Raw genomic sequence first — 72,089 nt, 5'->3', positions numbered from 1 at the left:
TATAAATGACAGTAACAACAACAATAATAATGACTACAAGAGCAAGTGTTCTGCTCATCTTTCTTTCCAAAAGCATCCTAGGTTCTTCTCCTTGACTATATATCATGGTTAAATCTTCATGCAAGTTCAGATTTGACATCTAAAATGCACAAGTCCCCATAATTCAGACTTTTCATTCACTCAAACAGCCCTTTTGATTCTCTTAGCCTGAATTTTAGGAAACCAGACTGGGTTCTAGGAAACCCAGTCTCCTAGAAGAGGCAGTTTAGGGCAGTGGTGAAGATCATGGAATCTAGAACCACACAAACTGAGTGATGACTCAGTTCCGCTGGCTGTGTGACCTGAAGCTATGTGCTTGGAGTCTCTGAGCCTCACTTTGTTTATCTGGCAAGTGGGGATGATGCTAATGTCTAGTTCACATTTATTGTTGGGCCTAAATGAGCCACTGTAAGCAATGCACTGTTATGGTGCCTTGATTCATGGGAAGCACTGCATGAAGACATGTTTTTTGTTTTTGTTTTACAAATGTTTGGCTGTGCAGCGTGGCATGTGGGATCTTAGTTCCCTGACCAGGGATTGAACCTGCACCCCCTGCATTGGAAACAGGGAGTCTCAACCACTGGACCTTCCAGGGAAGTTACTGAAGACAGCTTTTGTTGTTATCTTGTTACATAAAAATGCTGTTCATGGCCATACTTCTGGTCCTTCTGCCAATATGATGTGTGAGCCCAAATTCTGCTTTCTGGCATCCAGACAGCAAGGTAGATAGGCCTTGTGTTCATTTTCTCTTGCTTCTATAACCAACGACCATAAACTCAGCAGCTTAAAACCCCACACATTTATTATCTTGAAGCACTAAAATCATGGTGCTAGCAGGGCTGTGTTCCGTGTGGAGCTCTAGGGTAGAACCCTTTCCATGCCTTTTCCAGCTTCTATGACCAGCATTCCTTGGCCTTTGTTCTATCATCTTTATGACCTCTGCTTTCATCGTCACATCATTAACTCTGACCTCCCACCTCCCTCTAATTGGGACTTCTGTGATTCTACTGGTTCTACCTGGATAAACCATGAATCATCTCAAGATAACTGAATATCATGATTCTTAGTTGAATCAACTTGCAAAGTCCCATTTCCCAAGTAAAGTAGCATATTCACAGGTTCTGAGGATGAGGACTTGACCATCTTTAGAGGAAATCATCTTGTCCCTCACAGAGACACACCTTTCTAAGGCCTTGATTTCACCCTTTTCTCTGAAGTGTGCTTCTCTCTCTTGCAGTCTTTCCTTCTGGTAAATAGCAACAGCTTTTACTAAATGTATTTTTAATGACCAAAAAATGGCCAGGAGTCTGATAAATTTCTCAAGGTCATGGCACACTTGCCTGACCTTTAAAAAATACCTATTAAACAAATACAGATTTACAAAAAAGAAAAAAAAAGAGGCAGGGAGGGAGGAAGGAAGGAAGGGAGAAAGGAAACAAACAAATGTCTGCAATTAACAATAAAAGGGCTTTCAGTTTTACCCAACTTCAATTTTCTTCCTTCATGCTCATCAATAAATGTCATGAAATAAACAATTCAGCCAAATTATCAGATTTTGCAAGGAACTCTGTAGAGCTGAAACAAGGGACACACCATTTCAACCAGACGTTTGAAAAGAGATAGCTGCCATTCTTAACTTGTTCTGACAAGTTACTTTATTTAGATAAAACAATTTTCCTAAAGTTGACTTCACTGAGTCATTTAGGATTTGAAGGCAAGGCATAGTATTGACCTTGACCTGATCCGTGTCCTCCACTATATGTGGAGGTCACTGTGCTCAGGGAACTTGGAATGACGTATGTCTTCTCCTTGGCTGGAGATGGTATCCAGGTCTATTTTTGGTAGAGAATGCAGATGACCAGGAATAAAGAGAGCCTGAAGGTCTGGATGGGTGATGCAAGGAGTGAAGCATGCTGGGGAATTTTCTCAGGTGCACACTTTTTATTTGCAATATTTTTTAACTTGATACTGCACAGATTTGTTTTTAGTTTCCCTTTAAAAAATTTTTAATGGAAATATAATTGATTTACAATGTTGTATTCATTTCAGGTGTATTGTTTGCATTTTAAATACTTCTCTAAACAAATATGGACTCTCCCAACTCTCTAGAAATAACTAGCCCTCTTGCTCTATTACTAACTCACTTTGGGTGAAGACGTGGCTTCCAAAAAGAGTTTAACTGTCCTCTGAACCCTACCACACAGAATGACACAGCATAAATGTCCAAGCAAACATAATTTCCACTCACCTTCAATGTTAGTAAAAAACAGCAAGAAGTGGGGGCTTCAGGAACTTCCCTTCGCTGGCTGTCCAGTGGTTGAGACTCTGCACTTCCACTGCAGGGGCAGGTTTGATCACTGGGCCAAGAACTAAGATCCTGCATGCCACTCGGCCAGAAAAAAAGGAGTAGGGGCTTCAGCAAACTAGCGGGAAGTGCCCCTTGCAAAGGGGACTTTGTCTCTGACCACCCACCAGATGTGAATGAATCCAGTGTTTTAACAGCTTCTATCTTTACAAAAGAAAATGCAAAATAAGTATTTTTACATAATGTGACTTTCCAATTATTTTTCCCTCAGAGGGCTGTCAGCATTTCTTCATTATAACTTAAAAAAATAAACCCACACAACCGTAACTGACTTCTGTGAGCAATTTCTTTGAATATCTAAATTCTGTAGGACATTAAAGTATTCTCTCCATACTTCAGGCAGGGATGTTCTCCTGAACCTTCCCTTTTGTATCATCCCTTATTCTGGGCCATTCTCCCTATTCTTTTTTGTTTTTAATCTTTTGACCTAGTCCAGGCCTGAGAAGCGAGATCTCAGTTCCCCAAACACGCATCAAAACTGCACCGCCTGCAGTGGAAGCACAGTCTAACCCACTGGACCACCAGCAAAGTCTCTGGTCCATTCTCTTTATGAGGCTTTTGGCAAAGGTATTGAGTTTTCCCAGTTCATCAGAGAAACCAACACAAGAATCTAAGGCTCCCACCCTGAAGTCAAGAATAGTGAATTTGACATCATCAGATAGGTTGGATGTGGGGGTTACTATGTTTATCTTTTCCAGAGCTTGTAAGTTTTCCTTATCGCCAAGGGCAGAAATTAAGCAAAACTCTCACATGCTTCCTGTCTTACTTTATGCGATTTTCAGAGCCAGCAGGGCACTGGCTCACTGTGGGGGCTCCAGGCAGTGGTGGGCATGTGGCCCGAGTGCCTGGCAGAACACACTTCTGGCTCCTAGGAGGTTGCAATTTTTCGCCTTCCAATTTTCACGTGTTGTCAAATATTTTGATTTTTCAAATCTTCCTGAGTAGTTTGGACTCTCTGATGTAGTCACAGGAAAGACCATTTTGTTAGTTTTGAGTCCCTGGGAAGCAGATACTGGGAGAGTTAGGAGCACATGGCTTGGGGGGCAATGGCTGTGGGAGACTAAAGGAGGAAGCAGAATTGGGCAGTGAGGATTTGGGAAATGGATCTGATCATTCTTTCAGCCAACATAGTGTCCAGGGCAGAGGTTCCCCACTGGAAGAGTCCTGACCTGGACAGAATTAGCCAGAGCCAGCATCCCCGCTGTGATCTACTCAGTAATTGGGCCTTGCATCCCTATGTCCTCAGCCTGCCTTTTCTCCATGGAAAAAATTTTAGCCAAAGAATAAGTTTAATCAGAAAAGTGAGAAAATGCAAAAACAAACAAACAATACCCCCCAAAACAGACAGGACAATACAATAATAGTTTAGTCATTAAGCAAAGTCAAGGACCTTTAGTTCCTCCTCAAGGGCTAAGGATAATATCTTGAGCTCTCTTGTAGATACTGAAACCCTCACCAGGTGGAAGAAGTTAAGTACATGAGGACCAGACTGTGGCCATGACATGAGCTGCCACAGTTCTGAGAACTGGCCTCAAGGAAATGGGAACAAACTGACCCTGGAACTGAAGATTAACTGCACTTAAAGCAATGGAGATGATGAGGATCAGACCACCGATGATCAATTTCAAGATGACGTCAGAGCCGACTGCTGTTTCTGCATGTAGCTCCCTCCCTCAGTCTCTGAAAGCTCTTGCCCCCTGATTGTCAGTGGGGGCAGTCAGCCTTTGGACAGGAGTCCACCTTCCCCAACCAGTTGCCAGCATCTGAAATCAAGCAAACTTTCCTTTCCACCAACCTGGCCTCTTTAATGGCTTTTGAGCGGAGAGCAGCTGGACTCCACTTTCAGTTACAACAGAGCGATGTGGATATGTCAAGCCAGCTCCACACCCAATCTCTTGAACCAGAATTGACCTCCCATTGGACATGCAAAACGAGTCTGTCTATCTGATCTTGAAAGTGAAAGTGAAGTCGCTCAGTCATGTCTGACTCTTTGCGACTCCATGGAATGTAGCCTACCAGGTTCCTCCGTACATGGGATTTTCCAGGCAAGAATACTGGAGTGGGTTGCCATTTCCTTCTCCACTATCTTATCTTCCTGGTGGTTAAAAGTCTGGATGACTGTAAAGAAGTGATGTTATAACTGCCATCTCTACAGTTCATCTAAAACATACATGGCTGACTACTAAAGATGAACTTCATTTCAGTTTCATTTGGGACCTAAGATTGGATGAGCAGATTTCTTCTCCTCAGGAATCCCTTGGACTTCTCTGGTGGTCGAGTGGTTAAGACTATGCATTTCCACTGCATGGGGCATGGGTTCAAGCCCTGGTTGGGGAAGATCCCACATGCCATGTGGTGCAGCCAAATAAAAGGAATCCCCAAATTGGTCAGCTGTATGGAGTTGAGGTCCAAAATCAGATATAGACAGGAGGTCTGAGATGATGTGTGAGACCTCAAAGCCATGGCAAGGGGAGAAACCAGAGGAAAAGGCCAACAGAGATGGAAGCTAGACATAAATCATAAAGGTAAGAGCCAAGACTTAGATACTTCATTATAAGCTAAACTCTAATCTAAGCATGAGGCATTAAGACATTTAATTGGTCTCAGTCCATGATGTTGCAAAGAGTTGGACATGACTGAAATGACTTAGCACACACCACAATAATAAGAGATGCTGTTATTTTCCCTATTTTTCAAATGAGGAAATTGAGACTCTTTGAAAATGGAGCAGAAACAGAGAGAGATGGGGCAAGTTGCACTCAGTAGCAAGGACAGGATTTGAGAGACTAGCTACTGATAAATCCAAGGTTTGGTGAGATAAATTCTTGGGCAGAATAAGACACACAGGAGCACTCACAGCTGGTACCATGGGATTCCCCATTAGGAAGAGTAGTCATGTTCCTTTCCTCCACCCCCTGGCATGCAGGCTTGTGGCAGCACTGACTGACTGGTGCACAGACCTCCACACTCCCCACCCAGGCATCAGATGCAGTTCACATGTATCAGCCATGGCTGAGCTGTCATTCTCATCATATTTGTGAAATTTCCTCACTTGAGTCTTTAGTGGGCACACCGTTTATTACTCTAGGATATTTGAATCGCCCACTGGCTGCCCAGAAATTGAAGCAATGTCACCCCAGGCACATATTGCACAAGTTACCGTTTGCACTGACCGTGATATTGGAGTATCTTCTAATGCAGAGAAATCCTGCTGCGGATGGGAATGTGGGTGAAATTTAAGACCAGCAGCCTCAAATGCTGACACCATGATGAACTGGAGGTGATAAAATGGTCATTTTGCAGGTGGCTGGATGTAATAAAAGATGTACAACGGTTGACCAGGGAGCCTTTTCTAGGAGGGTGGATGGATTTCTTAGGATGAATAAGGCTCCATCAAAACCCACCTTCCCTTGCTTCATTGCAGGATTGTTTGGCCTGGAGTTGGCAGCTGCATTAATTAAGAATACAATAACTCTTCATTGAGCAGCTGCTGTGTGTCAAGGAGTGCCTGAGGCTTGGGTATAAAACATGAAAAAAAAAAAAGGCAGATGAAAATCCCCTCTCTCTTGGGACTTGAATTCTAGTGGGGAAGACAGAAAATAAACAGATATATTAATGAAACATACAGTACCTCTGAGGCTGTTGGTACAGCAGGGAAGAGGAAGAAAGAGTGTGATTGGTGGGTGGGGATACAATTTTACGAAATTGGTCAGGAATATCAAGCTGAAGGGACTTCCCTGGTAGTCCAGTGGCTAAGACTCCATGCTCCCAGTGCAGGGGGCCCAGGGTTCAATCCCTGGTTAGTGAATTCGATCCCACAGACTGCAACTAAGAGCTCACGGTAGTAGTAGGTAGTAGCTTAGTCTCTAGGTTGTGTCCGACTCTTGCAACCTCATGGACTGTAGCCCGCCAGGCTCTTCTGTCCATGGGATTCTCCAGGCAAGAAAACTGGAGTGGGTTGCGATTCCCTTTTCCAGGGGATCTTCCCAACCCTGGGATCAAACCCGGGTCTTCTGCATTGCAGGCGGTTTCTTTATCCACTGAGCTCGAGGGAAGCCCAAGAGCTCACATGCCGCAACTAAAGATCCGGCATGCTGCAAAAGACCCTGCCTGCTGCAACAAAGATGGAAGATCCTGCCTGCCGCAACTAAGACCCAACACAGCCAAATAAATAAATTTTTTTTAAAATATAAAGTGTACAACAGTCTCCATTCTCTCCAGTTTACATATGGGATGATTCGGCGCATGTGAGAACAGAAGTAGCCAATCTAAAAGGAGGAAGAAAGCCAGAAATCTGTTACCTTTCTTTTCATCAATAAAAGATCACAAGAACATTTACTATGTGACTCAGGAAAGTATTCTTTCACTTTCTGATGTACTCTGAATACACTCTTCTCTTAGAAGCAACTACTAGATAAACAAACAACAAACCCCAAACCCATCTGGGCACCTTAGAGAATGTCAGGAGTGCCTGATAGAGTTGGGGGAGGGAGTGTGGCTGCCCTGATGCTGGGCAGGAAGGAGATCCCCCCTCTGTCGTAAGAATCCAGTCAGTGTGGCCTATTTTCCATTTTTCTTCAAGTTACAGGTCCCCAGATCGCCTCGCTATGATCCAGAATATGTTACTCGAGTCAATGACCTGAATGCAGTTTCTTCTTCATCTGTCTCTTAGGCAACATACTGATTGAAATTCAACCTGGAGTTATGCAATCGTGTCTGAAGGCCGTGGGCCCATCGCACTGGTGTGAATGTTGTTTGACAGATGCGTGATGCTTTCATCCCAGATGCCTCCTAATGGTGCTATTCGAGATGCTGCAAGAAAACATTAGTGGAAGTATTTGTAATTCTCAGCAAATGTCGTTAAAATGCCCCCCAGAAACACATATGGACTCACGAAAAGGCTTTTCAACCATACAGAGGAAGTGACGGAAATTCTATCTTCAGTTATAGATTAACTTGGGGAATTTGGAAACATCCCATAATAGCTCTGTGCTGGAGATACCTATGAATTTCAGTCTGTCAATACCCACAAATAATTCTGATATGTTTCAAATACACAGACAGGGAGCTCGGGACATCTGGTTTACCAGCCTCTCTCTAGCTAGCTGAGTGGGTCCATGAGCTCCTATTGGCTGCCAGGAACCACGATGTCTGTCTGAGTCAAATACATTTAGCTCGATCGATGGAGTTATTGTTCTGAGGCCAAAATGTCCTCCATTTCATATCTTACTTTTGTTCCTCATAGCATGTGAGTGTGGTATTAATTTTTGAGTGGCAGATTCCTCCCAGCTCCATGAAAACGATGAAAGAAATAAGAGAGAGACTGCTGAGCACTCCCTTGACACACCTTTTCATCTCCCCAGTTACATCATAGCAGAGAGACAACTATTACAGTCTTGTGTAAAGTTTTATAACGAATCCAGTAAATGATTGGAGTGTCTGAGCCTCAGCAATTCTCATTTGAGAGGTGTTTCTCCTCCAAAACGTTTTTCCCCAATTATTGGTGTCATGAAGCCACTAGGGTAAAAAGCCTTAGAGATTCATTAGGATGTGTCCTTTGTTACAGCACAGGAATGGTGGGCTGTAGTCCTCTCCCCTCTATGGATTTAATCTGAACCCAAATGCAGGCATTTGCTGCAGGGATCAGTAATGTGAAAATGTTAAAATTGTCAAGGCAAGCTCAGAAATCTCGTTTGAGAATTGTGTTTGATTTCCTTCTCCTGTAGTACTGGAGGGAATGCCTGAGTCTCGTTACTACCTTTCTGATTGAAAAGACTGTGTACTTCTTGGCTAATAACCACTTAAGCCTGCATCCTGAATTATCTCAACATGGCAAGCTCACTACCAATGGAAATCTACCCATAAAGAAGAAGAAAAATTCAAATTAGGTGATATCATCAAAGTCCATCACTTAATCCATAAAGATGAAAGTTTTTGCTCACCAACATGCACCTCTTACCATCTCAATGAAGCTTTCTTGAATTCATGGAGAAACTGATGCTAAAAAATTTTACTTCTAGAAGAAAAATAAGGAATGAAAAAAGAATATATGTGGATTTGTTACTTTTAGTTTCTGATCCTTTTTAAAAACTTATCTAACCCCTTCCAAGCCCCACCTAGCTTGGGATCAAAGTTTTGCATTTGCATGGTCCAGAATAGGCTTTCTGAACAGGGAACACCTGCAAAAGGATAATGCAACTTATTGCCCAGGGAAATTAAAAAAAAAAAGTGGCTATAAGCTTCCTTAATAGCTCAGTTGGTTAAAAATCTGCCTGTAGTGTGGGAGACCTGGGTTCAATCCCTGGGTTGGGAAGATACCCTAGGGAAGGGAAAGGCTATCCACTCCAGCCAGTATTCTGGCCTAGAGAATTTCATGGACTGTATAGCCCATGGGGTTGCAAAGAGCCAGACACGACTAAGCGACTTTCACGCACTTCACATAAGTCTTTACCAGGTACAACGACAGCAATGAGACATCATCATCATTATCACCATCTAATTGTAAAAGCAATCATGAACAAGCACTATGTCTTCTTTATTCACTGTTGGCTTACTAGGCTCAGACTGCCATCAAAAATACCATAGACTGGGTGGCTTAAACAACTGAAATGTATTTCTCACAGTTCTGTAGGCTAACTGTTCAAGATCAAGGTTGTAGCCAATTCAGTTTTTGGTGGGACTTCTCTTCTTGACTCAAAGACAGCTGACTTCTTGTGGTGTGCTCACATTGCAGGGAGAGAGAGACAGAGGTAGAAGGCAGGACAGAGAGAGACAGCATGTTCTGGCATCTCTTCTTCAATTCAGTTCAGTTGCTCAGTTATGTCCAACTCTTTGCGATCCTACAGACTGCAGCATGCCAGGCTTCCCTGTCCATCACCAATTTCCTGACCTTGCTCAAAGTCATGTCCATTGAGTCAGTGATGCCATCCAACCATCTCACCCTCTGTTGTCCCCTTCTCCTTTTGACTTCTATCTTTCCCAGCATCAGGGTCTTTTCCAGTGAGTCAGTTCTTCACATCAGGTGGCCAAAGTATTGGAGTTTCAGCTTCAGCATCAGTCATCCAATGAATATTCAGGATTGATTTCCTTTGGGATTGAGTGGTTTGATCTCCTTGCAACCCAAACGACTCTCAAGAGTCCCTTGTGGCTCAGCTGGTAAAAAATCTGCCTGCAATGCGGGAGACCTGGATTTGATCCCTGGGTTGGGAAGATCCCCTGGAGAAGGGAAAGGCTACCCACTCCAGTATTCTGGCCTGGAGAATTCCATGGACTATATAGTCCTTACGGTCACAAAGAATCGGACACAACTGAGTGACTTTCACTTTCACTTTTTTCTCCAACACCACAGTTCAAAAGCATCAATTCTTTGGCGCTCAGCTTTCTTTATAGTCCAACTCTCACATCCATACATGACTACTGGAAAAATCATAGCTTTGACTAGATGGACCTTTGTTAGAAAAGTAATGTCTCTGTTTTTTAATATGCTGTCTAGGTTGGTCATAGTTTTTCTTCCAAGGAGCAAGTGTCTTTTAATTTCATGTCTGCAGTCACCATCTGCAGTGATTTTGGAGCCCAAGAAAAAAATGCCACTGTTTCCATTGTTTCCTCATCTATTTGCCATGAAGTGATGGGACCAGACGCCATGATCTTAGTTTTTTGAATGTTGAGTTTTATGCCAGCTTTTTCACTCTCCTCTTTCACTTTCATCAAGAGGCTCTTTAGTTCCTCTTCACTTTCTGCCATAAGGGTGGTATCATCTGTGTATCTGAGGTTATTGATATTTCTCCTGGCAATCCTGATTCCAGCTTGCACTTCATCTAACCAAGCATTTCTCATGATGTACTCTGCATATAAGTTAAATAAGCAGGGTGACAATATACAGCCTTGATGTACTCCTTCCCCAATTTGGAACCAGTCCGTTGTTTCATGTCCGGTTCTAACTGTTGCTTCTTTCCCTGCATACAGATTTCTCAGGAGGCAGGTAAGGTGATCTGGTATTCCCATCTCTTGAAGAATTTTCCACAGTTTGTTGTGATCCACACTGTCAAAGGCTTTGGCATAGTCAATAAAGCAGAAGTAGATGTTTTTCTGCAACTCTCTTGCTTCTTCTATGATCTAATGGATGTTGGCAATTTGATCTCTGGTTCCTCTGCCTTTTCTAAATCCAGCTTGAACATCTGGAATTTCACAGTTCACGTACTGTTGAAGCCTGGCTTGGAGAATTTTGAGCATTACTTTGCTGGAGTGTGAGATGAGTGCAATTGCATGGTAGTTTGAACATTCTTTAGCATTGTCTTTTTTGGGGGAAATTGGAAAACTGGCATATCTCCTTATAAGGGCACTAAATCTATAACCTCATTTAACCTAATTACTTCTCAAAGCTCCAATCTCTAAATATTTGGCAATAAGGGTTTTAATGTATGAATTTTAACGGGGCAAAATATTCAGTCCCTGGCAACTGTTTTCCCAAATATAGGACAGTGCTGGTATGTTAGCAGAGGATTAGCCAATATTTTATGAAAGAAAGAAAGGTCTCAAATTTGCTTTTATTTTTTTCTCAACGCTTGGTACATACAAATCTGTATTGGATTTTTTTTTTTTTTTGCCAATTTAACTCCATCACTAAGCCCTTCTAATCCTGGGGACCTCTTTCCAGAAATCTCCAATGAGAAGAAATTAAATGAGATTGGGAAAGCAAAAATGAAGCAAAGCCATTACCATCCTGAGTCCATAGCAGACAGATGTGATGGCTTCACAGAACTCTGGACAAGCTCACAGCAGCTTATCAGACTTTCTATGAGCTCCATTGCTTGAGGCTGGTCACAGTCACTGAGACTTTTCCTCTGATTCTTCAGGTGCAGTCTCCAGACCTTTCCTCTCTCAGGTCCATCTGCAGTCTAATTCTACTATTAAACCTATTAACCCTCCAATGTGTGATACACACAGATACACTATCCAAACCGATACAATATACGAAAGGATTTGGGGAGGGAGGGGTGGAGCTCTTGTTGGGTAATCTTTGTATCTTATTGGCCTCTTCTCCCAAAATATTTTATCTCATAGAAGTCTTCCTGGCACCTGCTTTTTGAAGATAAAAAGATGACTAAGATTTGTATAGGTTAATGAGAGGAAGATTATACTAGCAGAGAGCACAGGATGAACAAGGTCAGACTCTGGGAATAACCATGGCATAAACAGGTATGAACAAAGGACAAGTGTATTCATTGTAAATGTGTCCAGGTGAGAAGTATACAAAACTCAGCCAATAAGAACAGGGGCCAACCTTTTGCCTTCTGAGACGGCCCACACTCTGTCTATGGAATATGTTTTTCTCTAAATAAACCTATTTCTTACCTTAAACAAACAAACAAAAAGAACAGGGGTCAATAAGAACTTTCTCCTATTACAATTATTATTAATAAGGAAAATATTTCCCAGAAAATCCGAGGAGACATTTTCTAATGTCTGATTGGCCATAAGAGGTCACAAGCTCCATCTCTGGCCCAATCACTGACTGGAGATTAGGATTACTTGGATTGGATTAGACCAATCAGATCTCCCAGGATAAGGGTGGGGCTAATGTTGCTCACCACTGGGGGCTCCCAATCTGGTCAGCCACAAAGGGTGGGGGGAATCTCTACTCCAAGGGGTCAGGCATGATTATGGCTGATATCCAGGTGGAACTGAAAATACATTACATCTTAAGGTGATCCTATTTCCATAACCCCTTGGATTCTTCTGTCTATATGTCTCTGAATCTTTCCTGATACTTTGAAAACTTCCTTTCTGACATAAAGAAAGCCAAACTCAGGCTCAAAGCCTAAGGTACGTAGCAGCATCTAGGTCATGATGTTCTCTATTTTATTTCCATACTTACCTACTATTTTTGACACATGATAGTTGTTTTTCATTCATAGTCTTTATGCAGTTTCCTGTTTTTATCATCTCCTTCTAAAATACATTCAAGTAAAATAAGACTTTTAAAGTAAATATTACACAGAAAACACTACAAATATTATTGTAATGATGGGAAAATTTGTGAGAACATGTTAACAAAAATCTGAAATTGGAAAATGCTGATTAAAGAATAGAAGAGGGACTTCCCTGGTGGTCCAGTGGTTAAGAATCAACCTTGCAAAGTAAGGGACATGAGTTCAACCCTTGGTCAGGGAACTAAGATCCCACATGCCTCAGAGCTACTAAGCCCTCATGCCACAACTATTGAGCCCATGTGCTCTGGAACCCATGTGCCACAACAAAGATCTTGTAGGCCACAACTAAGACCCAGGGTGTATGCATGCTTAGTTGCCCAGTTGTGTCCAACTCTTTGTGACCCCATGAACTACATACAGCCTGCCAGACTCCTGCATCCGTGGAATTTCCTAGGCAAGAATACTGGAGTGTGTTGCTATTTCCTTCTCCAGGGGATCTTCCTGACTTAGGTTAAGACCCAACACAGCCCAATAAATAAATACAAATAGTAGAAGAGAAGATCTGAGAGAGAAATGAGGGTCCAATGCAAAAAGACCCCTAAGTAAAAAAATGAACTCTGCTGCTAGATTAAGTTCTAAGGCTATATATATATATGTATGTTTCTCCCTTCTGACAGCATCTCACCACATCACAATAAGGGCTTCCCAGGTGGTCCAGTGGTAAAGAACCCGCCTGCCAGTGCAGGAGACTCGGGAGACGTGGGCTCAATCCCTGGGTGGGGAAGATCCCCTGGAGGAGGGCATGGCAACCCACTCCAGTGTTCTTGCTGGGATAATCCCATGGACAGAGGAGCCTGGTGGGCTACAGTCCGTGGGGCCGCAAGGAGTCAGACACGACTGAACAGCTGAGCATGAACACAAGCACACGACAATAAACCCCCAAACACACAAGTTGTTTTAGATTTAAGTATCAAAATATTGGGTTGTTTCAAAATTCCTTTGAGCCAACAAGGGTATTTTGTCACTGACAACTACCATAATTCCTATTATTCCTGAAAACAGCTCATTGTGTTCCAGGTCATTACTAACCATCTATGGGTTAGTTATGAAATTTGGAATTAAAATGACAGAAGAATTCACGAACTGATACATGTCTGTGTATAACACACACAACCACACACATGTACACGCAGTATTTCAATAATGTTTCTTCATCTCTGGTGCATATAAACAAAAGCTATTTTAAAAATCATGATGAGTCATATCAATATTTCTCAGTTAGAAGAATAGGATCTGTTTCTTGTTATATGTTTAAAACTGGCTCAGAGGCATAATATATTGATTCTTTGGAGAGTACATATTTTAACAGTGTTTTCCAGCAGGTAGACCGTTCCACTGGAAATGTATAAGATAATTTTAGGTGATCCCAGAGAACATTTAACAACATAGGGGCACATCATGGGACATTTGGACTTTCAATTTTTACTTCAAATCTCTTCTAACCTCCCCCATGGCACTGAGGAAAAAGTTTCATTTTGAAGATGGGATGTCTTTGACATCTCCACCTCTTCTTGATTTTGTTGGGGGAAACACTGACTGATACCGCCCACCTTGACCAGGCCCAATAGTAGCCATTTGGTTGAGTTATCTTACAACAGGAGGTCCTGGTAAGGAATACAGGACCATCAACCAGAACTCAGGGAAGATCAAAAAGAGAGAGGAGACGCCTGTCCGTATGTCCCACCAACCTCCCAGAATCTTCTCTGGAATCCGTCTTGGCTGAGCAAAGCCAAGTAAGGACCACCAGTAAGGACCCTGAGTCAGAGTGATTGGCCAGAGACAACCTGGAAACTAACCTCATCACCCTAAAACCTGAGACTGTGAGCCATGTGGCAGAGCAGTTCTCCTGGGTTCCCTGTCCCTCCTGCTCTCTGCCCAGAGGCGCCTTCCCAATAAAATCTTTTGCTTTTTCGGCACACGTGTCTCAAAAAATTCTTTTCCAAGTGTTAGACAAAAGCCTGCTCTTGAGCCCTGGAAGGGATCCACCTTCCTGCAACAGCTTTCCTTTTCATCGAGGACAGCAATGAACATACCAGCCAGTAGCTTTGGCGAGAATCTGGTGGCATTTCTTTGGACCAGTTAGAATGTTCAGCTACAACTAACATCTGATGATGAATTGATGAATTAGCTTGCACACCAGCTGTCTGGAGGAATGTGGTTCTCAGAGATCTAAGTCTGTGCTTGTACACGGATTTGCTTTTCTTACCTGGAAACATATGGTTACCTGGGCTTCAAACATGAAATGCTTGCACATTATTGGCCTTTCAAGCAAGAAAATGATTAACAACAAAAGTCTTTGAAAGGCTCTTTTTCTTCTTGGAGTTTCCGCGTGCCCCCCCTCATATTTTGATTTGTCTCTTTATTTTGTTTTTCCACAAGCTCAACTTCTGACTGCCCTTTCTGCCTCTCTGGTCACTACTGGGTCACGTGCTCATCTTTAGACCAGTCCCAGCAAGGGAGTGTGGTCTCACATGTCCAGCTCAGACTAATCAAGCCTCATTTCTCAGGACTTGGGGAGGGGGTATGGGACCACTATGTACAAAGTTAGAGTCGGCTAGCAGGCAAAGAGAAGTGGCTTTTGGTTGGGCAATGAAGACAGTGGGTCACATTTTTATTTGCATAACATTTTTCTTTTAAATTCCATTTATAACAATGATATGAAATGGAAAAATTGTCAGATAATCAGAAGAAACACTGCAGTAACTCTGTCTTATTAGGTAGTTATTAATGTGGGCTTGTTTGTCTAGCCGTTAGAAGAGGTTGCAGTATTTCCATACATTTGGTATTTTAAACTATTATTTTATATACATTTTCTTATCAGATGTTTTCTTAGTTTATAACTCCTTCTTGTTCAAGTTACCATCAATCTCAAGTGAAGAACATTTGAATTAATGAGGTTTATGGGTCAGAAATGTTTTTTCTTTTCAGAGCAAAGGATGACTTAATTATGTCTACAGATATATATGGAAGCCTCTCTATTGCTGCTGCTGCTGCTAAGTCGCTTCAGTCGTGTCCGACTCTGTGCGACCCTATAGACGGCAGCCCACCAGGCTCCGCCGTCCCTGGGATTCTCCAGGCAAGAATACTGGAGTGGGTTGCCGTTTCCTTCTCCAGTGCATGAAAGGGAAAAGTGAAAGTTAAGTCGCTCAGTCGTCCGACTCTTAGCAACCCTATGGACTGTAGCCTACCAGGCTCCTCTGTCCATGGGATTTTCCAGGCAAGAGTACTGGAGTGGGGTGCCATTGCCTTGCCTATTCCCAATTATTCTACTTCTCTTCACTTTTGCTGATGTAATTCATTACCTTGAGGGTATTTCTGATCTCCTTTGTCAACATGTGACTAAATCCTTGGCAAAGTTACCTGTTGGAAAACCTGATTGAGGGCTTCTATAAAGGCATTTTCTCATTAATTAAAGAAAACACCTGACTTTGTCCTGCTTTAAATATGATCAGATGAAGACATGATGCTAGGAGCACTGGCAGCTAATTTGGGGTCATGAGGTGATGAACATAAGGACTGAGCTAATAGACTGAAGAAACTGAAGCAGAAACATGGGAAAATCCTGGGGATTTAATGATCTCTATAAGCTTCTGAACTAATTATGTGGTCGCTCTGCTTTAGACTCCTGTTGTATAAAATAACAAAATCCTATTTTATAAATCCATCTACTTGAGTATTTGTTAGTGTGCACTGATGCAAAGTGGCACTGGAGGATTCCCAATGAGACCGAGTTTCTAATGGTCAAATCCTCAAAACTTTAATGCATAGGTGACAAATATATTCTAGCTCCTGTACAGTTTTCCCAGAGGTTCTTTAAAAATGCAGAATGTTTCCTATTGTTTTAGCATGAAACTGACCTCAGCACAAATATCCTTTCTTTGACAGTGCAAATTTCAAACACTTTGTCATGTGTCTGTTAATATTGGCTTAGTTCATGGCACACATCAGCAAAGTATACAGACCCTTCTGTTCCTCTATTCAACATTTCAGGGATCTGACCTGGATATGTGAGTTTCAATAAAGAAAGACTGCTAAATGCAGTCAAAACCATAGGGATGTGGAATTGAGTTATGAGGGTCAGGGAGTCTGGCTTATTTATTTTTATTTCAGCAAAAAGCACTACTTCCTGATACCACAGTCTTTGGAAATATCTCATAAGAAAAATACAAAAGTACATTTCCTTTTGTCAGCTTGATAAGTGACCCAGTAAAAATTCCAAACTCTCTTAGCAGAATGAAAATATGAAAATTATTTTCCAGTTCAGATATATTTATTCTTCCTAAAAAAAAAAACAAAACAAAAAAAGTCTTCAAGCTGAAGCTGAGCTCCCTCCAATAGTTTCCAGGATTTTTACTGGGTTTATAAAAAGTAATGATTTTATTAAACTGTAAAACCATGACAGATGGAGAAACTATAATTTAGAGAGATTAAATGAGCTGAATTTTATATGCCTCTAGCATTTAAGGCATTGAAAAATATCAAAATAATTGGAAAACGATGCATTGTAGACACCAGGCTATTTCTCAGCTGAACAGCTAATAATCACTCCTTACAAGGCTCCAGATGTGTGTGTTTCCTCTAATAATGGGGAGTTAAAAATAACACTCCTGATTCTTCCTCCAAATGATGATCAGCTGTCCCACTGATACCAAGCTTTCCACAGGAGGGGATGTCATTGAATATCTTGGAGCTACTCAACAATAAATAAATAAGCATGTTCATCCCGTTATTCAAATGCTCTCTTAATTACTTTAGAACTTGCTCCAAACTTTTCCAAGTCAACTCATGGTAATGAGCTCTTGGGTTTTCATCTTCCAGCTCACAACTTCCTGCTAAATGGACCGCAACTGGACATACTGCCAGATGAATATTTATCAGCGCTGGATTGTTGTTGGATTTTGAGTCTCGGGATCTGCTAGCATAATTCAACTCCCTACTCACCTTCCCAACTCATCCATCTTTGTGGGGGTAAAAAGCATGATGCTAGCATAAGCTTCCCATGCTGCATTGAAAGTTTCACAGCTCAAGGGACTGACTGTACAATTAGCTAGATTTTATACGTGGGTGTTACTGAATCCAAGCTCAGTCTGCTTGCAGCACAACAGGCCAAAAATTGGGAGACAAGGTGCTGAAGCAAGGAATACGACTTTATTTGGAAAGCTAGGCATCCTAGAAGATGGCAGGCTAGTGCCCCCGAGTATCATCTTATCTGGGTCTGAATGCCAGTTTCTTTTATAGACAGAGAAGAGTAGGAGGTGAGGAAGTGATGTAAAAAGTGCAGGAAAATATCTCCTGGCTTGGCCCGCATAGGGGAGGGGATGTGTTAATTTCTTCTTTCCTGTAGCCATTCACAGATGGGCAGGGTCAGAATGTCCCCCAGTGAGCTGAACAAAGACACTTTAGTTTACATTCAGGCAGAGAGGCAGGTTCCTCAGGCAGACCATTATGTATGCTCACAGCCATAGACAGCATCCTTTTAGTAATTATAGTAACAAAGCAATGGAAAGCAAACGTTAAAGTAAGAGACACAGATCCAACATGGAGTCAGACTCTGTTCTTCCCTGTGACATGGGCAAGTGATTCCAGCCCTTCCTCCAGCCAGAGCATAGGGTGGATGGTGCAATGAGAAATGCTGATGGTCTCCTGGGCTGAAGAAGAGTTGTGGCAGCCTCCTTAATGTTCCAAGCAACATGGTAGACTTTCAGCTCAGGGTTATTAGAATAAGCCATGGATGGGGAGGAAAGCGTGGATCTTAGTTTCAGCTGGCACGCCAACTCACTGGGCTGGGGGGCAAGTTCTAACTGCTAGGGCCAGTTCATTCATAAAATGAAACTAGTATTCTGACTGTTAATTAAAAATCGGCACTTGCCATCCACCTCTACAAGGATTAAATCATGTGCGGCTGCAGCTGCTGATTTTCAACACCCCCTGAAATGAGGTCAAGGTGGACAGCAGAAACGAGGCCCTCTGTGTGTGGGAGAAAAACTGGCAGGACAGGTCTTCAGAGAGTTGGATAGTTTTAGGAGCTGATTTTTATGAGCCCAATTCTTGTACCTCCCCATATCTAGAAAAACACTAAAATCCTTCATTGTGATGACTGTGTCTCCTGACTAGCAGAAAGCTTCACCAGACTAGTAGAAACCTTCTAGAAAAAAAAATCTGCTTAATTGCATGTATATTCCCCTTTCACCAAAATCACATATATACTGACCCCCCCCCCCCCCCCCGCTGGCCTCTTTGGAGCAGGTTCTCGGAGTTATCTGAGGTGCTGTCTCCCAGGCTGCAGTCCTCATTTTGCCCCGAAAAACTCACAACTCTCACATCGTACAGTTTTTTTTTAGTCTACATGGATGTGGTTCAATCACTCATACTTATGTGATGAAGCTCCAATAAAGAAGCTCAGATGAGCTTCCAGATGGCAATGCTTTGTGCATGATGTCACACGTCATAGCTGGGAGGAAGCAATGCTGTCCAGGGCTCTGCAGGGAGAAGTCAGTTGGATCCCTCCCAGGCATCCTTTCCTTTGACTGGTCCTAATGATACCCCTTTGCTATAATAAAATTGCAGTTCTAAGTGTCACACTCTCCTGAGTTCTGTGAATCATTCTAGTGGATTATTACAACTGGGAGTAGCTTTCAGAAACACGCCACTGAAATGGGTATAGAAATGTCTCATGGAGACTTTTCCCCTCTTTCCTTCGTCCTGTACAATTACCCGTAGCCAGCTGAGGTAATGAACACAATCTCACTTCCTTCATTAAAATATCCTGTCCACTGTACAGATCAAAACTATGCTCTGGATTTAATGCCCAAACTTCTCCCCTCCCCTCATTTGGGTCTCCTTCTGCAGGAGGTTTAGGGTGAGACTTCTTGCTTTGTCTCTCCTCCTTTGATCAACTCTCAGCCTTTGAGTGATGTTGTGTCCCCCTAAGGTCTGAGCAGGGAATCCTGAGAAGAGATCAGGGGTTAAGAAAAGTCTTACTCAAACTGTTCAGTGAGTAAAAGAACGTCACACTTTCTGGATCCAGTACACAGGAATGCCACGTCTTGGGTCCTTTCAGAAGTTCACCCTTCCTGCAACTTCCATGACCAGGAAAAACATGTCACCCATTCAGCAGGCCACTGCTCTTTACAGAGATAAAATAGTAACAAAACAAATGGAAAAATGCAGATATTCCTGCCCTATTTTTTTTTTACATAATTTCAAGCCAAAGAAAGAAAGGGAAGAGTGACATGTCAAGAATGACTTCATTCTTGTTTACACTTTAACAAAGTAAAATATGTTTAAATGGGTAGAAAAGTTGGTCATACCAACTCAGGGAGCTCAAAGCAGGGCTCTGTGGCAACCTAGAGGGGTGGAATGGGGTGGGACGTGGGAGGGAGGGAACATATGTATACCTGTGGCTGATTCATGTTGGTGTATGGCAGAAACCAACACAATATTTTAAAGCAATTATCCTCCAATTAAAAATGAATCTGAAAAAAAAATTAGCCATACAGACCTCAGATACCAAAACAACCCCATCTCACTGTAAAGTTTTCCAGGGAATAAAAAAAGTAGCCTTTACTTTCTTAGCCTCTGCAGGATCTTAAGAGACCATCCTCAACCTAAAAACCAAAATAAACACATTGCATCTAAGCAAGAGACCCAGACCAACAATGAAAGCCAGACTTATTTTCACAGTTCTCTTGGCTGGTTTTATCTATCGATAATATTCCAACCTTCTTAGAGTAAAAGGAACATTTCCCTAGGAGATTTTAATGCCCTTGGATGATTATTTTCCATCTACAAAGTCACAGTATTCCACTGATTTCCAGCTAGGGAAGACATTATATTCAATTCTTCTCTGCACTTTCTGATATATTTAAGTTTTCTAAATGCAGACAACACCCCCTACCATAACCCATATAAACTATAAATTCAGGGAGACATCTTCAGTAGGTACTAAAGAACTTCAAGACAAAAAAAAAAGCTTAAGTTCAGTATTTGCACTTTGCACATAAACTTCTAAATAAAAAGTGTTCTTTTATGAATCTCGTTTTAAAATTTCCCTGTTCCTTCTATTTTTGAATCCAATTATACTAACAACAGTTATACAGACACACTGGGCTCTGGGGGGAGCTCTCGGTAGCTCCATCCTCCTGTTTTCCATTCGAAAAAGAACTAGCTGAAGCTATTAGTGAAAAATGTCTTTTTTTCATATTTCCAAAATAATGCTGATGGGGAAAAAATGGACTTGGAAATTTGGGAAAGCATTTTGATTCATATTCTGCCAACTCTTTTGAAGCAGGAATCACACTGCTGCTTCGCACATTCAGCTTCACAAAGACCTTCTCTGTCCACTTATTCACAAGCTCCTGTGGGGCCTAGAGAAAGACCAAGCTTGGTTTGGGCAGGGGGAGTTATTAAGATGTAGCAAGCTATTCAAACCCTGGATCTCCAAGGAGATTTTGCGTTTCATCCAGCAATATGTGGCATTTGCCAAAGTGGTCAAGGAGATGCTGGCAATTTCCAGAGTGTGTGCACAGTGAGTGGAGAGACTTTTGGGCACTTGGAAAAGCACCCACCTGTCTTGCCACTGGAACATCTGCATAAGTCTTCAGAGATCCAATTAGAATCCCTTGCAGTTTTATGTTTTTCTTATGTCTCTCAAGTTTTGCCTCGTCTGCATCAATCCCTGGTGATCTTGTCCTTAACCCCACATATATATGAACATAGAGAGATACCTACATGCTCCCAGATACATACAAATTAAAAAGCTTTGTGGGGACTTCCCTGGTGGTCCAGTGGTTAAGAATCTGCCTGCCAGTGGAGGGGGCATGCGCTCAATCCCAGCTCTGGGAAGATCCCACATGCTTTGGGGCAACTAAGCCCGCGTGCCACAACTCCTGAAGCCCATGTGCCTAGAGCCTGTGCTCCACAACAAGGGAGGCTGCTGCAACAAGAAGCCGATGACCACAGCTAGAGCAGCCCCCGCTCTCTGCAACTAGAGAAAGACCGAGAGCAGCAACGAAGACCCAGCACAGCCAAAAATGAATGAATAAATGAAAATAAAAAGCTTTTGCATAGCGAAGCTTGCAACATCAACAAAACAGAAAGGGAAGGGAAGACAATATTTGCAAATAAGGTATCCAATAAGGGGTTCATATCCAAATTATTAGAAGGAAAATCCAAATGATAAGAAATCACATAATTCAATGTAAAACAAACATTCAATTCACTTGAAAATATGGACAGAGGACCCACAGAAACATTTCTCTAAGGAAGGCATTCAGATGGCCTACATACTTGAGAAAATATGCTCCGCATCACTAATTGGGACTTCCCTGGTGGTCCAGTGACTAACTCCAATCTCCCAATGCAGGGGGCCCAGGTACAATCCCTGGTCAGGGAACTAGATCCCACATGACCCCACTAAGGGTTCACATGCCACAACTAAATATCTCACATGCTGCCCCTAAGACTCAGCACAGGCAAACAAATAAATACATAAATAAAGAAAAGAACTTAAAAAAAAAATCACAAGGAAAATGAAAATCAAAACCACAATGTAACTGCACAGGAGGGACTGTATCTTGCTAATTGACCCTGTCCTTTCTCCTTACAAAGCCCTCTTTAGGACGTGGTATACTTTTCAGTTTGATGGGAAGCTCTGCCATGCTTTCATTCTTTATAAAAAAAAAATGTATTTATTTATTGGCTGTGCTGGATCTTAGTTGCTGTATGGGCTTTTCTCTAGCTGTGGTGCTCAGGCTTCTCACTGTGGTTTCCTCTCTTGTTGCTGAGCACCGGCTTTAGGTGTGTGGGCTGGCTGCAGTATTTGCGGCACATGGGCTCAGTAGGTGCGATTCCTGGGCTCTAGAGCACAGGCTCAGTAGTTGTGGTGAATAGCCTTAGTTTCTCCAAGGCATGTGGGATCTTTTCAGTCAAGACCAGGGACTGAACCTGTATCTCCTGCATTGACAGGCAGATTCTTTACCACTGAGAGACCACGGATGCCCCCATGGTTTCATTGTTGGTTTGCTTCTTCCACCAAGCCAAGCCCTGTTGCCATAGGAACCGCTGTCATCTGCAGGCTACTTTCACTTGGTTCTTCATCGCTAAGGTGATACCCCTTGCTTCCTCATCCCCAACATAAGTCTCCTTGATCTCCACCACCCCCCCACAACCTCTGTAAAGTCTCCATGTCCAAAGGGGGATGCCTAGCTGGCTATGACTCATCCTGTAATTGAATTTAGATGCTTCTATTTTAGAAATGAGTTCCCATTTATGCCTGGGTCAAATGTCAAGTATACAAATGGAGAGAACACTGAAAGTAACTTGGAGAAGCGGCAGGCCTCATGTGAATAATTATGTTGAAATAGCAAGCACTTCTCTCTACAAAGTGGGGCCACCTCTCCTCTGGTCACCATGGAGGTTCACGGAATTATCCCCTGGCTAATACAAGAGCTCTTCCTACAAGCACTAGCCACCTCTTCAAATAATCTTTGTTGTTATTTTTAATGACGATTTATGACCATTTTCACTTTTATACGTGCATGCACTTTCTAGATATTTTATAGTAAATACCCTTCTCTATAATTGTGAGAATGATTGGTTAAGACAGATGCTGCAAAAGATCTAGGACTTCGGGATGAACTTTAATTTGGGTCCAGGTATGGATGGTTGAGGCCCCCCATGAAACACCCACATTTGGACTAGCTCATGATGCATGTATATTACAGCTGTCATTTCCAGAGTGAGTTTAGACAGTCACTAGTGAGTCCTCCAATAACATAAAATGCTCCTTACTTTCTCATGGGGCCAAGTGCACTAGAGATGAAAGGTAGTGGCTTTTAAAGATAATATAAATTTCCTTCTCTTCCTTAACAGAAAAAAAATCAAGGGTAAATGAAGTGTTGTTTTTTTTTTCCCTCTAGGTCAACATGCTCACATATTCAGGGTAATGTCTTAGAGGTTCTTATAGGAAGAGCTGAGTCTAATGTTCTCACTGCTGCAGTATCTTTTATTTTTACATCAAATGATTTGGATCACCTGGCTTCATTTTTTTTTTAAATCAAGCTTTACCAGCCTCACTTTTCCAACCTAATTATAACACCCTCAGGATGTGACTTTCACCCTGTTCTCTCTCTCTCTCTGTCTCTCTCTCTTTCATATACACACGCACACATACATACACAGACACACAAGAAGAGTGTAGGGAAAACTTAGGGGAAGCTGGTTTGGATGTTTTCACCCTCGGTCAATGATTAGAAGAGGATGGTCGTGCCTTGTTGTGAATCCCTGGGTCATTGGCCACTTGGAGTCATGGAGTTGCCTCTGATGACTATTGCAGGACCTTCCTTCCAACTGCTGCTCCTTTAACTTCCATTTCTTAGATTTGGTCATCAGATATGCAAGTTCTTCTCTTGAGGTTATGTGAGCTAGTTATGAGCACAGGCAGGACAAAAGGTTCCATAAACTGACTCACACAGGATAAGCAATACTCCTAATAAGAGAGCAAAGGCAGAAGGGAGGACCATTGTTGAGATAAGAAAGAAGGTTGTCTCCTATACTGTTGGTGGGAATGTAAATTGGTGCAGCCACTGTGGAAAACAGTATGGAGGCTCCTTAAAAACTAAAAATAAAACTATCATATGACTCAAGAATCCTACTCACAGGCAAATATCCAGAGAAAACTCTAATTCAAAAAGTTATATGCATCCCAGTGTTCATAGCAGCACTATTTACAATAGCCAAGACATGGAAGCAACCCACGTGTCCATCAGCAGAAGAATGGATAAGGAAGATATGGTACATATATACAGGGAAGTATCACTCAGCCACAAAAAGAATGAAATGATGCCATTTGCTACAAGATGGATGGAGTTAGAGATTATCATACATATGTGAAGTAAGTCAATACGGAAGGACAAATATCATATGATATCACTTGTATATGACATCTAAAATATGATACAAATGAACCTATACACAAAACAGAAATAGACTCACAGACATTGAAAGACGTTTTATGGAAACCAAATAGCAAAGTGGGGGAAGGATAAATTAGGAGGCTAGGATTAACACATTCAGACTACTATATATAAAGTAGGCTTCCCCAGCGACTCAGTCAGTAAAGAATCTGCTTACAATACAGAAGACTACCTGTAATGCAGGAAATATGGGTCAATCCCTGGCTCAAGGATATCCCCTGGAGAAGGAAACGGCAACCCACTCCAGGATTCTTGCCTGGGAAATCCCATGGGCAGAAGAGCTTGGCAGGCTACAGTCCATGGGGTCACAAAGAGTTGGACACGACTTAGCAACTAAACACCACCACCTCCATATATAAAGTAGATAATCAGCACGGACCTATGGATAGCACAGGGAACTAGATTCAATATTTTGTAATAACCTATAAGGGAAAAGAATCTGAAAAAGAATGTATTTATAACTGAATCACTTTGGTGAATGCCTGAAACTAACACAAATTATAAATCAACTATACTTCAATAAAAAGATAAGAGAGTTGCAACTGAAAGGCAGTGTCAAAATAATAATAGTTAACCTTTTTGGAGTCATCATGGTATACTATGTGCTGTCCTAAACTCCATCTTTCATATTAAAATTTGTATCATAAAATAGTTTAAAATTATAGAACAATAATGAGGCCAATGTACACACCATAGAAATACAGGATGTTTTGCATTTTTGCTTAAGTTCTACCTTTTTTTTCAATAAATAAGACATTACGGATGCAGCTTAAAAATTAAAAAGCTTAAAAATCTTAATCCCTCTCTCCCGTTCCATGATCATGACTGTCATTCTGTTTACTTATATTTAAGCATATATAACCGAATACATTGTTGCTACTATTATTTTGAACAAATTATCTGTTAGATCAAGAATAAGAAACTAAAAGTTTTTACTATGACCTCAAAAATGTTTCTTTTTAAAAATAATTATTTATTTCTGGCTGTGTTGGCTCTCTGTTGCTGTGAGAGGGCTTTCTCCAGCTGTGAGGAGCAGGGGCCACTCTCTAGTTGCGGTGCACGGGCCTCTCATTGTGGTGGCTTCTCCTGTTGCGGAGCACAAGCTCTAGTCAAGCGGGCTCCAGTAGTTACACGGCACAGGTTCAGTAGTTGCGGCTCCAGGGCTGCACTAGGTGTGGCGCACGGGCTTAGTGGCTCCATGGTATGTGGGATCTTCCTGGATCAGAGATCAAACCCATTTCTCCTGCATTGGCAGGAGGATTCTTTACCACTGATCCATCAGGGAAGCCCCTAAATCTTTATTTCTTAGTGATGAAAGGGCTCCACAGAGACTATGGTGAACCATTCTAGCTCAATATCTATTTCAGCAGACCCTTTTTTCTTGGCTGCACTGGGTCGTAGTTGCGGCATGCAGGATCTAGTTCCCTGACTAGGGATCGAACCCAGGCCCCCTGCATTGGGAGTGTGGAATCTTAGCCACTGGACCAGTGAAGTCCCCTCAGCAGATTCCATCTCAATAAATAAAAATTGTGTTAAATCTGCCTACTCTCAAATTCTTGCTTTGCTTCACAGCATTCCTGTAGTTCATCCGGTAGCATTTCATAGGTTATCTAAGATTAGTGCCAGATGCAGTTTCTTTCTTCTCTGCCACTAGTCTGCAGTCTCCTGTTTTTCCTAATAACAGCACCTTGGATTAGTCATTTCCTTGTATGATGTGTGTGTCTGTGTGTGTGTATTTGTGTGTGCTTGTGTGTATGGACCTCACTCTGTGTGCATCTTGTGAATGTTTTGTCTCACAGGAAAATAACTGTGAATATTTTACTGGTCATCATCAAGCTAAATGTTGTACATACCCTTAGATTGGAAATATCATTCTATTTATTTCTTTCTTACTTTTGCTCAGGCAAATGGCAAGCCTCCTCTGAGGCTGTTTCCTAGGCAATTTTCTTTCTGTGCACATCAATCCTATTTTTAGATTTCAGATTGGATATAAAAAAAAATGATGCCCGCACAATGCTTCCATAAATAGAGCTAAAAGTAGTTTGAGAAATTTGACCCTCAGAAATGAACTTCATTTGTTTCCCCTGAAATTCATGCCGCCAGAGGGAAAAAAGACAATTGTGTTTATGGTTCTCAACATTTCCTCAAAAATTCAAGCAGTAAAGAAAGGCTGCATGTAAAACTTATTTGTTAAATAGCACTGTTTTATTGATACTCATTTATTTAATAAAACCTTTTGTCCAATTCAGATATAAGATATTCCATTAAGGAAAACTAGGAAAGACAAAGGTTTCCCGGGTGGCACTAGGGGTAAAGAACTCGCTTGCCAATGCAGGAGATGAGGGTTCAATTCCTGGGTCAGGAAGATCCCCTGGAGAAGAAAATGGCAACCCATACCAGTATTCTTGCCTGGAGAATCCCATGGACAGAGGAGTCTGGAGGGATATAGTTCATAGGGTCCCAAAGTGTCGGACATGGCTGAAGTGACTTAGCACACAAAGGAAAGAAAAAGTAGGGAGGAGAGTTTAGGTACCACCCCTGAAAAATAAAGTGATGAAAGTGGAGAAAACCAGCATCCAACATGGATTTCCAGTAAATGACATGACATCACAAATCCCAGAGAATCAAACTTACAGGCCAGTCAAACAGACTGTGAGGAAAAGGCTGACTTCTTCCCTCTATTCATGTTTCTAAAAGAATCCAGAAACCAGAGAAAGTAGCTTTTGATGCACATGCAGCGCAGAGACTGGTGGGGCTGCATGAGGAGCCGAGGGCACAAAATTTAATGAGGTCTCCACTCTCAGTAGGGCTTCCCAGATGGCACAGTGGTAAAGGATGCACCTGCCAATGTAGGTGATGCAAGACACTTGGGCTCAATCCCTGGGCTGGGAAGATATCCTGGAGGAAGAAATGGCAACCCACTCCGGTATTCTTGCCTGAAAAATTCCACAGACAGAGGAGCCTGATGGGCTACAGTTCAAGGGGTCTCAAAGAGCTACACACAACTGAGCAACCAAGCGCGCACACACACACACACACACACACACACACTACTCTCAGTGTTGTACAATGTACATCCCTGGCATCCAACCAGACCTCAGTCCCAGCCCTTTGCATATGGGAATCAAAGCAAGAGCAGAGCTTACTACGATGAAGTATCACCTCATGCCGGTCAGAATGGCCATCAATCAAAAAGTCTACAAATAATGAATGCTGGAGAGGGTGTGGAGAAAAAAGAGAACCCTCCTACACTGTTGGTAGGAATGTAAATTGGTGCAGCCATCATGAAGAACAGTATGCAGTTTCCTTTAAAAACTAAAAATAGAGCTACCATAAGGTCCAGCAATCCCACTCTTGGGCATATATCCTGAGAAAACAAAAATTCAGAAAAGTACATGCACTCCAATGTTCACTGTAGCACTGTTTACAATAGCCAAGACATGGAAGCAATATAAATGTTCATCAACAGATGAATGGATAAAGTTGTGGTTCATATACACAATGGAATACTACTCAGCCATAAAAAAGAATGAAATAATGCCACTTGCAGCAACATGGATGGACCTAGAGCTTATCATATTAAGTGACATAAGTTAGACAAAGACAAACATCATATGACATTATTTATATGTGGAATCTAAAAAAAATGATATGAATGGACTTATTTACAAAACAAAAATATACTCACAGACATAGAAAACAAACATGGTAACCAAAGGGGAAAGGAGAGGGGAATAAATTAAAAATTTAGGATTAACAGATACACACTACTATATATAAAACTGATAAACAACAAAGACCTACTGTATAGCACAGAGAACTATATCCAATATCTTCTAATAACCTACAATGGAAAAGAATATGAAAAAGAATAGATATAATGTGTACAACTGAACCATTTTGCTGTACATGTGAAACTAACACGATACTGTAAATCAACTATACTTCAGTAAAAATATTTTTAAAAAAGAGCAGAAGTCATTGTTAATAAGAGCTCATTGTTAATAAGAGCTGTGGCTACACTCTGTTATCTTTTTAAAAACTCATTTATTTGTTAATTTATTTTTGGCTGGGCTGGGTCTTCGTTGCTGCGAGGGCTTTTCTCTAGTTGCTGCAAGTGGGGGCTACTCTGTAGCTACGGTGCATGGGCTTCTCATTACAGTGACATCTCTTGTCACAGAGCATAGGCTCTAGGGCACGAGGTTTAATAGTTGCTGCATGTGGGCTCACAAGCTGCAGTTCCCAGGCCCTAGAGCACAGACTCAACAGTTGGGATGCACAAGCTTAGTTGCTCTGCGGCATGCGGGATTTTCCCAGACCAAGAATCAAACCCGTGTCCCCTGCATTGGCAGGCGGATTCTTTACCACAGAGTCACCGGTAGTCAAGTTCCTGTTGTCTTTTACATATGTCTACTCTCAGGCCACAAACAAGTGATGATCACTGAACTTTACCAAGGACTTACAAAAGAAATATCAGCGCTCAAATCCTTTCTAAACCAAGAGGCTATTTCCCCAGAGATAGTGAGTAACATCCACAAATTCTAGGTTTATTGGGTTAGCACTGAGCTGGTCCCAAGAAGTGTGCAAAAACATCCTATGAGGTTCCCAGGATCCCTTGGAGTTGATCTAGGGGCACATTTTGGCTTCCAAACCCAGCTGCTTTGCTCTCTCTGATACCTACTTAGAAAGGGATCCCACCAGACCACCACAAATGAAGCTCTGTTAAATCATCCCCTATTGCTGATCAGACTCACAGCTCCACCATTCAAAAAACAGAAAGCATTATTAATTAAATGAAAACAAAACCCACAAAACGAAACAAACAAAAACGCACACAAAACAAACAAAAACACACACAGATGGCATAAAAGTGAATACAAATATGAGAAAGGAGTTCACATCTGGTCCTGCAGTCTCTCCATGTAGTCTCTGAAGCCCTGGGACTCTCCCAGCCCCATATCTGGGCAGACCCACTGGATGTTGTCATCACTGTCAAACAGGATGGAGTTGGTGTAGGGGCCGCCGTCCTCCGGGAGGATGGTGGTGTAGGAAGTAAACTTGACCCTCTTCCTCTTGGGGCCTGTGGAACTCAGAGGGTCGTTTTTCATGTCTTTCTCATAGACACAGTCAGAAGGTCTGAGCAGCTGACTATGGAAAGTCTTCTGGGAGCCGCCGTTCAGAAGGAAGTGCCTCTCCTCGAACTGCAGCCCCCTGTCAATCATGGTGGTGCGCTCCTCCGACGGGAGGGTCACGTCCACCGGGTTCTCTAGAAGCTCCACGTCATTCCCCAGCCAGACCCAGTCGTGGGAATGGGGGATGTTGCCTTGCTCGCTCACGGTGAATCTTCTGTGTCTGTATATCCATTTCATACAACTCCATTCATTATCCTGGTATAAATAATGTGTGTAACCCCATGAGTGCGAGGAACAAATGCGTATACTCTGATGGATGCAGTCAGATGTACATGAACTAACTGAATGTCTGAGAGCAGAATTTGTCTTTTAATCTCCCAAAAATGGTTTAAAAGATCACAGGATACCTCTGAATCACTTCTGGGTGCAGCCCATCAGGCTACTCCTGGAGATAATATCACCTCAAGCATCCTTTATTAGGAAGACAAGCTCCTCTGAAGCAGCTGAGAAGAGATGTATTATGCAGACAGGTATGCTTGAAAGACTCAATGACCTTGGTATAACTGAAATGGATTTGCTACAAGATTAACGATGGAGCAGAGGTTTCAAGTTGTCCATAATTAATACAAGTCAACAGATACTTGGTGCCTGTTAGCCACACTGGCTTAAGTAGAGGAAATAGAATTTTCAAGTATCAGTCATTACTTATTTTAGAAAAGGGAAGACATGTGATCTTTAGTTGTGGTCTGAGGCAGTCTTCTTCCCATGGATAAGTGCATGCATCCTAATTTCCTTCAATCATGTCTGAATCTTTGTGACCCCATGAACCAGAGCCTGCCAGGCTTCTCTGTCCATGGGATTCTCCAGGCAGGAATACTGGAGTGGGTCACCATGCTCTCCTCCAGGGGATCTTCCTGACCCAAGGATCGAACCCGCGTCTCTTATGTCTCTTGCATTAGCAGGCAGGTCCTTTCCCACGAGAGCCACCTGGGAAGCCCCTTTCCCACAGAAAACCTGCCACAATCTGATAGTTGGGACACGTGGCCAGTGTGTAAAAGCTTATAAGAGGGAAATTTATTCAACTTACTGAGTACGTCTCTCAGAGACAGGATAAGAAGCAGGAAGAAGTTTCAAGAATCACTACTCCCAGCTATGAGCCCCAGCCCTATTGCTCTCCTTTGAGAAGCGGTCACAACTGTGCAAGGACAAAAGCATTCTGGAATCTTACCTGCTGTGGTGCTCGAAGAATCTCCTGTGCAGCTGTTGTTGAGATGATGGCTCTTTTGTCCAATCTGTGAGACTGCAGGGAAAGAGACAAGCTGGCCACCAGCTGCACACCCAGGTCCATGATAGTGAAGTGGTCATCTAGGATGGTCACTGTCTTCTCAGCCAGGATGGAGTCAGAGAGAGGCGACAGGACCTGTAGAAACCCTAGTTTCTGCTCCTCACAACACTAATGAGAAAAAAGGAATGAAAAAGGTAAAATACCTACAGAAGTAAATGGAAGAGGAGCCCTTTATAATCAAGGGCTATGAGCTCATGGTTATCAAGTAGTTAACTTCTTTCATTTGATGGGGTTTTAGCATCTGTAAAAAAACCAGGAAATGTGCATCTGTTATCTAGGTTCTTCAGGGAGGAACTAGAGATTCTGTGATTGCCATACAGCCGATTTAATGTTTGAGTTCTTACCAGTTCTCCTGGCGCAAATCCAATTTTTGTCACTACATGGCCACATCCCTTCAATCATTAATTCTTGAGCCTGGCTTTTGTAAGTCAGTGGAGACTTGGGAGACTGCAGCTTTTCCACAAACAAGAGGTAGACGGAGACATGGGGGAAGGGGCTGTCCCAGGAAGGCCCCATAGGGTCCTGGTCAGTTACAGACTTGCACCAGGGCTCTCATTGTTACAGGCACCCCCTCCCTTTCTCCTCCTCCTCCACGTCTTCACTTTCTTGGTGGTCTTCAGAATCAAACAAAATCAAAATGAACATAATAAATATCTTCAATTTTCTAGTGATGGTGGGACTCTACAGAGTAAAATGGCAGGGCAGGGCTCCTCTCCTGGTCAGAGATGCCCATCACTGATTTCTTCACCAATCTCTTCAGCCATTAGGCACTACGATGGTGCTATTTTGTGCCAGAATTACTGTTTCCTGTCCAGGATATAGAAGATAAAGACACTGTCTCTGGCCTTCAGTTTGGTTTTGCTCAAGTGAAAGATACAGCCCTAGACAGGCCATTACAGGATGAAAAGGATGAGTCCATGGTCCCCGAGTTTTGTTACGTATCAGAATCGCTTGGTGGGAGGCCCAACATCCCACTGCCGTTTCAGCTCATGGCACTTCAGTTAGGATGTCTCAAGGTTGGAGCCAAGAATCCATACATCTTAAAGTAACTTTATTTTATTTATTGGCTGCACCATGTGGCATGTGGGATCTAGTTACGTGACCAGGGATCAAACCCGTGCCCCCTGCATTGGAAGCACAGAGTTTTAACCACTGGATAACCAGGGAAGTCCTGGGAATCCATTGATTTTAAAGAGTCCCTGTTGATTCCAGTGTGAAATAAACCTTGGGAACCACTAGTTTGAGCTCCAGAATGAAACAAACCCAGTTCCTTGACCAGGTCCACTCTGACTCAGACAAAGGACTTGAGCACCAGATCCTTATGTAAAATCAGGCAGTGCCTACCTCTCACGTGGATTTTGAATTTAATAGCATTAGGGAAATAGCATATGCCATGTGTTTGGTCTGATGACGGCATGCAGCACTCAATAGAATTTCAGAGTGATGGTTATTAAGGATGCTAGGAGGGAATTTCACAGGGTTCAGCATAGGCTCTGCAGGACACAGAGAAAGAATGATTCTCTGGACCTTAGGGAACCACTTGCGGAGGAGGAAAGGGGCTTGTTAGTAATGACAAACCCCCCATGTCACCTCTATGGCTCTGAACTGGTGACAAAACACAAAAGATTACAACAAAAGATGCTCCCATGCATTTTATAGCTTAAATTCTAAGGGTTTAGGGAGATGGGAGACAGAAGAATGGATGATGAGTAAAATATCTATTTATGAACTTCTCTGGTGGTCCATTGGTTAAGAATCTGCCTGCCAATGCAGGGGACACCGATTTGATCCCTGGTCCAAGAATATCCCATTTGCTGTGGAGTAACCAAGCCTGCGTGCCACAACTACTGAGCCCAGGTGCCTAGAGCCTGCCCTTCACAAAAAAAGAGTAGCCCCCACTCACCGCAATTAGAGAAAGTCTGCATGTGACAATAAAGGCCCAGCACAGCCAAAAATAAATAGATAAATAAAAAAATTAAATTAAAAAAGTTTAAAAATATATCTATTTATTATAAATCATGATGTCACAAACAGCCTGTAACATGTCATCATCTCTTGGGGGGAATATTCCTGGCTACATCATTGTTATTATTTCCTATATAGACCATATTTCTTACCCGGGGGCTTTTTCCAGTTGCCCTCTGTCTCTCAGAGGGCATCGGGACCCCCATTAGAACCCACAGCCTGGACAACTCTCCCTCACCTAGCAGAACTCGGTTCTCATCTATCTTTTTCAATCCGTACATCTGCCCAGCAGTGAGATGAGCAGAGCGGCCATTCGCAGGAAGCTCTGTCTTCTCCAATAACAGCGTCCACTTAAGAGGCTGTTAGATTCCATGAACATAAACGCTCTTCTCTCTAATTCACTTTTTGTTTATGCAACAGGACGGGTGCTTTATCTTCTCCTTTCAGCCTGTCTTCTGCCTCAAAAAATCAGATACTCAGCCGCAGGCAGTTATCAGCTCTCTCAGGATGCTCCCATGCTGGGGAATTCATTGCCTCCAAAACGCTTGATTCTCGGAGCTGATAACTATTTCGAAAGTCAAGGCAAAGCAATAACAACAAAAAGCACTTATTTGTGGTGGTATTTGGGAAAGTTTCCTTCTTCTTTTTCTCCCCCTCAGGGTGTTAATGCTATATGTCTCTTTATAGACTCTGCAACACCCATAATGGAAAAGAGAGATGATAAAAGCAAATTCATGTCACCGTAATTTGTTCTGTGACAGTGTTACGGAGGGGGCTTATGGCAGGCTATTCCAAAATGTGCCAAGGTGGCTTACTGATTATTCTGAATTAAAGTTACTTGAGAAACAGCTGGTGCAAGAAGGGTGCTCTTACCCTTTCTTCTGTCTCCTTGAAAGCAGGAAATAAATCTCCTGTATGAAAGGTACCCTCCCTTTACCAGAAGGTAGAAACATATCCCTATCACTGAAGAGGAGGAATTCAGGATCCAGAAGGCTGTATAAACAAAACTTGTAACATTTTCACTAATTTACCAGCCCAAGCTCAAATTTGTCTTGTCAATTTTTCACAAATGCATTGTTTCTCTGTCTAAAAGGTATGAACACTGCCTGCTTTGGTTACTTCTTTGGGCTTCCTCCATAGCTCAGTTGGTAAAGAATCTGCCTGCAATGCAGGTGACCCCAGTTTGATTCCTGGGTCTGGAAGATCCACTGGAGAAAGGATAGACTACCCACTCCAGTATTCTGGTTTGGAGAATTCCACGGTCTGTATAGTCCATGGGGTTGCAAATAGTCGGACACGACTGAGCAACTTTCACTTTTTCACTTTGAGCCTCGTATTTCTATGAACTCCCATCTGCGTGAAATTCAAATTTTATTTTCTCTGTCTCGTATCCATTTAATTCTTGGGGCAGCCAGAATAACCCAGAAGGGAAGGTGAAAATGTTTGCCTTCCCGCCACAATCAAGCAGCTGCAAGCACACTGCTCTAATCTGGGCTGCCCTGTTTCTTTCTTAGTTTGGCTGCGCTGGGTCTTCATTGCTGCCCTCCAGCTTTCTCTAGTTCCAGCAAGCGGAGGCTACTCTCTAGTTGTGGTGTGTGTTGCTTCTCATTAAGGTGGCTTCTCTGGTTGTGGCTAAGAGATTTAGCTGCTCTGCGTCACAGACTCGTCCGGGAGCAGGGATTGAACCCATGTTTCCTGCATTGGCAGGTGGATTCTTAACCAGTGGACCACCAGGGAAGTCCTGGGCTACCTTGTTTCTTGATAGTTTTTGGATAAAATAAACCCATGAATACACTTTCCAAAGGAAGCACCTGGATAACAAGCCTAAATAGTATTGACCACTCACTCCCTCCTGTTTTCCGGCAGCGATGACACATTATCCTAGAATTTGTGTTAGATGTTATTCTTCCCCCAAACCGGGAAATTCTTTCCCGCTGGTCCACCCTGATACTCAGCTGCAAGGGAAACTGCTGTGTTTCCTTGTGTCGGTGCAGGTGTGCTTCTGGCTTCTGTCTGCGGAATAAATAATGATTGATTAAAAAGACCATAGTCTGGACAGAAACCAAACGACAGTGCTCTGAGGTGTTTGGGAGGTTCGTGGCTCCACATATCTTTGGTCATGACCTCAGGGGACATTTTTCCCCTCTACTGATTCAATGCAAGCCAGCAGGTTGGGGAAACAGAGCCCATAGAACTTCCCAATTTGCAATGCATGCCTGCTCAGCTGCTCAGTCACATCTGACTCTTTGGGACTCCATGAACTGTAGCCCACCAGGCTCCTCTGTCCCTGGGATTTCCCAGGCAGGAATACTGCAGTGGGTTGTCATTTTCTACTCCAGGGGATCTTCCTGACCCAGGGATCGAACCCGCATCTCCTGCATCTCCTACATTGCAGGTGGACTCTTTACCACTGACTCACCGGGGAAGCCCCCTTAGAATTTGCAATACTGTTATTAATAGAAAAAAGGCAGCAGAGATTGTAGGTTTCCCCACAATTCACAAACTCTGGTTACTGCAGACAAGCTTTCTAGTTGGGAGTCAACCTTTCACAGACACCTCTCCATCCAGGCATGGCCACAGGACTATTCTCACCAATAGAATTGGAGGAGAAAAGAAAAGCCATTCCCAGGACAAGGTTTAAAAAAGGTACACATTCCTCTCCATACTCAATTTTCCCATCCAGTAGCCAACAGATAAATTCTGGGTCCCTAAACCACTAAATGAACAAGAGTCAACTGTCAAGCACAGGTACCCACCAGGGATGGATATGAGAGTGAGAAATGTACTTACTCTATTTGAACCCTTATGCATTTATATCACCAGACTGCACTGACCACTGTGTTATGTACTATACATACATATGCAGTTGAACCTTAACAACCAGAGGGTTAGGGGCACTGACCCCTGTGCGGTCAAAACTCCGAGTATAGCTTCCGACACCTTGAAAACATAGCTACCAACTAGCCTACTCTAGACAAAAAGTCTTACTGACAGTAGTTGATGAACACGTATTTTGTATATATATTATATACCATATTCTTCCAATTAAGTAAGATAGAGGGAAAAAATTGAGAAACAATTTTATTAAGAAAATCATAGAGGGGATTTGCCTAGCGGTCCAGTGGTTAAGACTCTGAGCTTCCACTGCAGGGGGTGTAGGTTCAATCCCTGGTCTGGGAACAAAGATCCCACATTCTATACAGCACAGCTGAGAGAAAAAAAAAAAAAAAGGAGATCAGAAGTAACAAAAAATATATTTACAGTGTGCGCATGCATGCTGTTATGTCTAACTCTTTGTGATTCCACGGACTGTAGTCCACCAGGCTCCTCTGTCCATGGGATTCTCCAGGCAAGAATACTGGAATGGGTTGCCATTCCCTTCTCCAGGGGATCTTCCCAACCCAGGGACCGAACTCATGTCACTTGCGTCTCCTGCATTACAGGCTTTTACAGTACTGTTGGCATTAGTGGTAAAGAATTCACCTGCCAATGCAGTAGACATGGGTTCGATCCCTGAGTCAGGAAGATCCCCTGGAGAAGGGAATGGCAACCCACTCCAGTGTTCTGGACTGGAGAATTCCATGGACAGAGGAGCCTGGCGGGCTACGGTCCATGGGGTCACACAGAGTTGGATACAACTGAGCAACTTTCTCTTTCACTTCAAGAATAGACTAGTATCCATATAGATTTTATCCATTCATGACATATCTTTTCCCTAATTTTCTCAGTATTTCTAGACTACATGGTTTGTCTGCAAGTTTTTTCAAATTGTCACAAATCTCAAAAAAACCTTCAAACATATTAAAAAAAAAATCCACATACTAGTGGAACTGCATAGTCCAAACCTGTGATGTTCAAGGGTCAAATGTATATGTAGTATGCATGTGTAGTATATATGTATAGTAATGAGCGCCGAAGAATTGATGCTTTTTAACTGTGGTGTTGGAGAAGACTCTTGAGAGTCCCTTGGACTGCAAGGAGATCCAATCAATCCATCCTAAAAGAGATCAATCTTGGGTGTTCATTGGAAGGTCTGATGTTGAAGCTGAAACTCCAATACTTTGACCACCTCATTCGAAGGGTTGACTCATTGGAAAAGACCCTAATGCTAGGTAGGATTGGGGGCGGGAGGAGAAGGGGACGACAGAGGATGAGATGGTTGGATGGCATCACCGACTCGATGAACATGGGTTTGGGTAGACTCCGGGAGTTGGTGATGGACAGAGAGGGCTGGCGTGCTGCAATTCATGGGGTCACAAAGAGTCGGACACGACTGAGTGACTGAACTGAACTGAACTGAATGATATATACTGATATAATAGATAATGTATATTGTAGATAGGTGATATACTATATAGTAATATGTTTGGTGATTATATATATAATTTTTATGTATGTTTAATAGATTATTGTGAATTTCATGTGCATTTTCTATTTATATAATACACAAGCAATTGATATTTATATGCATTATATATGTATCTTATATAGTTGTGATATATAATTTGTATGTATGTTTCATAGATTGTCTATGTCATTCACTATATATCTACAATATGAATATTTTATATTTATATGCATTATATGCATCATGTGCATGCGAGCATGCTAAATCGCTTCAGTCGTGTCTGACTCTGTGAGACCCCATAGACTGTAGCCCTCCAGGCTCCTCTATCCATGGGATTCTCCAGGCAAGAATACTGGAGTGGGTTGCCATGCCCTCCTCCAGATGCAACACAGATATGCACTATATATATATATACCGTGTATATATATACATTTACTAATAGAATCATTGGAACAGCAATATGGAGCAGTACTATCATTCCCAATAGCATATGAGAAAGTGAAGAATAGAAGGGTTAAGTTCTTGTCTCGGGTCACTGAGCTCTAAGTGGCAGAATCAGGATGACTGCTCAGCAGGTCATTTCCAGCACCTCCCTCTTCATGGTTACACCACCTCCAGCAAGTCCAACACACGTGTGTTGACTTCAATAAGTAGTAAAAGCAAAACGATAGAAGAAAGCACCAGTGGGTCAACAGAGCATGAGTGAATGGACGTAAGAAGCTGTCCCTAATGCTTGCACTAATTCTGTCTGACTCTGTGCAAACCTATGGCCCGTAGCCCTCCAGACTCCCTTATCCATGGGATTCTCCAGGCAAGAATATTGGAGTGGGTGGCCATGTCCTCCTCCAGGGGACCTTCCCGACCCAGGGATTGAACCCATGTCTCATGTCTCCTGCATTGGCAGGAGGGTTCTTTACCACTAGCGCCACCTGGGAATCCAAGAAATGAACCCAGAGGAGTTAAATAATATTCTCAAGTCAAGTTGCTAGTGGTTGACAAAGCCTAGCTTTTGAGTACATGCCCCCATCACTACCTTCTGGCTTCTCTCCCCACAAATGGGTGGCACATCAGAGACATCAGAAGCCCAAGCTCAGGCAGTCACCCCCTATGGATCCTGCTACCTTGAGGCCTGGGTCCTACCTTTACCAAAAGTCCTGGGGCACAGAGGATGGGCCCACCATCCTCTCTCTGGTTCCTCTCCTTTTGTCCGAGGACCCCGGACCCCTCCATCCTCTGATCTGGCTCAGCTCCGTGTCTAAGATCTCAACCTGCAGGAGGAGTCTGGGCTCCCAGACGGTGACCTCTAACTGCTGGGTGAAGGTCACAGTTGTGTCCACTCTGCTCTTCATCTCCCTCCTGTTCACAAAAGTGGAATCACAGCCTTTGGAAGGGCGATGGGGGAGGGTGTCTCGAGATGTGTCAGCAGAGAAAAAAACAAAGACAGGAGCAGAAATCCACAACAAGGAAGGTTCATGAAACTACAAGGGCTCTGATTTATAAGATGTCAAGACAATTGGAGAAGACATATCTAACATGTTTTCATGCACTAGTTAGTGACAAATGATGATAAATACACTACAGAAAAAGTGCATTATCCTAATCAATCATAACTCACAAAACTGTAAGTGTCACTTAATGGAAGTACATAATCTCTTTAGCCTCTTTGTGTGTGTATATATGTGCATATACGTGTGTGTGTGTGTGTATTTGTGTGTGTGTGCATGTGTATATATATGTAGGTATATATTTCTGTGTGTGTGTATGCAAGTGTGTATGTGTATATTTGTGTTTACTTGTGTGTATGTGTCTGCTTGTGTTTATATGTATGTGTATACATATGTATATTTCTGTGTTTATCTGTGTATGTGTATGGATGTGTGTGTATATTTGTGTGCGTGTGTGTGTGTGCATGTGTATATTTCTGTGTACATGTGTATTCCTTACCAGATGTTCCCAGTCCTTCATAAATCAAATCTCAGATTCATTCAAATTTTATGCTTAGGCCATTTCTGACAGTTTGTAAGTGTTGACCATATGGAACTAAAATAGTTTTATGCCAACCATAAACAGGATCCTTTAACAAATTGACACAGTAGAATTTTTTGACAGATTGAAATTCTACTAGGCTAAGTGCTCAACAAAGGCTTTGAAAAAAGGAGTGTAGGTATTTTTAACTCCTTGAAACTGTAATTTTGCAGAATGAAAGCGATGGATAACATTTTCACTATGGCCTTTGTCTTCAGCCTTCTGAGAGCTGTCTAATCAGCAGTTAAGAATGAAATAAGTAAGGCCTCGTTTTACTTCACATCTTCCTGTTGAACAGACACCCCATTTTATGACTTTTCAGGCCCTCAGGAAATAGCACAAAGGTACATGGATGGAGGAGACACATGAACAATTATACTTGCCATGAAAAAGATGCCAGATGCAAGAAACATTCTCCCCAGAATCACAAGCAAAAATGGGTCCCTCAACTTCATTTTTCAAAAACAGAAATGGAGGCCCAACAACATGACACGGCTAGATCCAGATAGCCAAATACTTTCAGAGACAACGTCAGATTTGGGCTGTTCACAGAGCTCCCCATTGTCATGAACCACTATTCCAAATCTCTCTAAAACTCTCAAAACTTTTAACAGGCTTATAATAAGGTTCAGAATATTCACTAGACTAGAGATTCTGTCTCTTTTGGTCACTGGTGTATCCAAGGTACATCAAGCATTGCCTAGCACCTAGGGGGCACTTCACAAATGTTTACTGAATCACAAGTTTTAACAAAAGATACAGAAGAAAATAATTGTCAGAAGATAGAATAGTGCAGATATAAGAACACCCATGAGAAAATACAAAGGACAGGTGGTCTATTCAAATGTTTTCTTCCTGTATCTTCCTCTCCTATTTCAGCGCTACTCCTAGGTATTCAGTGTGACTATTTGACCAAGACCTGGCTATGGTCTAAGGAAGGCGTCTAACCCCAAAGAACCCATCTGTGAGTCCTACGCTTTTGTTTGCTCTCCTAAGACCAGATACTGGGATGCCCCATTCCCTTTATTTTCCAGTTATTTACTCCAATATCTACTTTGAGACTCGGATTCACTAAAGTAATATGAAGATTACAGTATTTTTTTAGATAAAAACAGCAAAAGAACATCTAGTTAAGAGAAAACACAAAACATTTGCAATCATACTAAAAGATACCTAATAACACTACTATTCAAAAACATGTAATCAAGGACTTCCCTAGCAGTCCTTCCCCAGTGGTTAAGACTCTGACCATCCAATGCAAGGGCTGAAGGTTCGATCCTCGGTCAGGGAACTAAGAACCCACACGCTATGTGGCAAGGCCAAGAAAATTTCTTAAAAATGCAGTCAAACACTCTGAACATACAATTTCCTAGATTCATAAAATGTGTTAAGTAATCCAGGTTGGTTTCTAAGCAGTGGTGTGCTAATCCTGGCTCATTTTGGTTCACAAGAGGTGATAGTTAAACTTTTAAAAATAATTTGCAGGATTCCCCTAAAGCAAAAGAACTCATGTCAACTTCTGAAGTGTTAAATTGTTTATTTTCCAATGGAATATTCCACAAACCATAAGTAAATCCTTTAATGTATTTGGTATTTAGATAGTAATCTCCAGACCTTTAAAATAAAAAGAAAATATATATATACTTGTTTGTTTTAATGTTATACATATTATGCGAGTGAAAGTGAAAATTGCTCAGTCATGTCTGACTCTTTGTGACCCCATGGACTATATAGTCCATGGAATTCTCCAGGCCAGAATACTGGAGTGGGTAGCCTTTCCCTTTTCTAGGGGATCTTCCCGACCCAGGGATAGAACCCAGGTCTCCTGCATTGCAGGCAGATTCTTTACCAGCTGAGTCACAAGGGAAGCCCTATGCATATTATATACAGATACACATATAGATAATATATAGATGCAATATGTTATAGTTAGAAAATTATATTAAGAACATAAATAGCTGCTATAGAATATATTTATTTACTGTTTGTTTTAAGTACATATATTATAATACAGATAAAATATATGATATATTATATACATATTATCAGTTCAGTTTAGTTGCTGAGCTGTGTCCGACTCTTTGCGACCCCATGGACTGCAGCACACCAGGTCTCCCTGTCCATCACCAACTCCCAGAGTTTACTCAACCTCATGTCCATTGAGTCAGTGATGCCATCCAACCATCTCATCCTCTGTCATCCCCTTCTCCTCCTGCCTTCAATCTTTCCCAGCATTAGGGTCTTTTCCAGTGAGTCAGTATATATAATATAAATTCTTAAGAAAGGTTACTGAAAAGCAACTCAGTCTCCTTCTTAGTAAAAGCACATCAATAAAGACAAAATGTTTGGGGAAGCATGGGCTGTGTGTCATCCTGCTTTTGTGGATGTCACCGTCCAGGAGCATCCAACAGACAAAGCATCCTGGTCCACCCATTTAGCCTCACAAGACTGTTAGGAGGGAGCAGAGAGAGGCATTTTGATAACTGTTCATACCTCCCTTGAGCTTGCCCACTTCATCCATTCCCTTGGCTATTTCCAAAATAACCGGCCATGTGAATTATACCACATTAAAAAGGTCACACTGACAGAGCCATTAATTGTTTTTTAGAGCAGGTCTGAGGGGTTTAAAACCTTATTATTATGTTCAGGTTTGTAAAAAGGATAATCTTAGCAGGATTTTCAGTAAGAGCTAAAAATGGAAAGAATGACCATCTTTTGTTTTCTTAAAAGCCTATGATGCTGACAAAGCTGAGCCTAACAGCCATTCCTCCAGGCTCCTTATTGAAAATCCTTCATTCCATCCTCTTCAAGTCAACTTGGTCCTTGTGCTGCAGCAGTTCCAGGAATCATACATGATATAATACATCCAACCAGAGAAAGGGGTGCCTTTGTGTCTCTTCGTAAATTCAATAAGTCTTCTCCAGAAGCATCGTCTCTCATTGTACTGATTCCTGTATTTCCATTCTTATACCCATCACCAGCAAGAAGGATGAGAGTAAAATGACTGGAAGCATATGATTTTTTTGAGAAATGTGATTGGGATAAGTGGTTTTTTTTAAGAAAATAAGAACATGTGTGTGTATGTTGGAGCATATAAACATAGTCATGCAGCAAGTCTCCAATAATATCTGTGTCTGATATGAATGATAACATAGTCCCAGTCAAGGGAAGTTCTGGAGAAAAAGTACTCCAAGTAAACAGAGAAGCAATTGTAAAAGTCTTTTCATATCTGCATAGTCAAAGCTATGGTTTTTCCAGTAGTCATGTATGGATGTAAGTGAGTGAAAAGTGAAAGTCACTCAGTAGTGTGCAACTCTTTGCGACCCCATGGACTATACAGTCCATAGAATTCTCCAGGCCAGAATACTGGAGTGGGTAGCTTTTCTTTTCTCCGGGGGATCTCCCCAACCCACGGATAGAACCCAGGTCTCCCACATTGCAGGCAGATTCTTTACCAACTGGGCCACAGTGGAAGCCCAAGAATACTGTAATGGGTAGCCTATCCCTTCTCCAGGGGCTCTTCCCAACCCAGGAATCAATCTGGGGTCTCCTGCATTGTAGGCGGATTCTTTACCAACTGAGCTATCAGGGAAGCCTTGATAAGATGTATAAGTTGGGCCATAAGGAAGGCCAAGCGCTTTCCAATTGTGGTGCTGGAGAAGACTCTTGAGAGTGTCTTGGACAGCAAAGAGATCAAACCAGTCAATCCCAAAGGAAATCAACCCTGAATATTCACTGGCGGGAGTGATGTTGAAGCCGAAGAAGCTCCAATATTTTGGCCAACTGGTGCGAAGAGCTGACTCATTGGAAAAGAGCTGATACTGGGAAAGATTGAGGGCAGGAGAACGGGGTGACAGAGGATGAGATGGTTCGATGGCATCATCGACTTGATGGACATGAGTTTTATCAAACTCTAGGAGATAGTAAAGGACAGGAAAATCTGGCATGCTGCAGTCCATGAGGTTGCTAAGAGTAGGACATGACTTAGTGACTGAAAAACAACAACAATCTGCATTTTATTCACAAACACAGCTCCCAGAGGAAATCAGATAGAACTTGCATCCAAAGGGGCAAATATGACCTTTTGATATAGAAATGAGTCCTATTTATATCACATCAACCATTGCCTGTGTGTGGGCGGGGGGATAGGGGAGAATGGAAGAGGGGGCAATAGACGCATAGAACAAATGTCATAGTCAGCAGTCTGTCATTGATCTAAGTGACACCTGCAGGGTTCTCTGAGTCCCAAGGACAAGGAGAAACAAACGTAGGGCATCTAATGTTGGAAGAACTGAAGGCCACGTGAAATTCGATAGGGAAAGTGAATTGTTTATGTCATCTGGCTTTGTGAACACATGTGAGATGATCTGCAAATATTACCTAGCAAAAGCTGTCTTTGAATATCGCTTTCCTCGGAGATCTTGCCACTGTATTACTCTAGAGCAATAGCAGCAGCAAGAGACTCTTCAGAGGAAAGTATCTTGCATCTCTGGGTCTCATAAAAAATATCCATTGCTTTCTTTTCCATTTAGAAGAGAAGCAAGAATTTAATCGGTGTGATTCCTTTTGCAGAGTCTTCCACTGTATTGACCTTCCTCAACTAAGGGACACCTGGTCTTACATTATAATCCCTCCTTATGAGCCTGCTCTCAGCATGAGAAATGTAGAGCTATGCAGAAAAGCTCCTGAATCAGATGTTGCTTCTCACACATATGCCAAAAATGCATAGAGCTATATGAAGCTATGCAAACTACATAAAAACCCTTTACTAATCAATTTTCCTGAGAATGAGATATTTCACATCTTTACAGAGTTTTGCAAAATGAATGCCTAGAGTTTGACACTTAGGGAGAACCTACATCTTTTTTTGTTTTGCCTTATATTCAAGTAAACCCTGTAGTAAGAGTAGGGGTAATAATTGCTACCCTATATGGAGTGCTTATTATGAATTGGGCATGATTCCTAGAACTTAATATATACTGTGGAGGAAAAATGTTGCCAGTCACATCAGTAAACAGAGGCCACTGCAGCCATCAAGCCACTATTGTAAACCCAGATGGTGCACCCTTAGGAGATTTAGGATGGAGACAAACAAGTGGCCAGCTGCTAAGCCCTCAACCACTGCAGCCACCCCCAAAAGTGACTCTGAGGGGATTCAGGATGGAGAAAAGCAGGATACTGGGCCTAGATGGTTAAGGTTCATAACAAGGGAATGGTTTCAGTGAGTCCAGTCTTGTATCTTCCCATCGAGAGAAAAGTGCTGTATTTATTAACTTGAGATATCTGCTTCTTTTTAATAAACAGAAATCTTTTGATGGGCTTCCCCAGTGAATAACAGATTTTTCTAACAGCTGATTAATAGGTTTTTTCTAATGGCTATCTTATGAGGTTTGCTTCATACACAGAAGCTCAAAGGTACTAGACAAGAAAGCAAAGATGAATACTTTTAACTAAAGGTAGCTCTTCCTCAGTCTTATCAAAGTACCAGAGAATGCTTCGGCAGTAGATGTCTCAAAACTTTCTTAGACCAGCCTCTGCACACCACTTGTAAGCACCAAACCAACCCTTCTTTGCCAGTTTTAAAACTCATGGAACAGACTCTTTTGCCCTGAGAGGGGGTCTGAAAGTATTAAAGGACTCACTATGTAAAAGTATAGAGTGGAGGAAGAGAGGTGTTTTTGCAGCATTTGGACAAGTCTAGAATTGCTTCCCAGGTGGCTCAATGGTAAATATGCCTGCAAATGCAGGAGATGCAGGTTTGATCCCTGGGTCAGGAAGATCCCATGGAGAAAGAAATTGCAACCCACTCCAATATTCTTGCCTGGGAAATCCCGTGGACAGAAGAGCCTGGCGGGCTACAGTCCATGAGGTCACAAAAGAGTCAGACATGACTGAGTGACTAAACAACAAGAACAATCTTTTGACATTCCAACTACCTGGTCTTTGCTACAAAAATCATGTTTTTTTATTTTTTTTTTTAAGGAATCTCCATACTGTTTCCCATAGTGGCTGTTATCAATTTACGTTCCCAGCAACAGTGCAAGAGGGTTCCCTTTTCTCCACATTATATGTAGCATTTATTGTTTGTAGATATTTTTTGGTGATGGGAAGCTGCTGTATAGCACAGGGAGCTCCGCTGGGTGCTCTGTGATGACCTACAGGGGTGGGAGGTGGGGATGGGGGAAGAGTCAAGAGGGAGGGAATATATGTATACATATAACTGATTCATTTCATTGCACAGTAGAAACTAACACAACATTGTAAAGCAATTATACTCTAATTTAAAAATAAATAAATTTAGTTAAATTAAAAAACAAAAACTCCTATATATGATGGCTCCTCCATTACCTCTTCAGAGCATTCCCTCATACCTATCTTAGAGGCTGTGTCTCGGGTTTAAGTCCTCAGTTTGATGAATAAAACATAATTCTCAAGTTTTAGGTTGCGCTTTTTTTTTTCCAATCAACAATAGCCACATAGCCCTCACAGTAATTTTGCAAAGTATTCTTATTCTTATAATGCAACAAATGAGGTACAGAGAAAAAAAATTCCAATTGGTCCAGGGTACAGAACTATAGAGACAGAATGAGGATTTGAACACATAGTATCTGAATGAAAAACCACTGTTCTTAACAAATTTAGTTTAATACCTGAGCAGGAATGCCCAAGGAGAAGACAGAACTGTCAGCTTTGCCAGTGACTTGAACCAAGGAAGCTTGAGCCCTCTGGGCTCTCCTCCTGCCTGGCTATGTCCCAGGTCTCACAGTCATTCCCCTAAAACTACACATATACAAAATAAATAGTAATTAGTTAAACTAATTGGGGATCCTTATGAGAAAACACATTCTTAGTAAGAAAAATTAACTCTGATTTTTTTTTTCCTGGTACAAAAAAAGTCTCTTTTTCTTACAGAATTGACTCCAGAAAACTTGTAATTACTTTCTCTGCCTCCTTTGAAGTGTATGTGAATCTTTTCAAAACTAAATAAGCGTTTGTCTGCAACTCAGGGATGTCTTCTTTTTTTCCATGTTTATAGCAGGATAACACCTCTATCTCCCAATTTCTGTGGGAAGGTAATCGTAACTTCCACTGACACTTGCCTCCAGGTTGCAAACCTACCTTCCATCTTAAAAATATGAAAAATTAATTTTTCTTAAAAAAAATTTTTTATTGGAGTATAATTGTTTATAATGTTGTGTTAGTATCTGCTGTGCAACAATGTGAATCAACTATATGTATACATACATCTCCTCCCTCTTGAATTTCCCTCCCACATCCCCTCCTACCTCTCTAGGTCATCACAGAGCACCAAGCTGAGCTCCCTGTGCTGTGAGAAATTTCCTTCTCCTTAGATAAAAGCAATTTGCAAGCACAAGCAAGGATCCTAATTAACAGGAGAGTTTAGGATGAAGTCCCTCTGACAAACAGTGCTGTTGAATCCTTTTACTTCCTGAACTAGTTATTGTTTATCTTGAGAACATATACAAGAGGGGTGGTACCTGCTTAGCTCTGTATAATGGTGAAATGGCTTTCTGTCTTTGCAAGATATTAGCAATGTGCCTGTGATGTGCAAGCATTCTGGGTTAATACTTATTTGATAATAATTTTTCCCTTCTTCTGTTTTTGGGAGAGGTTTTCTGAGTTGGCAGATACTACGTTTCATTATATTTCCCCAAATCTCCCATAGGGGCCTGGGAGATGTACACAGACACTGGCTTTCATCTCAGATCTCTAACAAGGGTCAGCTGCTCACCTTAATTTGGGGCAGACAGACCATCTTCACAGCAGGGCTCCCTGACACCCTTCTCCAACCTCCAAAACCTCCATTAGACAGCAAGGAATGTTTTTTGATTCTGTTTGATGGGCTGCTCCCAGGGGAAAACCAAGACTTTTTTAGTTGTTTTCTAAAGAAAAAAGTCCACTCAAAACACTTTCAATAAGGCTTTACTCTTTCTAAAACAGATATCATCCAAAAATTATCTTTTATCCAAATTTCAGAGCATCCTAGGTCCCAGACGATGACTCCATGCAAAGTTTAGCACTTACTTTATTTGTAAAATGTTTTCATTTTAGCATTTCATCCCTAGACCTGGAGAACTTTTTAAGTGCCACCCGTGGAAATTAGTAGGTCTCTCCACAACCCCCTCAGTACAAAGGCCCCTCCAAGTCCCCTGCCTCTTGCTTATAGAAAAGCAACTCAGCGACTTCCTTGGTGGTACAGTGGTTTAGACTCCGAGTTTCTAATTCAAGGGGTACAGGTTCAATCCCTGCTCAGAGAACTAAGATACGACATGCCTCGTGGTGTAGACAAAAAATAAAAAATAAAACAGAATCACTCAGCTTTAAAAAAACTTCTTTCAGAAAGCACTGAATCTAAAGGACCATAAAGAAAACTGAGCACCAAAGAATTGATGCTTTTGAACTGTGGTATTGGAGAAGACTCTGGAGAGTCCCTTGGACTGCAAGGAGACCCAATCTGTCCATCCTAAAGGAAATCAGTCCTGAATATTCATTGGAAGGACTGATGCTGAAGCTGAAACTCCAATACTCTGGCCACCTGATGTGAAGAACTGACTCATTTGTAAAGACCCTGATTCTGGGAAAGATTGAGGGTAGGAGAAGGGAACGACAGAGGATGAGATGGTTGGATGGCATCACCGACTCGATGGACATGAGTTTGAGCAAGCTCTGGGAGTTGGTGATGGACAAGGAAGCCTGGCGTGCTGTAGTCCATGGAGTCGCAAAGAGTTGGACACGACTGAGCGACTGAACTGACTGAGGCCATGAGCCTCATTATATGCTCACTGTAACACATTGGCATCTAAAAGACATGCCTACCAGAGCCATGACAGTTCTGAAGAACTAAAGAGCCTCTTGATGAAAGTAAAAGAGGAGAGTGAAAAAGCTGGCTTAAAGCTCAACATTTAGAAAACTAAAATCATGGCATCCAGTCCCATCACTTCATGGCAAACAGATGGGGAAACAATGGAAACAGTGACAGACTTTATTTTCTTGGGCTCCAAAATCACTGTAGATGGTGACTGCAGCCATGAAATTAAAAGACGCCTGCTCCTTGGAAGAAAAGCTGTGACAAACCTAGAAAGCATATTAAAAAGCAGAGACATAACTTTGCCAACAAAGGACTGTCTAGTCAAAGCTATGGTTTTCCAGTAGTCATGTATGGATGTGAGAGTTGGACTATAAAGAAAGCTGAGCACCAAAGAATTGATGCTTTTGAACTGTGGTGTTGGAGAAGACTCTTGAGAGTCTCTTGGACCCCAAGGAGATCAAGCCAGTCAATCCTAGAGGAAATCAGTACTGAAGATTCATTGGAAGGACTGATGCTGAAGCTGAAACTCCAATACTTGGGCCACCTAATGCAAAGAACTGACTCATTGGAAAAGACCCTGATGCTGGGAAAGATTGAAGACAGGAGGAGAAGGGGACAAGAGAGGGTGAGACGGTTAGATGGCATCAACAACTTGATGGATATGAGTTTGAGCAAGCTCTGGGAGTTGGTGATGGACAGGGAAGCCTGACGAACTGTAGTCCATGGAGTCGCAAAGAGTTGGACACGACTGAGCGACTGAACTGACTGAGACCTTGAGCCTCATTATATGCTCACTGTAACACATTGGCATCTAAAAGACATGCCTACCAGAGCCATGACAGTTCTGAGGCCAGCCATAAAAGGCCAAAAAGTGGACAGTGGCCCAATTCCTGGAAATCCCCACACCTTCCCCAAAATAGTTGGAATAACCCTCCCACTCATCAGCCCATGAAATTACCCAGTCCGTAAAAAGTAACCACACCAGAAACTTCCCTGGTGGCCTGGTGGCTAAGACTGCATTCCTAATGCTGATGACCAAGGTTCAATTCCTGGTTGGGGAACTATATCCCACATGCTGAAACTAAGAGTTCACATGCCACAACTAAAGATTCCCACATGCTGCAACTAAGACCTGGCACAACCAAATAAATAGATAAATACAAAAGGCAAAAGCACCATCTTCAAGAAAATAACAACAACAAAAAACTAACTGTGTCATATTTCGGGGCCTCTACCCTTCTGAAATGGCCCACATTTGGTCCGTGTGTCTGTCTAAATAAATCCACTTCTTACCCCCCACAAAAAAAAGAATAAGTAATTAACAGATCTCTTCCCCAGCTTTCCCTTCAGTAATCTCACAAACTAACTACATGAACAAGAAAGCACTGGGAAAAAAGACAAAAAATCAACAAACCTGCACAGAGTAGGGGATGACTCTGGCCCCCCAATTTCAGTAATTAACTAAGATTACTCCCATATTTCCCTTTAAAAACTTTCAGAGCAGAATCTTTGGAGGTGGTTTTTGGGGGATAGAGTCCACTCTTTCCCTAGATGGCAAGCACTCTGATTAAAACCAGTTTTCCTTTCCAACATTCGCCTCTCTCGAGTATTGATTTTTGAGTTGTGAGCAGCTGGACCTGAGTTCAGTAGCACCAAGACTTGTTAGCATAGGAAAAGATCCCAGTGCTTCATATGATTCAAACAGCAGCCCAGGAGGGATGAAGAGCTGTTTATCTGGTGAGAGCCCAGCATATGGTGCTGCTCAGCCTCCTGTACCGGCTCTGACGGCAGACACTGAGCCTGGTAGAGAGCAGCACTCTGAATGAGGTTCCATTGGCACGGAGGCTGGAGTCACAAGCTTAGGGGTTCAGGGTTTGCACATCAATTAGTCACATTTTTTTTCATTTTTTTAAAGGTATTTTGGCAGGATTAACAGATTTTCAAGGTGGGAAATAAGAGAGAAATGTCTACAGAATTTTTCTAACTCCTATTAAAGCTACTTAGTAAAGTTCCTATTAGGAAAAAAGAAAACACTGTGACTATAAGAAAATCATGTATCGTGCATTGTGAACCTAAGGTATGTAGGTAAAGAACGTCAACTGCCATATCAGTAAACAAAGATGTAGCAGCCATAAAGCCATCAGCCACTGAAGTCACCCTGACTTGTGTATCTTGAGGGGACTCAGGGTGGAGAGAACAGGATACTGGCCCCAGATATAGCTAAGGTGCATATCCAAGGAAAGATTTCTATGAGACCAGTCTCTCGCATCTTCTCATTCAAAGAAAAGCACTAAATTCATTAACTTAAGGTATTTGTTTTTTCCTTTAATTAACAGTAATCTTTCAATAATCTATCTACCTGATCTTTGTTGCAAAAACTCCTATACTGTAAGTCCCATACATATGAACAAGTTAGCCTATGTATCCAACTAACACGATCAGCTATATAGCACTGCACTGTAATAGGTTTATAATATTTTTTGCACAATATATGAAAAACAAGCAAACAGAAAAAAATAAAGAAAAAAATTTTTAATCTTACAGTACAGGGTCTTGAAAATACAGTACCAGCTACAGCACTGTTGATTTTTTTTAACGTATTTACTTTAATTGGAGGATAATTACTTGGCAATACTGTGATGGATTTTGCCATATATCAGCATGAACTGGCTGCATTTATGCTTGCTTCTGGACATCTTGGGCTTGAAATAAAAATCCTGTACTACTGTATTCGATACAGTGCTGCTCAGTAAAGTTCACAAAAGCACAACCACATGTAGAGGATGCACACACAGGACAATGTAAGCCAGATACACTAACTAACTTATGTGATTGGACATGTGAACGCCCGTCCTCATCTTTTGAAAGTTCACAACTTGAACTTTGCATGTAGAGGATCTTACTATACATCCTGGCTCCTCTCTTACTTCTTCAGAGCAGTCCCTCAGAGCTACTTTAGAAGCAGCCACAAAGCCTTGACGTCCTCAGAAAGTCCACCGAATAAAACAGTATTCTCAACTTTTAGGGAGCTTATTTTTTTCATCAATAACTGACAGTTTACTTCTATGATTCCAGAAAAAGGCAAATGAGTGAATACAAATGTGACCTCTCGACCACCTATTCCACAAATGGAGAGTCGAAAAGAGGGACTAGGAAAGACCCAAGCTGGCAGGACCCGGCAGACACAGATGGGGTGCCCTCTGCCAAACTCCGAATCTTGGGGTATTTCTTGGAAGACCCAGAAATTCAGAATCCAGCCAAGCCCTAGTATTTTCAAAGGGAAGTTGTTGGTGCACAAGCAATGCCTTCAGCAGTAGAATCTTACCATGGATGGAGTTTGTGTTCTTCCCGTCGTGTATACAGAGAAATCAAATCCTTGCCTCTAAGGGACCTTTCCTGAGCTGTCTGAGAAATTCTGTGTGCAAGCAGTGAGCTCACCAATAGAAATAACTCTTAACCCCTGCCCCGCCCTCCACCCCTACTGCCATGGTGAAATGATACCAATTTATTGCTTCATGGAAAACCTCGATTTACAGTAATAAAACAGGACAAACTTTTCATCATCTCATCTTGTACGGTCATAATATAATTCAAATTACAAAAAGCTAATTTACCCATAAATTCTCAGTGCTCCTGGACAAGAATGGCATTTCTTGACATGTCTGGACTTAAAAAATATTCTCAACCTAAAAGGGGAGAGTTATGTTTTATTCGGTAGGAATTTTTTTAGGACTTCAAGCCCGGGAGACAGCATCTCAAGTAACCCTGAGAGAACTACTCCGCGGAGGCGAGCGGAGGAGCCAGGTTATATAGAACTTTTGCCACAAAGGGCAGGTAGTCTGAACATCAAAAGATTGTTGCTAATTAAAGGAAAATCAAATATTCCGAGTTAAAGAAGTTAGCGCTGGGAAGATGCAAGAGTCTAGGCTCACTGAATTCATTCCTTTGATATTCTCCTCAGCTGCCTGGAGCCAGTATCCTGCTGGTCTCCATTCTGAATCAGGTTCCTCAGTCCTGGTAAGCAGGGTCTACTCTCTAGATGTGTGAGCAGGCTTATTGAGGTGGCTTCTCCTGTTGCAGAGGTGGGCTCTAGAACATACAGGGCTTCAGTAGTTACAACTCCCAGGGTCTAGCGCACAGGCTCAATAGTTGTGGCACACAGGCTTAGTTGCTCCGAGGCATGCAGGATCTTCCTAGATCAGGGATGGAACCCATGTTCCCTGCATCGGCAGGCAGATTCTTTACCACTGAGCCACCAGGGAAGCCCTATTTTTTTTTTTTTTTGAATAAAATCTACAGATCGTATCATAAAATTCAGCTTGTAAAGTGTACAAATTAGTGTTTTATTAGATACACAGGTTTGTGATATTAACTGTTAACAATAGTAACCCTACTATTAATTTTAGGATATTTTTCATCACCCCCAAAGGAAACCTCCTTCTCATTAGCAGTCACTCCTCATCCCTTACTCCCTGCCTAACAGCTTCTGGCAACCACAAGTCTAGTTTCTGTTTCCATGGACTTTTCTGTTCCAGACCTTTCACGTGAACATAGTTATACAATGTACGGCTTTTCATGATGATTTCTTGCACTCAGCATGTTTTTTGAGTCTCATCCATGTGGTAACATCTACCAGTGTGTCATTCCTTTTAATGGCTAAATAATATTCCGTTGTAAGGATAGACCACGTGTTTATCCAGTTACCAGAAAATGGATGTTTGAGGGTGTTTTGATATTACAAATAATGTTGCTATGAAGATCACGTACAAGTTTTCACGTGGACATATATTTTTGTTTCACTTGGGCATATACCTAGGAGTTAGAATTCTGGATCTGTGAGAACTCCATGTTTAATATTTTGAGAAACTTCCAAGCTGTTTTCTAAAGCAGTTGCTTCATTATACATTCCCACCAGTATGGGTATTCCAATACCTCTGTCCTCAACAGTCATGATTTTGAGAACAAACTCTCCATACAAGCTATGAACTATTACATTCCAGGCTTCTCTACCCATCCACCAGCATACACTTGAGAAAGATCTTGCTTCGGGTTGTTCATCAAAAAGAAAAATTCTCCACTAGGGAGGATGCGCTATATATAAAGAACCACTTGCACAATCTAAACGGAGACACAGAAGCACCAATGCAAACATCTATCGGTTTTTGTTTATCAATCTGGACATTATTTCCTTCCAAATACCTACATATCAACCAAGAATGCTCTTTTTTGATAAACCAACTGGAGTAGGTATTCATTAAGTGCTGCACTGAACAGATGACTGGGTATATGCATGACTGAATAATGACTGAATAAATGAATAATAGATGGATGAATGAACAAACTCAGGGAATATTTACTGAACACCCTGTAGATACCAGATGCTGTGCTGGATGTAGACACAGAAGTGAACTCCAGAGACTTGTGAGAACCCACAGGGATCATGTCCTATTGTGGACAAAAGACAGAACCAAGCAAATAACAAGTGAAAGAAAAATTCCAGCCCACGGTTAATGCTATAAAGGAAACAAGGATTTCAGTATATTGTTTGGATCTTTGGAAGAGAACTTTAGAAATAACCTTTCCTCTATCCTATAGACCGCCTGTATTGTTGTCAATTTCATTATTTTCAAAGATAATTTAAAAGAATTCTTACCCAGTGGCCATTGTCCAATGACCCTTCTCTGACTAGAGTAAGCGCGAAACTCATTTGCTCAGCTTACATGATCTTCATAATGCTGTTACTGAACTGGTTGACCAGACTTGTGCCGGGGTCCTAGCCTGAGCCGAGACCCCGTCTCAGCCAGGGAGGTTCTTTTTCCAATCAGATTCGAAATAATGAAACCGATGCTGAGACTAGAACAGCACAAGATTTATTCAATGGCTAAAGAATGGAGAAGCGGGAACCTAGCTTGCAAATAACTTCTCAACCCAATTTGGGTGAAGACACCACATATACAGGAAGGCTGAGGTAAAAGGGAGGGATTTGCAAGAGTGAGAGGAATATTCATGAGTTATCCAAGAACAAGGGCATGATTTGGACCCAGAATGAATGCAAATGTCCTTTTCAGTCCTTGTTTGGGCTTTTTTGGTTGTTGTCATGGTAACTGTCAACTGTCATGGTGCTGGTTGGTTATGTTATTCAGCTAATGTACTGTGGAAGTGAAAGTGTTAGTTGCTCAGTCCTGTCCAGCTCTTCGCGACCCCATGGATTGTAGCCTTCCAGGCTCTTCTGTCCTTGGAATTCTCCAGGCAAGAATACTGGAGTAGGATGCCATTCCCTTTTCCAGGGGATCTTCCTGATCCAGGGATCGAACCCAGGTCTCCCACATTGCAGGCAGATCCTTTACCATCTGAGCCACCAGGGAGGCCCTGGTGTACCATACCAAGACTATAATGAGGCTCAAGGTTCACTGGATGTCAAATCCTCTGCCATCTTGGATCTCGGTGGTTCTAATGAGTTTTTGTTTTTCCCTCGTTGCAGCTTCCTCCTGACACTGAGATAACAGTTATCAGTATTTACTCGAGGGAGTGGCATAGGTAGGATTCTGGGGTGACACTTATCCCCCAGTATCATTGCTGACACTTCCCCTACGAGGTGAGCTTTGGGACAGTTGCTATCTCCTCTATTTTATTTAAAAACTGGCCAAAGCAATAACCAACAAGGACCTACTGTATAGCACGGGGAACTCTGCTCATTGTTATGTGGCAGCCTGGAGGGAAGAGGGGTTTGAGGGAGAATGGATCCATGAATACAAATGGCTGAGTCCCTTCGTTGTTCACCTGAAATGATCACTACATTGTTAATCAGCTATACCCCAATACAAAATAAAGTTTAAAATTGTGGGGGAGAAAATGGCCAAGGCTTTTTCAACTGTGAAAATGCCTTATTTCTCATTGTCTTCCTAATCAAATTCTGTCTGCTCCCTCATAAGTCCCATATCTATTCCAGATCCCTTTCAATCATTTCCCAAATCATTAAAATAGAGTTTCTTATCACCATCTGCTGAAATGACATAGGATATTATCCCAGTTTAGCTGCAAATCTAATAAACTGCACTGAAAACCTTTCTGAGGCAAGACACAGGTGAGCTATTTATCTTTATATCCTCAACACTCAAGACAGTGAATAGTACAAAGTACATGATTGATGGATGGGTGGATGGATGAATGAATAAGAAAAGTTTCTTTTCTTCTCCTTAGCAGGAAACTTCTGCCCATCAGGAGAAGATATGAGCTAACTGGAGTCTGTCAACTCCCCCCGAACACAGAGAGCTCCAGAGTGACTTGCAGATTTGTTACTTAAGCTGGGATAGAACCCTTCCTGGGGCTTTTGGATTGAACTTGGTTGGAAAAGATTCTTTTCCTTCCTTATTACAGAATTGCACAGATACGAGCTTCAGTCTACTCATGGTCATGGTCTCTATTTTGTGAAGAAGCTTATCTGGAGAAATAAAACTGGTGCATAGAAACAAGAACCAAAAGAAAGTATCCAGGGACTTTCCTGGTGGCCCTGTGTCTAAGACCACACTCTCAGTGCAGAAGGCCTGGGTTCAATCACTGGTCAAGAAACTAGATCCCACATGCCACAACTAAATAAAGACCCTGCGTGCTGCAATGAAGTTTGAAGATCCTGAGTGCTGCAAGTAAGACCTGGCACAGCCATATAAATAATTTTTTTTTTTAACAAAGAAAGTGTCTAATCAGAGTTTTATCTCTGGTTCCTATCATCCCAAAGGCCTTAACCTCCTAAATATTAGTTTACAAGGTTCAAGATATTATCTTCTTTTCCACATTTTTTTTCTGCAAGTAAAATTCAATTCTTACCCAGGAACAATTTCACCCTGAGGGTAAAAGACTTTCCAGGGGACATTTAGCAAGGTCTGGAGGCACGTTTGCTTGTTACAACTCAGGCAAGGGATTGCCATTGGCATCCAATGGGGAAGAGGCTAAAGATGCTGAGAAACAGTGCACAGGGACTTCCCTTGTGGTCCAACGGCTAAAACTCTGTGCTCCCAATGCAGGGGACTCAGGTTCGATTCCTGGTGAGGGAACTAGATCCCACATGCTGCAACTAAAGATCCTGTGTACCACAACTAGTACCCAGTGCAGCCAAATAAATAAAATTAAAATTAAAAAAAAAAACCCACTGTACAATGGATAGGATAAACCCTTACAATAAAGGATTATCAGACTGCAAATGACAGGGTTGAGAAATCCTGAATTAATATCTCAAGGGTTAGAAGGCTTCTCAGGTGGCACCAGTGCTGGTAAAGAACCTGCCTGCCAATGCAGGAGATATAAGAGATGTGGGTTCAATCCCTGGGTTAGGAAGATCCCCAGGAGGAGGGTATGGCAACCCCCTCCAGTATTATTGTCTGGAGAATCCCCATGGACAGAGGAGCCTGGTGGGCTATGGTCCGTAGGGTCACAAAAAGATGGACATGACTGAAGCAACTTAGTAGCAGCAGCAACAGCAGCAGCAAGACTTATAACAAGGATTCTAGCTGATGCATTTATACCTAGGACTTAGGAAGACCATGTCTAGAGGGCTACACTCCACCCTGAGGCAAAGCTTTCAGTTTACATCTGCAAGTCGATCACATGCATTCTACAAAGGTGGCATGTCCATGTGAAAGTCATTGATTTCTGTTGGTACATGGCCTTCCCTGGGATGCAGGTGAAAAACGCTTTTCTTCCCTACTTAATTTTGCTCTCCTCAGGTAAGGTTACACTAAGATCTTTGAAGTTAAATCGAATAACAGCAGAGCTTATTAGCCTTGGTTTTTTGAAACAACTCCATTAATGTTCCCCGGCTTATGCAGCCTGGAGATGTGGGCCTATTGATTTGACTTGAGAAAATTCCTTCTTCCTGGAGAGTAGCCATCTACTTTTGTGCAATTTGCACCCTCTGGGCTGTCAGACAGGCCGGGGTCCCTGAAGCTTTATTGATTGGTGAGGCCACTGATTTTTTAATGAACCCACGTACAATACAGCAGATGAGTAGCCTGTATTGATTCACCCTCAAGGGATGTCTTCTTTACAGAGAAATCCCCCCTCTAAATGGTTCCCATTTTATTTTGTCTTTGTATTTTTTGTTTTGCTGTTCACTTTATCTTCAGCACACAGTGAAATGAGATGTTTAACATCCATCTGGCTTCATGCAGAAGTGTTTGCTTCCAGACACTTCCCCAGAGAGTCAAAGCCTCTGACTGATCTTCGTATGTTCACTTTAACCCTTCAGCATCCTTTAAGAAAAGGAGGTTCAGTCATGATTCTGGGGGTTCTCCCACCAATGCAGCAGCCAATTAAAACATCCATGAAGTTCATTAGGTATTTCCTTAATGTTCATCATCATGGGTGGTGGGCTTGCCTGGTGGTCCAGTGCTAAAGTATCCACCTGCCAATGCAGGGGACACAGGTTTGATCCCTGGTCCAGAAAGCTCTTGCATGCCTCGGACCAACTAAGCCCATGGGCCACAACTACCGACCCTACACACCAAAACTACTGAAGCCCCACACGCCTAGACCCCTTGCTCCACAAGAGAGGCCACTGCAATGAGAAGCCCTTGTGCAGCAACTAAGACCCAGAATGGTCAAAAATAAATGAATAAATAAATTTAAAAACTAAGAATTTCATTATCATCATAGATGACAAGGCGCAGACACTGGAGTGGGACAAATTGGACTCAAACTTCACTTTATTTGTTTATTACATGAATGATCTTGGCATGGAAACTTTCAGAGCTTCAGTCTTACTGTGAAATGGAGACTTTTGTTTAGTCACTCAGTCATGTCCAACTCTTTGTGATCCCATGGACTGCAGCACACCAGGCTTCCCTGTCCTTCCCCATCTCCTGGAGCTTGCTCAAACTCATGTCCATTGAGCCGGTGATGCTATCTAACTACCTCATTCTCTGCTGCCCCCTTCTTGCTGGGAGCCAGCTCACGAGATCCCACCCATGACAGAGTCACGAGGAAAAGGACTGATCGAGCACAGCTTCTCAGGCCTCAGGGATTCTCGGAAGGCTGCCTCAGTGCTCACCTTAAAGATGACGTCTGTCTTTCTGATGTTTGCTACAATAGACCTCTTCTTATTTTCTATGACTTAAGTAAAAGGCCTTTTCCTGATTCTCTTCCAATATAGATCAATCTAAAACCTCAATCGACAAGGCCCCTAAAAAACGGTGGCACCCTGATGGGATTGTCTAGGATATGGAGTATATTAATCTAAATTCTTCTTGCTGGCATATTGGTTTATTTAATAAATATACCTGTGGCTTTGGAGCTAATGTGCATGACTGCTCTTTAACAATAAACAGCATTGAGAGCCTAACACACAAAAGCCCCAATAGGTACAGAGCTCTTCGTAGGAAAAAGGCTTGTTAGGAAATATAAGAAATATTGCTTTATGAAACTGTTACTTAGTCTATATTTACTCACTATGTTTTTGCTCTTAACATATTTAGCTTGCATAATGAAAGTATGATAGTTAAGAACTTATAAAAATAAAAAGTTTAGCCTTAATACAAATAATAAGACAATTGTTAATTTAGCTGGTGATTTTTGCTAAGAACTGACCTTTGTACTACATTGTTTCAGCTTGCTGTACCATGACTTTATGGGACCACATTCCCTTTTGTTGGGCTCAAGGCGTAAGATAGATTATAGACAAACAGGTTTTACTTTAAAACGTTCTGTTGACGAATTCATTCTTTGTCATAATCTGCTGTGCCTGATACAAAACTGTTTTGGCTGATCAACCCTTAGAAAAACAGGTTTTACTTTAAAACTTCCTGTTAATGAATTCTTTCTTTGTCATAATCTGCTGTGCCTATATTCTTTAAAAAATACAACTAAAGATATAAAAGCTGTCTTAAAAAACAATAAAGTGAGAAGACACTTGGAAACACCGAGACTCGCTGTGTCTTCCCATTCATATCGCTGACGCCGTCCATCCTGAGGGAACCCTGGACCAGCTGGAGCTGGACTCTGGCACCTTCTCTTTTTGCTTTCAATCTCTTTCCCAGTATCAGAGTCTTTTCCAATGAGTCGGCTCTTTATATCAAGTGGCCAAAATATTGGAGCTTTGGCATCAGTCCTTCCAATGCATATTCAGGACTGATTTCCTTTAGGATTGACTGGTTTGATCTCCGTGCTGTTCAAGGAACTCTCAAGAGTCTTCTCCAACAGCACAGTTTGAAAGCATCAATACTTCGGTGCTCAGCCTTCTTTATGGTCCAGCTCTCACATCCATACATAACTACTGGAAAAACCATAGTTTTGACTATACAGATCTTTATTTTTTTTTAAATAAATTTATTTATTTTAGTTGGGGTAATTACTTTACAATATTGTAGTAGTTTTTGCCATACATTAACATGAATCAGCCATGGGTTTACATGTGTTCCCCATCCTGAACCCCCCTCCCACCTCCCTCCCCATCCCATCCCTCTGGGTCATCCCATTGCCCCAGCCCTGAGCATTTATCTCATGCATCAAACCTGGAATGGTGTTCTGTTTCACATATGATAATATACATGTTTCAGTGGTATTCTCTCAGAACGTCCCACCCTCACCTTCTCCCTCAGAGTCCATAAGACTGTTCTACACATCTGTGTCTCTTATTTTGTCTCGCATATAGGGTTATTGTTACCATCTTTCAAATTCCATATATATGCATTAGTATACTGTATTGGTGTTTTTCTTTCTGGCTTACTTCACTCTGTATAATGGGTTCCAGTTTCATCCATCTCAATAGAACCGATTCAAATGTATTCTTTTTAATGGCTGAGTAATATTCCATTGTGTATATGTACCACTGCTTCCTTATCCACTCGTCTGCTGATGGACATCTAGGTTGTTTCCATGTCCTGGCTATTATAAACAGTGCTGCGATGAACATTGGGGTACACGCATCTCTTTCAATTCTGGCTTCCTTGGTGTGTATGCCCAGCAGTGGGATTGCTGGGTCATATGGCAGTTCTATTCCCAGTTTTTTAAGGAATCTCCACACTGTTCTCCATAGTGGCTGTACTAGTTTGCATTCCCACCAACAGTGTAAGAGGGTTCCCTTTTCTCCACACCCTCTCCAACATTTATTGCTTGTAGACTTTTGGATAGCAGCCATTCTGACTGGTGTGAAATGGTACCTCATTGTGGTTTTGATTTGCATTTCTCTAATAATGAGTGATGTTGAGCATCTTTTCATGTGTTTGTTAGCCATCTGTATGTCTTCTTTGGAGAAATGTCTGTTTAGTTCTTTGGCCCATTTTTTGATTGGGTCGTTTATTTTTCTGGAATTCAGCTGCAGAAGTTGCTTGTATATTTTTGAGATTAATTGTTTGTCTGTTGCTTCATTTGCTATTATTTTCTCCCATTCTGAAGGCTGTCTTTTCACCTTGCTTATAGTTTCCTTTGTTGTGCAAAAGCTTTTAATTTTAATTAGGTCCCATTTGTTTATTTTTGCTTTTATTTCCAATATTCTGGGAGGTGGGTCATGGAGGATCCTGCTGTGATTTACGTCGGAGAGTGTTTTGCTTATGTTTTCCTCTAGGAGTTTAATAGTTTCTGGTCTTACGTTTAGATCTTTAATCCATTTTGAGTTTATTTTCGTGTATGGTGTTACAAAGTGTTCTAGTTTCATTCTTTTACAAGTGGTTGACCAGTTTTCCCAGCACCACTTGTTAAAGAGATTGTCTTTTCTCCATTGTATATTCTTGCCTCCTTTGTCAAAGATAAGGTGTCCATAGGTGCGTGGATTTATCTCTGGGCTTTCTATTTTGTTCCATTGATCTATATTTCTATCTTTGTGCGAGTACCATACTGTCTGACTATACAGATCTCTAAGTAAATGTCTCTGCTCTATAATACACTTTCTAGGTTTGTCATAGCTTTCCTTCCAAGTGAAACGGAGATAAAATCACTTATATCCTAAACGATCGCTGTATCCATCACTTTAAAGAACTGGGTGCCTGGGAATCATTCAGTAAATTCAGTTGTCCACTCTCACCTTTCTGGTTAAAAGATGATCTGAAAAAACTTGGGAACTTTGGAAAATCTCATATTGGCCCTAGAACAAACCCAATGACACTTTCATTGCATAGAATGAGTATTTTGAAAAGATTAAGAAACCAAGGCAAGGACAAATTGCCCTCTACATTTGAATAAGTTATGCTATGAGAGCATGTTCATAAGTCCAATTCGTCCATAAGTCCAACAAAGTTAGACTAGGTACCCAACTAACAGTTGGCTATATAGTACTGTACTATAATAGGTTTATAATACTTTTCACACAAATAATACATAAAAAACAAACACAAAAAATAAAGAAAGCATTTCTCATCTTACAGTAGAGTGCCTTGAAAAGTACAGTAGTACAGTACAACAGCTGGTTAACAGGGGCTGGCATCCAATGAACAGGCAAGAAGAGTGACTGACTGGAGGAGGAAGAGGAGGTGAGAGATGGTAGAGCTGAAGGATCGTCAGCAATAGGAGACGGAGGGCAACTGCAATGTCACTTATGCCTGATGTTGATGGCGCAGGTTCTGGTTCCTTGCTGGATTCCATTCTATCTACCCTCTTGGCTCAGATGGTATAGAATCTGCCTGCAATGCAAGAGGCCCGGGTTCGATCCCTGGGTTGGGAAGATCCCCTGGAGGAGGGCATGGCAACTCACTACAGTATTTGTGTTGGAGAATCCTCACGGACAGAGGAGTCTGGTGGGCCACAGTCCATGGGGTCACAAAGAGTCAGACATGACTGAGCACAGTACTCTCTTGAAAAAACAATCTAGTGATGTCTGGGTAGTGGCTCTTTTTCTTCTTATCATAGATGACATTATGGGCTTGAGATGAAGACACTGTAGACTGTACTATATACAGCAGTAGTACAGTAAAGTACTCAACAGCACAACCACTTGTAGAGGACACACACATGACAATATACATCAGACACATGAACTAACTTACATGATTGAACATGAGAATGCATTTATATCTTTGAAAGCTTGCAACTTGAAGGTTAGTATGTAGGGAACTTACTGTGTAGCACAGGAAACTCTTCTCAATGTTCTGTAATAACCTATATGGGAAAAGAATCTGAAAAAGAATGGATAGATGTATACGTGTTTCTGAATTACTTAGCTGAACACCTGAAACCAACACAATATTGTAAATCAACTGTACTCCAATATAAAATACAAATTAAATATAAGAAAGAAACCAAGCCTTGAACAGATGAGACAACTAGCCCAAGGTCACAGAAAGTGTAGTAGAACCTGGATTTGAATCTATGTCATGTGACTTCAGATTCTGTACTCTGCTGTATGGCTCTCTATGCAGGGTATCTACTGACGTATAACCACAGTTCCAAGACTGCTTGAAATGCATCACTGCTAATATTAAATAGAAAGGAATGGAGTATTTGATGGTGAGATTAAAATAGGGGCAGAGAACTAAAGAAGCAGCAGAAATGCCAGGGGACAGGTAGTGGATGGACAATGGGGAATAGATTTTGAATGTTTACACAACCCGATTTTAAAAACAAAAACAGGTTCCAGGTCTTCCCTGGTGATAAAGAAACTGTCTGCCAATGTAGGAGACATGAGTTTGATCCCTGACCCGGGGACACGCCACATGCTGTGGAGCAACTAAGCCCATGCACCACAGCTACTGAGCCTGTGTTCTAGATCCTGGGAACCGCAACTACTGAAGCCTGCACACCCCAGAGCCCATGCTCTGCAACAAGAGAAGCCATCCCAACTACAGAGTAGCCCCCACTTGCCACAACTAGAGAAAAGCTCAAATAGCAATGAAGACTCAGCACGGCCAAAAATAAAATAAATAACTAAAAATTATTTTAAAAGTACTAATATTTAAAAAAAGAGGATTCAAGGGCAGAAGGGAGTAAACATAAAAACCTCCTGGACTCCTGGAGGCAAGCAGAGAGAAGGAGGGATCAGGTCCCTTCTGGAACTGGAAAAGAGCACAAATGTGCTCCTTGGTCCTCAGGCCACCTGCCCGGGAGCTGCCTACCCATCTTGGCCTCACCAGGCAAAGGGCCAGGCCACTGCTTTGTTTACTGTCCACTAGGGGGCATCCCTGAGGTGGGAAAACTCCAGTTTCCTGCACACATCTTTAGATGTACCTCACTCTCTCCTGTGCAAAAGCAAACAGTCTACTGGTGAGTTCTTTTGTGGAAAGATCAGCTTTCTGAGACAGAGCCAAGTGGTAAAGCCAAGCTCCACGCAGAAGGGCCCTCAAGGGCTGACCAGCTTTATGTGCCATGGCTAAGACAAGGCTGAGAAGTGGGAACCAAGTGACTGCAAGACAGTCTGGCCACAGAATTCCAAGTGTCACTTTGTGTTAGAACAATGGTGACAGAGGGAGAATTTGACAGCCTTAATCCTATGACTATTAGCATCTTTTCAAGTTAAAAGGAGCCTATTAAGGGCTAAATGTAGCTAAGCTATCGCCCCTTCGGTCCTCAACATATCTGGACAATGCTCTCTAGTTTAGGTGTTTGTTGATTTGTTTGTTTTTGGCTGCATGACATGACTTGAGGGCTTCCCAGGTGGCGCTAGTGGTAAAGAACCCACCTGCCATTGCAGGAGACATGAGAGACACGGGTTCAATCCCTGGGTCAGGAAGATCCCCTGGAGGAGGGCATGGCAACTCACCCCAGTGTACTTGCTTGAAGAATCCCATGGACAGAGAAGTCTGACAGGCTACAGTCCATGGGGTCGCAAAGAGTTGCACATGACAGAAAGGACTCAGCATGCACACATGCACATGGCTTGTAGGATGTTAGTTCCCTGCCCAGAGAGCAAATCCAGGCCATAGCAGTGGAAGTGCCGAGTCCTCTGGATCACCACAGAATTCCCTCTAGTTTAAGTTTTTAGCATCCCAGAGACAGAAGCAGCAGATATTAAGAACAGGTGGCAACAATACACAGAAGAGCTATACCAAAAAGATCTTCCTGGTCCAGATAACCACGATGGTGTGATCACTGACCCAGAGCCAGACATCCTGGAATGCGAAGTCAAGTGGGCCTTAGGAAGCATCACTACGAACAAAACTAGTGGAGGTGACACAATTTCAGTTGAGCTATTTCAAAACCTAAAAGGTGCTGCTGTTAAAGTGCTGCATTCAATATGCCAGCAAAATTGGAAAACTCAGCAGTGGCCACAGGACTGGAAAAGGTCAGTTTTCATTCCAATGCCAAAGAAGGGCAATGCCAAAGAATGTTCAAACTACCGCACAATTGCACTAATCTCACATGCTAGCAAAGTAATGTTCAAAATTCTCTAAGCCAAGCTTCAACAATACGTGAACGATGAACTTCCAGATGTTCAAGTTGGATTTAGAAAAGGCAGAGGAATCAGAGATCAAGTTGCCAACATCCGTTGGATCATTGAAAAAGCAAGAGAGTTCCAGAAAAACATCTACTTCTGCTTTATTGATTACGCCAAAATCTTTGACTGTGTAGATCACAACAAACTGTGGAAAATTCTTCAAGAGATGGGAATACCAGACCACCTTACCTGCCTCCTGAGAAACCTGTATGCAGGTCAAGAAGCAACAGTTGGAACCAGACATGGAACAATAAACTGGTACCAAATTGGGAAAAGAGTACGTCAAGGCTGTATATTATCACCCTATTCATTTAACTTATATGCAGAGTACATCATGCTAAATGCTGGGCTGGATGAAGCATAAGCTGGAATCAAGATTTCTGGGAGAAATACCAATAATCTCACATACACATATAACACCACCCTTATGGCAAAAAGTGAAGAGGAACTGAACAGCCTCTTGATGAAAGTGAAAGAGGAGAGTGGAAAAGGCTGGCATGAAACTCAACATTCAAAAAATGAAGATCATGGCATCTGGTCCCATCACTTCATAGCAAATAGATGGGGAAACAATGGAAACAGTGACAGACTTTATTTTCTTGGGCTCCAAAATCACTGCAGATGGTGACTGCAGCCATGAAATTAAAAGACGCTTGCTCCTTGGAAGAAAAGCTATGACCAATCTAGATAGTATATTAAAAAGCAGAGACATAACTTTGCCGACAAAGGTCCATCTAGTCAAAGCTATGGTTCTTCCAGTAGTCATGTAAGGATGTGAGAGTTGGACTATAAGGAAACCTGAGCGCTGAAGAATTGATGCTTTTGCACTGTGGTGTTAGAGAAGACTCTTAAGAGTTCCTTGGACTGCAAGGATATCAAACCAGTCAATCCTACAGGAAATCAGTCCTGAATATTCATTGGAAGGACTGATGCTGAAGCTGAAACTCCAATACTTGGGCCACCTAATGCAAAGAACTGACTCATTTGAAAAGACCCCGATGCTGGGGAAGATTGAAGGCAGAAGGGGACGACAGAGGATGAGACGGTTGGATGGCATCACCAACTGGATGGACATGAGTTTGAGCAAGTTCCGGGAGTCAGTGATGGACAGGGAAGCCTGGCATTCTGCAGTCCATGGTGTCACAAAGAGTTGGACATGACTGAGAGACTGAACTGAACTAAGAGACATGATCGATGAACCCTCTGAATTAATTCCAGGAGCAGCAATGATAGTAATAATAGTGTTTACATCTGCTTCACGATTTGCATTTGACAAATTGTCAATTATACGAAATGTCTTACTCACTCCTGTTGCCCATTTTGCCTCAAGAAGCACGTGAAAGCATGGATTCTTGTTGACTGATGGTGTGATAAATAATGATACTGTATCATATTCATAGAACAATAGGGCATGCGAGGTAGCATGAGCTTACTTTTTCTGTTAAGAGGAAAAGCTAAGATTCTCTAGAGTTGAATTGACTTGCCGAAGGTCCTGGAGTCAGTGGCCAAGAGAGGAATCTATTTTTCTGTATCAGAGGCAAAATGACCTGATGCCAAGAATCGACCCATTGGAAAAGACCCTGATGCTGGGAAAGATTGAGGGCAGGAGGAGAAGGGGCAACAGAGGATGAGATGGTTGGATGGCATCACCGACTCAACGGGCATGAGTTTGAGCAAACTCCGGGAGATGAAGGACAGGGAAGCCTGGCGTGCTGCAGTCCATGGGGTCCCAAAGAATCGGATACAACTGAGCGACTGAACAGCAACAACAAGACAGTAGTTATGAGCACAAAGGGTAGGATACCCTGTGCTTGGGTTCAAGTTCCAGCCCCACCACTTACCTCTTGCGTGGCCACTGCATCCAGGAGTTGCGGTTGCTGGATGGATGCTGCTGACACTCCCTAGAGGTGATGTCAAGTCCTACTTATTGATCAGTTTCCTTTCCATTTCTGAGCAAGCAGCTGGTCACATTAGATTTCCTCTGACAGCCCATCCATCAGAAGACACTCTGCCTTACTTTACCCATCAGAGGCCATGTTTGAAAACAAGATGCTTCCCTAGGGCAGGGAAAGCTTTAAAATGTTAATGAAACTTCTTTGAACACTTTAGCATCTCATTAGTGTCTGGTCATGCTGATAGTGAAGCCTGAAAACTTAATTATTGCAGAGGAAGTTGGCAGGCGCTCTCTTGCAGGGCAAGCAATCGTGTTTTATTTATTTCTCTCCAAGAATGAAAAAATCCGGTCCCAGGCTGATGATGCTTGACTGGTTTCTGGTGTTAACGGAAGCCAAGGTTCATTGGCAAAGTATACACTTCCTAATAACACAAAGACATCAGACCATTCTTTAGCCTGAAAGACAGATTCTCAAAGGTTACAATATAATCACACCCTGGAAATCACATTTTTCTTTCTCCTCCAAAAGACTTTCAAAGAAACTTAGTGAAAGAAGAAAAGAAGCCTTAGGGGGTGTGGTTGGAAACGCATGTGTTTTGAAAATTCAAAAAAGCTTTCTCCCAATAAACCGATCCCTTTACTAGAAAAACAGTAGCCAGGGGTACTTTTTCTAATAGTTTTAAGAATGTCCTGGCCACTACAAATTGGCACTTGCTGTGGGCACTTGTTATCTACTTCTACAAGGATTAAATCATGTGCTACTGCAGCCGCTGACCTTCAACACCCCCTGAAAGGAGTTCAGGGTGGAGACCAGGAATGAGGGACTCTGTGCTAGGGGCGAGGGGGAACTGGCAGGAAAAGTCTTCAGATAGTTAGATATTTTCAGAAACTGATTTTATGAACCCAATCTTTTCATCTTCTCATATCTAGAAAGGGCTTTCCTGGTGGCTCAGTGGTAAAGAATCCACCTGCAATGCAGTTGACACAGGAGACATGTGTTTGATCCCTGGGTGGAGAAGATACCCTGGAGGAGGGCATGACAACCCATTCCAGTATTCTTGCCTGGAATATCTCATGGATAGAGAAGCCTGGTGGGCTACAGTCCATGGGATCGCAAAGAGTCAGACACGACTGAAGTGACTGAGCACATATCCAAAGAAGCACTTAATCCCTTCATGGTGACATCAGCTCCTCATGACTAGCAGAAATATTTGGCAAAGATAAATGCTTGACTGCATGAATTCCCTCTTCATCAAAATCACATATATATTGACCTTCACCCTCCTCCTCCCCGCTTTGGAGTGGTTTCTCAGAGCTATTTGAGGTACTGTTTCCTGGACAGCAGGCTTCATTTTGCCCCAAATGAAACTTAACTCCCAACCGTTACATTTGCATTTCTTTAAAAGTCGACAGCCCTGTATCTACACAACGCACTAAAGATTCAGTTATGCTGGCAATGGGTAGCTCTGATGCCAGCAAGCACCTATGGGTAACTGCAGGTCTACCACCTGTGAGCTGGGTGACTTGAGGTGAGTTACCTAATGACTCCACATCTGTAAAGTCACACAATAAATAGCATTTGTGTGTGTGTGTGTGTAACATGTATCTCAAAAAGTTGTGTGGCTTAAATGAGTCAATACATCAAACATGTTCATAGAAGAGCCTAGCGCCTAGCATGCCCAAGTTCAAGGAGCTAGCAAGTTGTGAGGCCAGGATCAGATTAACACATTGGTGCTCCAAAGTTTAATCCCTGCACTATGCACTGGGCCATACTTTTTGGTTCTTTATCCTGAGCTAAGGGGCTTCCCTAGAGGCTCAGTGATAAAGACTCAGCCTGCAATGCAGGAGACATGGGTTTCATCCCTGGGTCAGGAAGATTACCCTAGTAAGAGGAAATAGCAACCTACTTCAGTATTCTTGTCTGGGAAATTCCACGGACAGAGGACCCTGGTGGGCTACTGTCCATGGGGTCACAGAAGAGTTGAATACAACTCAGTGACTAAACAACAGCAACAACAATAACAAACCTGAGCTAAAATTGATAGTCTTTTAACTCCTACTTTGGAATTCATTTTTTTTTAAAAAAAGAGAGAAGACTCCATTGACATGATGACCCTTCCAATCCTTAACAAAGAGTTCCCATCCCTTCTCTTTCTTTCCAGCCATGAGTCTTTTTCTTTTGTCACCAGATAAACGCTGATAACTTCTTTGATTGTTTCTCCTGTGGTTTCATCTCTGGGGCACTTGGCACCACCACTCTGCTTCTATTTGGCCACTAAGTCATGTCAGACTCTTCTGCAACCCCAAGGACTGTATGAACAGCTCTTAAAGAACACAGTGCAATGCACCAGAGTTCATCATGTGACCTAGAATGACAGAGCAAGCAAAAAGGGACAAGGGACATGAAGCTTGACTCGCAGAATGGCCAAAGTGAAAGTACTGAGGGTTCACACAGTCAAATCCAATGAGTCTTAGAGAGAGAGAGAGTGTGTGTGTGTGTGTGTGTGTGTGTGTATAATTTTTTTAATTAAAATTTTTTTTTGACACTGAATCTTTTTAGTTATAGCATGTGAACTCTCAGTTGTGACAGGTGGGATCTTCGTTCTCCAAGCAGCAGTCAAGTTCATGCCTCCTGCATTGGAAGCATGGAGTCTTAACCACTGGATCACCAGGGAAGTCACTAAAATGTATATTTTTTGATAGAGCAAATGTTTATTTTGCAAATGAGTTATCCAGGGGTACTCCAAATTTCCCCATTGCCTCAGATCTTTCTTGAAATTCTGGTCCTACCCATTTTATCTTTTCGTGGTTCACTTTTGACAGAGACTAGGGTGCAGACTTCACATTCCTCTGAGCTATAGTTTCAGGAAACAAGCAGAATAAGTATAAAGAGAGATGACATGTGTAATTATAGCACTACCTTAACCTTCTCAACAATCTATGTGATAAGTACTATTTTTCTTCCCTTTTAAATACAGATGATTTGCTTTACGTTGATATTAAATTGGAAACTAATAGCTACGTGGCAACAGAACAGAACATTTAGAATGAAAGTCTGAAAACATGATAGTTGAGCTAGAGAAGCTGAAGCATTGTCATGTCGTACATGCATATTTTCCCCTCTATATGAACTGCAGTCACTCATTCATTTTGCACCAAGTCTTACCTGAACATATCTTATGCTTATTCATTCAATGGTGTTCAACTCTCTGCAGCCCCAGGGACTGTAGCCCGCCAGGCTCCTCTGTCCATGGGATTCTCTAGGCGAGACTGCTGGAGTGGGTTGCCATGCCCTCCTCCAGGGGACCTTCCCAGCCCAGGGACTGAACCCACGTCTCCTGTTAGCCAGAAAGTCTGTTTAGGTTTCTGTACCATCTACAGAAAAACCTGTATGAGCTTTTTGGCTAACCCAAAACTCTTGTCAAATTTCTATTGTGGAGTGAAGATAATAAGTAAACAATCAAATGGCACTGAGATCAGGCTTGAAAGAGACCATTCCCACCGGGGGGAGATTAAACAAACACAAATAGATATTTCAGATATGCATTAAGGAAGAGAAATCCTGAGGGACTGGGGATGAAAAAAAAAAAAAACTCATTAATGCAGAGACAAAAGTACAGATGTAAAAGATAAGTTCATCGGAGCTGAACTGAGCTTTCCATGAAAAAAAACAAAAAAAGAACTTCAGCCTGTGAATTGCAAGGTCAGCTCTTGTCTGAATCTTCAGTTTCGCATCGTCCTGGTGGCCTGCCCTGTGGATTTCCAACCCTACCATCACACGGACCAGTTCCTGGCGAATCTCTTCTGAAGACACGCACTTAAGTGCTTGTTCTTACCACTCTGCTCTACTGCTTCTGTTCCTACCAAAGAGTGAGCAGAGTTGAAACACTGGCTGCCCAGGGACACAGCCAAAATCAGAACTTACAAGTCAACCCCCACTGTTGTAGCTGCCATGGTATTGCTGCAGCCAGCCAGCTCTTCCCATGTCACTGTTGAGTCACTTCAGTCATTTCTGACTCATTTGCAAACCCAGTGCTAGTAGCCCACCAGTCTCTTCTGTCCATGGGATTTTCCAGGCAAGAATACCAGAGTGGGTTGCCAATTCCTCCTCCAACCTCTTCCTATAAATGAAGCTAAAACTTTACCCGAACTAACACCAAAGGAACCTCTGCATATCAAATTCCTAAAACTTCAACTCAAACAAAGAAGCGAAACAAGCAAACATGCCCAACAAAACTGATTAAATGGTTTTTAATTCCCTGGTGGTCCAGTGGTTAGGAATCTGCCTTCCAATGGAGGGAATGCAGGTTTGGTCCCTGGCATGGGAACTAAGATCCCACTTGATTCAGGGCAATTAAGCCCACGCCACAATTAGAGAGACTGTGCTCCAGAGCCCTGGTGCCGCAACAACAGAAGCCCTTATACTGCACACACTGCAACAAAGACCCAGTGCAGCCAAAATTTAAAAATATAGATATTTTTAAATAATAATAAAAAAAAAAGCCTGATGAAGTGTGTTTTGCACAATGTGAAGTTCTGTTGGTAGGAGAAATGCACAAAGAGCTCCAAAGCTTATAAACACTGAGCACAAGACCTGTGGTTGTTTATACACTGGATTCTCTTCTGTCCGGAAAGCCCCAGGAGTAGTAACCAAATCTGAGATCCGTTTGCTCATCTCCTGTCTTCCCCATGCCAGCCTCTGAAGGGGACTCTCGCGTTAACCTTGCTTCATTTTTCTCCCTTCACCTCAGAGGCTATAATCAATTCATGATTGATAAAATTTCAAGACAACCGTAAACTTCAGCCAGAGGGAAACTAGGGTCATGAAACTAAATCATGATTTTTAGTGTTAGTGCCGAGCCTCAGATACCTCTGAAGTCTGCCTAGCCCACCATTTCTACGCTATTTTTGTGGCCTCTGATAACATGTTATCCAGGCAGAAGATACTTTCAAAATCCAGCTACCTGCCGGTCCCTGAAGAAAATGAAGAGAAACGTTTCAAAAAAGACAGTACTTAAAGGAAAAGTCAATAAAAATTCAGCTGGGCTCAAAGTACAATTCTTGTGTCAAGGAGGTAATAGACAATAGGAGGAAGAGGGAAAAAACAGGAAGAAACTTCCATAATCACTCTGCCTGTGGACAGAGAACATCCATCAGTAGCAAAGATTAACCAGACTGCAAGGAGATCCAAGCAGTCCATCCTAAAGGAGATCAGTCCTGAATGTTCATTGGAAGGACTGATGCTGAAGCTGAAACTCCAATACTTTGGCCACCTGATGCAAAGAACTGACTCATCTGAAAAGACCCTGATGCTGGGAAAGATTGACGGTGGGAGGAGAAGGGGACGACAGAGGATGAGATGGTTGGATGGCATCACCGACTCTATGGACGTGAGTTTAAGTAAACTCTGGGAGTTGGTGATGGACAGGAAGGCCTGGCGTGCTGCAGTCCACGGGGTCACAAAGAGTCCCATAGGACTGAGCGACTGAACTGAACTGAAGCATCCACCTATCGGACCCCTCTAAGGGGTCACTGCAAAAAAGATCGGAGTGGGGGGACTAGCGGGCTTTAAGTGCTGTTCAGGAAGTTTTTTTGATCCAGTCTTTCTTCATAATTTGTTCAACAGAATATAAAGCAGATGTGTCTGTACCCCCGGCACGGAAAACTTGAAGCTGAGGAAACAACACTAAACACAAGTGTTCCTCCTAGAAAGTGGAAGGAACTGAACCAAGAAAAATCCAAGCGATTGGAAAGTCCATGAAGGTACAGACCAACTTTCATGTCTGGCATGCGGTAAGAGGTAATATCATGAATGTTCAATGGATGTG

The 72,089-nt window shown here is 42.2% G+C and overlaps 1 pseudogene across 1 annotated transcript; it reads right to left on the bottom strand.

The window, feature by feature from the left end:
* Positions 1 to 29,266: 29,266 nt before the first annotated feature.
* LOC145525195 (transmembrane protein 132B pseudogene) lies at positions 29,267 to 66,683 on the bottom strand (annotated as a pseudogene). Its single transcript, XR_014068089.1, has 3 exons — positions 66,209 to 66,683; positions 30,732 to 30,956; positions 29,267 to 30,163 (listed from the first exon to the last, which is right to left on the bottom strand). The product of XR_014068089.1 is annotated as a transmembrane protein 132B pseudogene (transcript).
* Positions 66,684 to 72,089: the final 5,406 nt, after the last annotated feature.

This window comes from Giraffa tippelskirchi, chromosome 11 (genome assembly GCF_054371585.1).
Source record: "Giraffa tippelskirchi isolate mGirTip1 chromosome 11, T2T-mGirTip1v1.2.pri, whole genome shotgun sequence".
NCBI classification, from domain to species: domain Eukaryota; kingdom Metazoa; phylum Chordata; class Mammalia; order Artiodactyla; family Giraffidae; genus Giraffa; species Giraffa tippelskirchi.
This window is presented reverse-complemented; position numbering and strand designations above follow the sequence as displayed.